The following is a 69,667-nucleotide window of genomic DNA, read 5'->3' as shown; positions in this document are numbered from 1 at the left end:
CATCCCTATGACACAAGTGTTGGTATTTTTGAAGTTGTCTTAGAGGCTTCTTACACTATCTTCATGTTTTTGGATTCTTTTTTTCTTCTTGCTGTTCTGATAGGGTGTTTTTTGCTTTCTTATATTCCAAATCACTGATTTAATTTTCAACTTCCTCCATGCTACTGCTGATTCCTGTAAATCAATGGTTCCCAACATTTTTGACACTTCAGGCATGGGGTGGGGTCAGGAGGTGGAACTCAGGTGAGCATCACTTGTTGGCCTCTGCTCACCTCCTGCTATGGACTAGGTGGTGGGCAGGGGAGGGCAAAGACAGGAGGCAGAGCTCAGGCAAGCTTCTCTTGCTCTGGAATCCTAACAGGCCCTGGAGGGTATGGACAGCTTCCCATCTGCAGCCTGGGGGTTGGGGACTCCTGCTGTAAATTGTTATTTATTTTAATTCATGTGTCTTTCATTTCTGACTGGTTGTTCTTTATGGTTTCCATGCCCTTTTTTATGCTATTGACATCCTCACTAAGTTCCTTGAACATCCTTATAACCAGTGTTTTGAACTTGGTATCTAGTAGCATGCTTGTCTCCATTTTGTTTAGTTCTTTTCTGGAGTTTTGTTTGTTCTTTCATTTGGGATGTTTCTTTGTCTTACCACTTTGGCACCACTTTGTGTTTGTTTCTATGTGTTAGGTGGTGCTATACATTTCACAGACTTGGTAGAGTGGCCTAATGTAGTAGATGTCCTGTAGGGTCCAGTGGCATAGCTTCCCCTATTACCCAAGCTGGGTATTTGAGGTGTACCCATTGTATGGGCTGTGTACACCCTCCTCTTGTAGTTGAGCCTTGATTGCTGTTGGCACACCCAAGGTCAATCATAACCTCTATTCTGTCTGGGGTCACACAGTGTAAGCTACAAAGCAATCGGCAGATGGATGCTACTTGTGCTGGGCTTGGAAGTGCCTAGGTGAAATCAAACTGTTAAAGCCAGCTACTGCTATTGCCTATCCTGGAGCAACTTAGAGAGAGGCACAGGGCTCTCTGATTCCTGATGTTTGTTGTATGAGATAATATAGGAAAATCTGAACCATGGGCCAAGCAAGACAAACCATATGTATGGAAAAACCACTGGAAACAGTTTGGGTGGATCCTAAAGTTGGGTGAGGCAGAGCCTCAGGGAATCACCAAGATGGGGTAAATAGTGTGAGCCAAGTTGATGGAGTCTCAGACATGGTGCCTACCTGCTGGATCTGTGGCTCTAGGTGGCCATCCTTGGAAAAGGAAAAATGGCCTTTCCAAGCACTTCTGTTTTGGAGAAAGCCACCTACCAGCTCTTGCCCTGATGTGGACAATTTACTTCCTCCTGGTATGTCTCTGATGCCTTTCAATCTGCTGACCTGTAATGTAGTTCAGAGGGAGTGAGTGAATAAGTCTGTGTGTAGGCCTTTTAAGAGGAACTGTCAGGGAGTTCAGCCATTTCTGTCTTCCACAGTCTCAATCCCTGCTGGTTTTAACATCCAGAAATTATATTGACTTATCTTTCTGGCACTAGAACGCTGGTTTGGGGGACCTGGTGTGGGCTGGGACCCTTTGCTCCTTAAGTTTCTCTCCTGATTTTTATCTTCCACACATGGGTATGGGATCAGTGTGTTCTGCATCTCTCCCCTTCCTACCAGTCTTGGTGTGGTTTCTTCTTTAATTCTGTATTTGTAGGACTTCCATTCAGCTTGATTTCTGATGGTTGTGAATCATGGTTGTTCTGTAATAATTTAGTTGTAATATTGATTTGGTTGTGTGAGGAGGTAAGCTGTGTTTACCTATGCCACAATCTTGATCCCTTAATTCAATAGCTCCAAGATTTCTCCTCCCTGGTACACACAATTTCTTCCAGTTATTCATATGCTGCGAAGGAATTTCATTAAGGTTCTCAATCAATTAATGTTAAAAAAGGGAGAGTATCCTCAGTGGGCCTAACAAAATCAGGGGAGTTGTTAAAAGGGAGTGGGGTCTTACTGACAACAAGGATTTAAAGCATGAGATGGACTGTAGGCAAGGGCTATTCTCCATTGCTGGCTTGAAGATGAAGAGAGCCATGTGGCAAGGAATGTATGCATCCCCTACCTGAGAGTGACTCCTTGTGGACAGTAAGGCAATGGGACATTAGTTCTACAACAATGAAGATCTGAACCCTGCCATAACCTTATTTGTTTGGAAGAGGATCCTTACTTCAATTGGGAATGCAGGCTGGCCAACACCTTGATTTTAGCCTTGAGATTCTGAGCACAGAACCCAGCCATTCTGACTTACGGAACTGTGAGTAAATAACTAAGTTTGTGAGAATTTGTTATGCATCATTAGAAAACTAAAAAATATTTCAAACACCAATTAGCATCAATGGATGCTAATACCACTGGATTTTAGCTGACATGTCCCTCATGGAAGTTTTAGGGGAATGGAAGTTGTAAGGGACAAATTTGCAGAGTTGTAGGTGGGTAGGAGGTGACACAAAGAAGTCCACAAACATGGATTTCAATATGGTTTGTCAAAGATACAATTGTCCCACCAACAGTGCACTAGGGTCCCCTTTTCTCCACAGCCTCTCCAACACTTGTTGTTTGTTGCTTTATTTATGATGGCCATTCTGACCAGTGTGAGGTGGTATCTCATTGTGGTTTTAATTTGCATCTCTCTGATAGCTAGCGATAAAGAACATGTGTCTTTGGATTTTCTGTATGTCCTCCTTGGAGAAGTGTCTGTTCAAGTCCTTTGCCCATTTCTTAATTGGGTTGCTTGTCTTCTTAGAGTGGAGTCATGTAAGTTCTTTATATATTTTGGAGATTAAACCCTTGTCTGAGGTATCATTGGTAAATATGTTTTCCCATACAGTTGGTTCTCTTTTAATTTTGATACTGTTTTCTTTAGCTGTGCAGAAGCTTTTTATTTTCATGAGGTCCCATTTGTTTATTCTTTGCTTTATGTCCCTTGCTCTAGGGGACATGTCAGTAAAAAAGTTTCTGTGTGAAATATCTGAGACTTTCCTACCTATGTTCTCCTCTAGGACTTTAATGGTGTCACGTTTTATATTTAAGTCTTTTATCCACCTTGAATTTATTTTTGTATAAGGTGTAAGTTGGTGGTTGAGTTTCATTTTTTTGCACGTAGCTGTCCAGTTCTCCCAACACCATTTGTTGAAGAAGCTATTTTTACTCCATTTTATGTTGCTGCCTCCTTTGTCAAATATTAATTGACCAGAGAGACTTGGGTTTATTTCTGGGCTTTCTATTCTGTTCCATTGGTCCATGTGCCTGTTTTTATGCCAGTACCAGGCTGTTTTGATTACAGTGGCCTTGTCGTATAGTTTAGTGTCAGGTATTGTAATCCCCCCTACTTTACTCTTCTTTCTCAAAATTGCAGCAGCTATTCAGGGTCGTGTATGGTTCCATATAAATTTTTGAAGTGTTTGTTCTATGTCTGTGAAATAAGCCATTGGTACTTTAATAGGTATTGCATTGAATGTGTAAATTGCTTTGGGTAGTATGGACATTTTGATTATATTAATTCTTTCAATCCATGAACACGGTATATGTTTCCATTTGTTTGTGTCTTCCTTGATTTCTTTCCTCAGTGTTATGTAGTTTTCTGAATACAGGTCTTTTACCTCTTTGGTTAGGTTTATTCCTAGGTATTTTATTTTTCTTTTTTCTATTTCAAATGGGATTTTTTTTTCTTGATTTCTGCTTCTGCTGTTTCATTGTTGGTGTTGGATATCCATTGTCTGGATATTGACTTTGTATCCTGCTGTTTTGCCAAATTCATTTATTAGGTCAAGCACTTTTTGGTGGAGTCTATAGGATTTTCTATGTACATTATCATGTCATCTGCAAACAGTGACAGTTTTGTTTCCTCCTTTCCGATTTGGATGCCTTTTATTTCTTTTTCTTGTCTGATCGCTGTGGTTAAAACTCCCAGTATTATATTGAATAGAAGTGGTGAAAGTGGACAGCCTTGTCTTGTTCCTGATCTTAGTAGAGAAGATTTTAATTTTTTGCCCATTGAGTATGATGTTAGCTGTAGGTCTCTCATGTATGACCTTTATTATGTTGAGGAATGCTCCCTCTATTCCCACTTTTCTGAGTGATTTTATAAAAAATGGGTGCTGTACCTTATCAAATGTTTTTTTCTGCATCTATTGATATGATCATGTGGTTTTTGTCTTTGCTTTTGTTTATGTGATGTATTACATTTACTGATTTGTGAATATTGTACCATCCTTGCATCCCTGGGATGAATCCCACTTGGTCACGGTGTATGATCTTTTTAATGTAGTGTTGGATGTGGTTTGCCAGTATTTTGTTGAGGATTTTAGCGTCAATGTTCATCAGCGATATTGGCCTGAAGTTTTCTTTCTTTGTTGTGTTTTTGGAATTAGGTTTTGGAATTAGGATGATGCTGGCCTCATAAAAAGAGTTTGGGAGTCTCCCATCTTTTTGTATTTTTTTGAAATAGTCTGTGAAATAGGGGCTAAAGAATAGGGGTTAGCTCTTCCTTAAATGTTTTGTAGAATTCTCCTGTGAAACCATCTGGTCCAGGGCTTCTGTGTATTGGGAGTTTTTTGATTACTGCTTCAATTTCTTTTGCTGTTCTTGGTTTGTTCAGGCTTTCTTCTTCGTTTTCATTGAGTTTTGGAAGATTATATTTTTCTAGAAATTTTTCCATTTCACCTAGGTTTTCAAATTTCTTGGCATACAGTTCTTTGTAGTAATTTCTTACAATCCTTTGTATTTCTGTGGTATCTGTTGTAATCTCTCCTCTTTCATTTCTGATTGTGTTTATTTGGGCCTTCTCTCTTTTTTTCTTGATGAGTCTGCTTAAAGGCTTGTCAATTTTGTTTATCTTTTCAAAGAACCAGCTTTTGGATTCATTGATCCTTAGAATTGTGCTTTTAGTCTCTATGTCATTTAATTCTGCTCTGATCTTGGTTATTTCCTTCCTTCTGCTTGCTCTGGGCTGTCTTTGTTCAGACTTCTGTGCTGTCTCTGGAACTGTTGTTGTTCCTCGAGTTCTTGTAGATGTAGGGTTAGGTTGTTTGTTTGGAATGTTTCTAACTTTTTTAGGTGGGCCTGTGTCACTATGAACTTCCCTCTCAGGACTGCTTTGGCTGTGTCCCATAAGTTTTGGGTTGTTGTGAGTTCATTTTCATTTGTTTCCAGAAACCTTTTGATTTCTTCCCTAATATCATTCTTGACCCATTCATTGTTTAATAGCATGCTATTTAATCTCCATGATTTTGAGTGTTTTGGGTTTTTTTTCCCTTGGGGGTTGGTTTCTAGCTTCAGTCCCTTGTGGTCCAAGAAAATGCTTGGTATGATTTCAATTTTCTTGGAATTGTTGAGGCTTGTTTTGTGTCCTATCATGTGGTCTATCTTTGAAAATGTTCCGTGTGCATTTGAAAAGAATGTGTATTTAGCTTCTTTGGGATGGAGGGCCCTGTATATATCAGTAAAGTCCATTTCATCTAGGATATTGTTCAATGCCACCATTTCCTATACTATTCTTAGCCTACTTCTGTCTATTTGGACCTACTAATTACCCTTCTTATTCCCTGTACCTTTTCCCCCATTCTCCCCCTCCCCCTCCCTGCTAATAACCCTCCATGTGATATCCATTTCTGTGACTCTGTTCCTGTGCTAGTTGTTTGCTTACTTTGTTTTTGGTTTTTTTTTGGTTTTTTTTTAGATCCAGCTGTTGATAGTAGTGAGTTTGTTGTCATTTTACTGTTCATATTTTTTTCATTAGAAAAACATTTCTTTATGCTGAAAAAGCTTTTAAATTAATTACTTATTATTTCTCAGTTCTTTGTATTATGAATAGTTCTAGGAATGTGCATATATTAACTAATAAGTTCTCAAAAGAAATACAAAATGTAGGGGATAGTTTAACTTCTTTATGATTACTAGAAAATAAATGACTGAAATGGACTTAGAATTTAGTTGTTTCTAAATATAAGTTCTATACTCTTTCCAGAATCTTCATTAAATAAAGTGATGTTCACTTAACTTTATTTTTTGATCTTCTTTTTCTCAGATAAGTCCCTTTAACATTTCATATAATGAGGGCTTGGTGATGATGTACTCCTTTAACTTGACCTTATCTGGGAAGCACTTTATCTGCCCTTCCATTCTAAATGAAAGCTTTGCTGGATAGAGCAATCTTGGATGTAGGTCCTTGCCTTTCATGACTTCAAATGCTTCTTTCCAGCCCCTTCTTGCCTCCAAGGTTTCTTTTGAGACATCAGCTGATAGCCTTATGGACACTTCTTTGTAGGTAACTCTCTCCTTTTCTCCTGCTGCATTTAAGATTCTCTCCTTATCCTTAATCTTGGGTAATGTGATTATGATGTGCCTTGGTGTGTTCCTCCTTGGGTCCAACTTCTTTGGGACTCTCTGGAAGTCTATTTTTATTGCTAGACTGGGGAAGTTTTCCTTCATTGTTTTTTCAAATACGTTTTTAATTTCTTGCTCTTCTTCTTCTCCTTCTGGCACCCCTATGATTTGGATGTGGGAATATTTAAAGTTGTCCCAGAGGTTCCTAAGCCTCTCTTCATTTTCTTGAATTCTTACTTCTTCATCCTCTTCTGCTTGAATGTTTGTCCTCCTTCTGCTCCAAACGGTTGATTTGAGTCCCAGTTTCCTTCTCTTCACTGTTGGTTCCCTGAATATTTTGTTTTATTTCACTTTGCATAGCCTTCACTTCTTCCCCTGTTTTGTGACCATACTCAACCACTTCTGTGAGCATCCTGATTACCAGTGCTTTGAAGTCTGCATGTGATAGATTGGCTATCTCTTCATCGCTGAGTTCTACTTTTGGAGCTCTGATCTGTTCTTTCATTTGGGCCATATTTCTTTGTCTCGACACACTTGTTATGTTGTAAGGGGTGGAACCTTAGTATTCACCAGGGTGGGGGCAACCCACTTACCTGCGTTGTGGTGCTGTATGTAGGAGAGGGGTCTGAGAGGAAACAATGATGCTTGCTTGGCTCTCTGCTGGCTTTCAATCACTTCCCCCACTACCCACAAGCAAATTGGGCCCCTCTGGTGCTGATTCCCAGGTGGGTGGGTTTGCATATGTTCTAGGACCCTGTGGGTCTCTCCAATGAACTCTCCTTTGAGGCTGGGAGTTTCTCCCACTGCCAGAACCCCCACAGGTTTTCACTACCAGAGATTTTGGAGGCTGTATTTCCCCATGCTGGAACTCTGTGTTGCGCAGTGTGTCCCACTCCCCAGTTTTTCCTCCCTGTTTTTCTGCACACAAATGTGGGACCATCCAGTCTGCCAGCTGCCTCCTTGCCACAAGTCCTCTCTTCCCCAGTTGCCCGTCTCCACCCCTCCTACCAATATGGATGAATGTTTCTCCTTTAACTCCTTAGTTGTCAGGCTTCCATATAGTTTGGTTTTCTGGCAAATCTGACCAATTTTTGTTTTTGAATTTGTTGTTGCCTTTCTTTTAGCTGTGTGAGAAGGCAAAGTGTATCTACTTACGCCTCCATCTTGGCCATCTTTCAGTGTATTCTTTATTCCTGACATTGCATTCTTCATTTTTGATTGGTCCTTTTTATGGCTTTTATGTACTTTTCATGCTGTTGAGCATCATTATAATCATTACTTTGAACTCTATATCTCATAAATCGCCTGCCTCCATTTCATTTAGCTCTTGTTCTGGAGAATTCTCTTGTTCTTTCTTTTGGTTTCTGTTTCTTTGTCTATTCATATTGGCTGCCCCTTGTGTTTGTTTCTATATATCTGGTACATCTTCAGAAACTCTGGTGCAGTTCTGTCAGTTGCTACCTGTGACTGACTGTGGGTAACCTGTTTGGAGCTGTAAGCAATCCACATCTTGTGGCTCCTTCTGGTGGGCCTGAGTGCATGCAGAAAGGACCTCACTGTATATCAATGTCAACTTTTCCCAGCATCTGACCCAGGGCAGTCAACAAATGTCTTAAAACACCCAGAGATCCTCCTCTACTTGCAGGTTGCCTGTTAGGTTTAGTCACTGAAGGAGCCTCTGGCATACTCCTCAGCAGGACTTAAGCTTCACAGGGTGGAGTGGCAGGGATTCCTGTGGGTGTGGTTATTGTTTCTCTCCAGATTGATGCTGCATGGAGGAGAGCACTCTGCTGATGTAATGTGGCTTCTCCACTATAGTGGGATGACTCAACACAAAGATCCTGGTGGCTCTCTCCATATAACCTCCAACTCATGAGTTCTAGTCTCTCTGACCTCCCTTTACCAGAGCCCAGGGTAAGTGGCTGGAAACAAAACTTTGTGTTGGCCCTTTAAGAGAGTGGTTGTGCCTCTAGCCATCCCTTCCTGATGGACAGAAACTTTGCCGCTTTTTACAGCCAATGTTATGTGAGTGCCTTTCCTTATTTTGGTAGTCTAGGCTGGGGAAACTGGCTTGAGGTTTAGACCCTGCACTTCTCAGGGGGAACCCACATACCATAGCTGAGATATCCCTACAGAACTTCAGCTGTCACCTGTCAGAACTTATCCAGTCTTCTTGCAACTTTACACTTCCTACAAGTCTTGATATGGCTTCTTCTATAAGTCCTTGGTCATAATGTTTCTCTCCAGCTAGTCTTCAGTTGGTTATTCAGGATTATTTTTCTATAATTTTGTTGTAATTCCAGTTTGGTCCTGGGAGGAGGTTAGTGTAGTTTCCACTGAATCTGCTGCCATCTTTGCCACTGGTACATTTTTTTTTAAATTAATCTTTATTATATTTTTTATTGCCATTTAGTCCCCTATACATCCTTCCCCCAGCAGTCACCAAAATGTTGTCCATGTCCATGAATCCATTTTCCTTTTTGTTCAAACCCTCCATCCCATAAACTACCCCCAGAGATGTCATCCTGCTCTGCATCTATGATTCCGTTCCCATTTTCCTTTATAGTTCAGTTTGTTCATTAGATTCCACATATGAGTGAAATCATATGGTATTTGTCTTCCCTGACTGGCTTATTTCACTTAGCATAATGTTCTCAAGGTCACTCCATACTGTTGCAAAGGGTAAAATTTTCTTCTTTTTTAAAAGGCGGAGTAGTATTCCATGGTGTAAATGTTCCATAGTTATTTTATCCACTCATCTATTGATGGACATTTGGGCTGCTTCCAGATTGTGGTGGTTGTAAATAACACTGCAATGAACATAGCAGTGCTTATGTTCTTTCAATTTAGTGTTTTGTGTTCCTTCAGATATATTCCCAGAAGTGGGATAGCTGGGTCAAAACGTAAATCCATTTTTAATTTTTGAGGTATCTCCATACTGCTTTCCACAGTGGCTACACCAATGTGCATTCACACCAACAGTGCAAAAGGGTTCTCCTTTCTCCACATTCTCACCAGCATTTGTTGTTAGTTGATTTATTGATGATAGTCATTCTGACAGGTGTGAGATAATATCTCATTGTGGTTTTAATTTGCATTTCTCTGTGCAAATTAAATTAGTGACATTGAGTATCTTTTCATATGTCTATTGGTCATGTGTCTGTTCTCTTTGGAGAAGTGTGTAGTCAGGTCCTTTGCCCATTTTTTAATTGTGTTGATTCTTTTTTGGTGTTGAGCTTTATAAGTTCTTTGTAAATTTTGGATATTAACCTTTTATCAGATGTATTGTCGAATATGTTCTCCCATTCTCTGTGTTGCCCTTTTATTTTGTTGGTGATTTCCTTTCTTGTTCAAAAAGTTTTAATTTCATGTAGTCCCATTTGTTTATTTTGTCTTTTGTTTCCTTTGCCTGGGGAGATATATCTAATAAAAGTTTTCTGCAAGTAATGTCTGAGATTTTGCTGCCTATGTTTCCCTCTAGGATTTTTATGGTTTCAGGTCTAACATTTAAGTCTTTGATCCATTTTGAATTTATTCTTGTGTGTGATGTAAGAAGGTGGTCTAGTTTTCATTTTTCTACATGTATCTGTCCAATTTTCCTAACACCATTTATTGGAAAAACTATCTTTAGCCCACTGTATGTGTTTGCTGCCTTTGTCATATATTAATTGACTATAAGGGTGTGGGTTTATTTCTGAGCTTTCTATTCTGTTCCATTGATCTATGTGTCTGTTTTTATACCAGTACCAGGCTGTTTTGATTACTATGAGACATTAGGTTGTGTGATTCCTCCAACTTTGTTCTTCTGTCACAGGATCACTGTCTCTATGTGGGTCCTTCTGTGGTTCCATATACATTTTTGAAATATTCTAGTTCTGTGAAATACTGTCCTTAGAATCCTTTTTTTTAGGCAACATGTTTTTTTAATTTATTTATTTCATTATTTATTGTTCAATTACAGTTGTCCCCATTTCCGAATATTACTCTCACTTACCCTACCCACCCCCGACTTGCACAATCACCACCACCCACCATTGTCTTTCACCAAGGGTCCTTTATACCAGTTCCTTGACTTGACCCCTCCCCTTGTTTCCCCTTATCCCCCTCTTCCCTCCCCTCTGGTCACTGTCAGTTTGTTCTTTATTTTCATGTCTCTAGTTTTATTTTTCTCACTTGTTTGTTCTGTTGATTAGCTTCCACTTATAGGTGAGATCATATGGTATTTGTCCTTCATCTCCTGGATTATTTCACTTAGCATGATTTTCTCTAGTTCCATCCATGCTGTTGTGCAGTGTAGGAATTTCTTCTTTCTTTGCATCATGTAGTATTCCACTGAGTAAATGTACCATAGATTTTTGATCCATTCATTTACTGATGGGCACTTAGGCTGTTTTCAGCAGTTGACTATGTAAATAAAGCTGCTATGAACATTGGGGTGCATAGGTTCTTTTTTTTTAAAAAGATTTTATTTATTTATTTTCAGAGAGGGAAGGGAGGGAGAAAGAGAGAGAGAGAGAGAGAAACATCAATGTTCAGTTGCTGGGGGCCATGGCCTGCAACCCAGGCATGTGCCCTGACTGGGAATTGAACCTGCGATGCTTTGGTTCACAGCCCGCACTCAATCCACTGAGCTATGCCAGCCAGGGTGCATAGGTTCTTTTGAATTGCTGTTTCATGATTCTTAAGGTATAATCTCAGCAGTGCAATTGCTGTGTCAAAAAGAAGTTCCACTTTCAGTTTGAGGAAATTCCATCCTGTTTTCCACAGTGGCTACACCAGTCTGCATTCCCACCAACAGTGTACTAGAGTTCCCTTTTCTCCACAACCTCACCAGCACTTGTCATTTGTTAATTTGTTTATGATAGTCATTCTGACTAGTGTGAAGTGGTATTTCATTGTGGTTTTAATTTGCATCTCTTTGATGGCTAGTGATGCCATCACTAGTGACTAGCCTGGTGAATACCTAACTGCCCATCAGCAAATGAGTGGATCAAGAAACTGGTACATTTACACAATGGAATATTACACAGCAGAAAGATTAAAGGAGCTCCTCCCCTTTGCAACAGCATGGATGGAACTGGAGAGCATTATGCTAAATGAAATAAGCCAAGCGGTGAAAGACAAATATGATCCATATGATCTCACCTTTAACTGGAACATAATTAACAAAACAAACAAGCAGCAAAATACAACCAGAGACATTGAAAGAACAAACTGGGGTAGAGGAATAATGGGGGAGAATAGGGGAAGGGCTATCAAGGAACATGTATAAAGGACACATGGACAAAGTCAAAGTGGGTAGTTTCGAGGGTGGGAGATGGGGATGGTGGGGCATGGTGGGGTGAAAATGGAGACAACTGTAGTTGAACAACAATAAAAAAAAAAGAAAAGAAAACCTGATGAGAGAACATTAACATCCAATGCACTGTAGGAAACCACATGAAGCTGCAATAAATGGTTAACATACAGGGAAAATAAAGAATAGAGAGCCCAGAAATAAATCTGTGTCTCTATGGTCAATTAATATTCAACAAAGGGGGCAGGAACATAAAATGGAGTAAAAATAGTTTCTTGAACAAATAGTGTTGGGAAAGCTGGATAGCTACATGCAAAAAATGAAACTCGACCACCACCTTACACCATGCAGAAAAATAAACTCAAGATGCATGAAATACTGAAGTATATCATTAGAATATTGTTAGGAATTGCATTGAATCTACAGATTGCTTTGAGTAGTATGGGCATTTTAATGATGCTAATTCTTCCTCTCCATGAACACAGTATGTGCTTCCACTTGTTCACATCTTCTTCAATTTATTTTCTCAGTGTCTTAGAATTTTCAAAGTACAGGTGTTTTACACCATTGGTTAGGTTTATTCCTAGGTATTTTATCCTTTTGTAGAACTTGTGAATGGGATTGTTTTGGTAATTTCCCTTTCTATAAGTTTATTATTGACACATAAAAATGCAACTAATTTCTGGATATTAATTTTGTATCTTGCTACTTTGCTGAAAATATTGATCAGTTCTAGTGCCACTGGTATCTTTTGCTTTTTTCAACTATGTAACTTTCTGCATTAGCCTGTGAAGTATTATTACTATGGTCAAATGGATAACTATTATTTCACAGTGACCTATGATCTTAATCCAATGTTTAAAACTTTGATATTTTTTATAAACTTCTCAAAAACCAAATTCTAAATAAAGTCTGTTGACCTTGGACTAACTCGGTAGTTTTTAGAGGGTCCCTGGAAACTTTTAAAGGTTTGGTTTTTTCCTCCTTTGCTAGTGTGTGTGTGTGTGTGTGTGTGTGTGTGTGTGTGTAAACTAATACGCTTATTTGATATATTAAAATAGATGGGAAGCATTATCAAATAAGAAATGATGTTAAACTTTCTTTAGGAAATATTTATATGAAAGTTATTTATATAAATGTTTCAGAAGTTATATAAAATTCCTAAAAATCTGGTATGTCCTGATATGTTATCAATCAAATTTTTAAAAGATTTTATTTATCTTTAGAGAGAGGTGGAGGAAAGGAGAAAGAGAGAGAAAAACATTGAAGTATGAGAGATACATTGGTTGCCTCTAGCATGCTCCCAACTGGGGACTTGCCCACAACCCAGGCATGTATCCTGACTGGGAATTTAACTGGTGACTCTGATTCACAGGCCAGCACTCAGTCCACTGAGCCACACCAGCCAGGGCTGTTATAGTCATATTTTAAAATATTTTACATAATAATGAATTTTTTGTCAAGTATTTCTTTTGAAATTTTTTGTTTTTGTGTATATGAACTGTCGCCAGATATTTAACCATGGCTATTAATCTATCATTTATAGACATTGTTTTACTCCGGTGCTTTTGCAAATACATTTTATCTTCAGAAAAATTATCTTCAGGAAAAGAGGCTGATAAGTATTCTAAAGTACAGTTTTCTGATAATTTCAAGAGCATTCACTGAACTGGGTAAGAATTTATAAAATTTTAATGGAAAACTGATTCAAAACAAACTGATTTAACCCAACAGGAAGCAAAACAAGAATTAAATTTAGGAGACTGAATTTACTAGTAAAAATGATTATAATTTTATGACTTCAATGAAAACATTGCTGGTTCTTTCCAGATTTCAGGAAAACTTTTTCTTTTTTATCTCAAGCTACCTATAAGAGAACAATTTGGTAAAGTGTACCTTTGTGAACAAAAATAACTACTTTTCCTCCTTGCCTGAACCCTCCAGAATTCAGAAACTCTTATTATCTTCATTTTTCATGACAACATACACATATAGAGTGGGCCAAAAGTAGGTTTACACTTGTTTGTATGGAAAATAATACAATAATTAGTAAATAATAATATAAGAATAACTGTGTTTCACATACAACTGTAAACCTACATTTGCCCACCTTGTATTTGCATAAGTCCAATAAAAAAATCTGTTCTCCTTGTGACAGGGCACAACTAGACAAGTGCTTAATTTGCTTCTTATCTTAAAGCCTAAAGAGATTTTATTTACTTATCTTTATTTTTTATGTTATTGTTCAACTACATTTGCCTCCATTTTCATCACACAAAAGCCCCCCTCCCCACCCATCCCAGCCTCCCACCCTCAACCCTACCTCCTTTGGCTTTGTCCATGTATCCTTTGCACATGTTCCTTGATGGACCTTTCCCTGTATTCCACCCATTATTCCTCTACCCCCACCCCTCTGGTTACTGTCAGTTTGTTCTTTATTTCAATATTTCTGGTTATATTTTGCTTGATTGTTTTGTTGATTAGGTTCCACTTATAGGTGATATCACATGATATTTGTGTTTCACTGCCTGGATTATTTCACTTAGGATAATGTTCTCCAGTTCCATCCATGCTGTCACAAAGGGGAAGAGCTCCTTCTTTCTACTGTGTAGTATTCCATTGTGTAAATGTACCACAGTTTCTTGATCCACTCATTTGCTGATGGGCACGTAGGTTGCTTGCAGTATTTGGCTACTGTAAATTGTGCTGCTATGAATATTAGGGTGCATAGGTTCTTCTGAATTGGTGTTTCCAGATTCTTAAGGTATAATCCCAGCAGTGTAATTGCTGTGTCAAAAGGCAGTTCCACTTTTAGTTTTTTGAGGAAATTCCATACTGTTTTCTACAGTGGCTGCACCAGTCTGCATTCCCACCAACAGTATAGTAGGGTTCCCTTTTCCCCACAACCTCACCAGCACTTGTTGTTTGTTGATTTGTTCACCATAGTCATTCTGGCTGGTGTGAATGGGTATCTCATTGTGGTTTGCACTTGCATCTCTCTAATGGCTAGTGATGCTGATCATCCTTTTATATGTCTCTGGGGCCTCTGTATGTCCTCCTTGGAGAAGTGTCTGTTCAGGTCCTTTGCCCATTTTTTAATTGGGTTGTTTGTTTTCCTGGAGTGGAGTCATGTGAGTTTTTTATACATTTTGGAGCTCAAACCTTTGTCTGAGGTATCATTGGCAAATATATTTTCCCATACAGCTGATTCCTTTTTCATTTTACTGATGTTTTCTTTACCTGTGAAGAAGCTTTTTATTCCGATGAGATCCCATTTATTTGTTCTTTCCTTCATGTCCCTTGTGCTAGGGGATATATTAATGAAAATATTGCCGTGTGAAATATCTGAGATTTTCATGCCTATCTTCTCCTATAGGGCTTTTATGGTGTCACAACTTATATTTAGTTATTTTATCTACCTTATCTTTCTTTTATTAAATTTATTGGGGTGACATTGGCTAATAAGTTTATATAGGTTACAAGTGTACATTTCTATGATATGTGTTCTGTATATTACATTGTGTGCCAATCATTCAAAGTCTATCTTCTCTCACAATATATTTTACCCGCTTTATTCTCCCACCTCCTTCCTTTAAAAGTCTAATGTGATGGAATTCTGACCAAGATGGAGGCGTAAGTAGATACACTTTGCCTTCTCACACAGCTAAAAGAAGGGCAACAACAAATTCAAAAACAAAAATTGGTCAGATTTGCCAGAAAACCAAACTATATGGAAGCCTGACAACTAAGGAGTTAAAGGAGAAACATTCATCCATATTGGTAGGAGGGGTGGAGACGGGCAACTGGGGAAGAGAGGACTTGTGGCAAGGAGGCAGCTGGCAGACTGGATGGTCCCACATTTGTGTGCAGAAAAACAGGGAGGAAAAACTGGGGAGTGGGACACACTGCGCAACACAGAGTTCCAGCATGGGGAAATACAGCCTCAAAATCTCTGGTAGTGAAAACCTGTGGGGGTTCTGGCAGTGGGAGAAACTCCCAGCCTCAAAGGAGAGTTCATTGGAGAGACCCACAGGGTCCTAGAACATATGCAAACCCACCCACCTGGGAATCAGCACCAGAGGGGCCCAATTTGCTTGTGGGTAGTGGGGGAAGTGATTGAAAGCCAGCAGAGAGCCAAGCAAGCATCATTGTTTCCTCTCAGACCCCTCTCCTACATACAGCACCACAACGCAGGTAAGTGGGTTGCCCCACCCTGGTGAATACTAAGGTTCCACCCCTTACAACATAACAAGTGTGTCGAGACAAAGAAATATGGCCCAAATGAAAGAACAGATCAGAGCTCCAAAAGTAGAACTCAGCGATGAAGAGATAGCCAATCTATCACATGCAGACTTCAAAGCACTGGTAATCAGGATGCTCACAGAAGTGGTTGAGTATGGTCACAAAACAGGGGAAGAAGTGAAGGCTATGCAAAGTGAAATAAAACAAAATATTCAGGGAACCAACAGTGAAGAGAAGGAAACTGGGACTCAAATCAACCGTTTGGAGCAGAAGGAGGACAAACATTCAAGCAGAAGAGGATGAAGAAGTAAGAATTCAAGAAAATGAAGAGAGGCTTAGGAACCTCTGGGACAACTTTAAATATTCCCACATCCAAATCATAGGGGTGCCAGAAGGAGAAGAAGAAGAGCAAGAAATTAAAAACGTATTTGAAAAACAATGAAGGAAAACTTCCCCAGTCTGGCAATAAAAATAGACTTCCAGAGAGTCCCAAAGAAGTTGGACCCAAGGAGGAACACACCAAGGCACATCATAATCACATTACCCAAGATTAAGGATAAGGAGAGAATCTTAAATGCAGCAGGAGAAAAGGAGAGAGTTACCTACAAAGAAGTGTCCATAAGGCTATCAGCTGATGTCTCAAAAGAAACCTTGGAGGCAAGAAGGGGCTGGAAAGAAGCATTTGAAGTCATGAAAGGCAAGGACCTACATCCAAGATTGCTCTATCCAGCAAAGCTTTCATTTAGAATGGAAGGGCAGATAAAGTGCTTCCCAGATAAGGTCAAGTTAAAGGAGTACATCATCACCAAGCCCTCATTATATGAAATGTTAAAGGGACTTATCTGAGAAAAAGAAGATCAAAAAATAAAGTTAAATGAACATCACTTTATTTAATGAAGATTCTGGAAAGAGTATAGAACTTATATTTAGAAACAACTAAATTCTAAGTCCATTTCAGTCATTTATTTTCTAGTAATCATAAAGAAGTTAAACTATCCCCTACATTTTGTATTTCTTTTGAGAACTTATTAGTTAATATATGCACATTCCTAGAACTATTCATAATACAAAGAACTGAGAAATAATAAGTAATTAATTTAAAAGCTTGTTCAGCATAAAGAAATGTTTTTCTAATGAAAAAAATATGAACAGTAAAATGACAACAAACTCACTACTATCAACAGCTGGATCTAAAAAAAAACCAAAAAAAAACCCAAAAAACAAAGTAAGCAAACAACTAGCACAGGAACAGAGTCACAGAAATGGATATCACATGGAGGGTTATTAGCAGGGAGGGGGAGGGGGAGAATGGGGGAAAAGGTACAGGGAATAAGAAGGGTAATTAGTAGGTCCAAATAGACAGAAGTAGGCTAAGAATAGTATAGGAAATGGTGGCATTGAACAATATCCTAGATGAAATGGACTTTACTGATATATACAGGGCCCTCCATCCCAAAGAAGCTAAATACACATTCTTTTCAAATGCACACGGAACATTTTCAAAGATAGACCACATGATAGGACACAAAACAAGCCTCAACAATTCCAAGAAAATTGAAATCATACCAAGCATTTTCTTGGACCACAAGGGACTGAAGCTAGAAACCAACCCCAAGGAAAAAAACCCAAAACACTCAAAATCATGGAGATTAAATAGCATGCTATTAAACAATGAATGGGTCAAGAATGATATTAGGGAAGAAATCAAAAGGTTTCTGGAAACAAATGAAAATGAACTCACAACAACCCAAAACTTATGGGACACAGCCAAGGCAGTCCTGAGAGGGAAGTTCATAGTGACACAGGCCCACCTAAAAAAGTTAGAAACATTCCAAACAAACAACCTAACCCTACATCTACAAGAACTCGAGGAACAACAACAGTTCCAGAGACAGCACAGAAGTCTGAACAAAGACAGCCCAGAGCAAGCAGAAGGAAGGAAATAACCAAGATCAGAGCAGAATTAAATGACATAGAGACTAAAAGCACAATTCTAAGGATCAATGAATCCAAAAGCTGGTTCTTTGAAAAGATAAACAAAATTGACAAGCCTTTAAGCAGACTCATCAAGAAAAAAAGAGAGAAGGCCCAAATAAACACAATCAGAAATGAAAGAGGAGAGATTACAACAGATACCACAGAAATACAAAGGATTGTAAGAAATTACTACAAAGAACTGTATGCCAAGAAATTTGAAAACCTAGGTGAAATGGAAAAAATTTCTAGAAAAATATAATCTTCCAAAACTCAATGAAAACGAAGAAGAAAGCCTGAACAAACCAAGAACAGCAAAAGAAATTGAAGCAGTAATCAAAAAACTCCCAATACACAGAAGCCCTGGACCAGATGGTTTCACAGGAGAATTCTACAAAACATTTAAGGAAGAGCTAACCCCTATTCTTTAGCCCCTATTTCACAGACTATTTCAAAAAATACAAAAAGATGGGAGACTCCCAAACTCTTTTTATGAGACCAGCATCATCCTAATTCCAAAACCTAATTCCAAAAACACAACAAAGAAAGAAAACTTCAGGCCAATATCGCTGATGAACATTGACGCTAAAATCCTCAACAAAATACTGGCAAACCACATCCAACACTACATTAAAAAGATCATACACCGTGACCAAGTGGGATTCATCCCAGGGATGCAAGGATGGTACAATATTCACAAATCAGTAAATGTAATACATCACATAAACAAAAGCAAAGACAAAAACCACATGATCATATCAATAGATGCAGAAAAAGCATTTGATAAGGTACAGCACCCATTTATGATAAAAACACTCAGCAAAGTGGGAATAGAGGGAGCATTCCTCAACATAATAAAGGTCATATATGAGAGACCTACAGCCAACATCATACTCAATGGGCAAAAATTAAAATCTTCTCTACTAAGATCAGGAACAAGACAAGGCTGTCCACTTTCACCACTTCTATTCAATATAATACTGGGAGTTTTAACCACAGCGATCAGACAAGAAAAAGAAATAAAAGGCATCCAAATCGGAAAGGAGGAAACAAAACTGTCACTGTTTGCAGATGACATGATAATGTACATAGAAAATCCTATAGACTCCACCAAAAAGTGCTTGACCTAATAAATGAATTTGGCAAAACAGCAGAATACAAAGTCAATATCCAGACAATGGATATCCAACACCAACAATGAAACAGCAGAAGCAGAAATCAAGAAAAAAAAATCCCATTTGAAATAGAAAAAAGAAAAAATAAAATACCTAGGAATAAACCTAACCAAAGAGGTAAAAGACCTGTATTCAGAAAACTACATAACACTGAGGAAAGAAATCAAGGAAGACACAAACAAATGGAAACATATACCGTGTTCATGGATTGAAAGAATTAATATAATCAAAATGTCCATACTACCCAAAGCAATTTACACATTCAATGCAATACCTATTAAAGTACCAATGGCTTATTTCACAGACATAGAACAAACACTTCAAAAATTTATATGGAACCATACACGACCCTGAATAGCTGCTGCAATTTTGAGAAAGAAGAGTAAAGTAGGAGGGATTACAATACCTGACACTAAACTATACGACAAGGCCACTGTAATCAAAACAGCCTGGTACTGGCATAAAAACAGGCACATGGACCAATGGAACAGAATAGAAAGCCCAGAAATAAACCCAAGTCTCTCTGGTCAATTAATATTTGACAAAGGAGGCAGCAACATAAAATGGAGTAAAAATAGCTTCTTCAACAAATGGTGTTGGGAGAACTGGACAGCTACGTGCAAAAAAATGAAACTCAACCACCAACTTACACCTTATACAAAAATAAATTCAAGGCGGATAAAAGACTTAAATATAAAACGTGACACCATTAAAGTCCTAGAGGAGAACATAGGTAGGAAAGTCTCAGATATTTCACACAGAAACTTTTTTACTGACATGTCCCCTAGAGCAAGGGACATAAAGCAAAGAATAAACAAATGGGACCTCATCAAAATAAAAAGCTTCTGCACAGCTAAAGAAAACAGTATCAAAATTAAAAGAGAACCAACTGTATGGGAAAACATATTTACCAATGATACCTCAGACAAGGGTTTAATCTCCAAAATATATAAAGAACTTACATGACTCCACTCTAAGAAGACAAGCAACCCAATTAAGAAATGGGCAAAGGACTTGAACAGACACTTCTCCAAGGAGGACATACAGAAAATCCAAAGACACATGTTCTTTATCGCTAGCTATCAGAGAGATGCAAATTAAAACCACAATGAGATACCACCTCACACTGGTCAGAATGGCCATCATAAATAAAGCAACAAACAACAAGTGTTGGAGAGGTTGTGGAGAAAACGGGTCCCTAGTGCACTGTTGGTGGGACTGCAGACTGGTACAACTACTATGAAAAGCAGTATGGAGCTTCCTCAGAAAACTAAAAATGGATCTGCCTTTTGACCCATCAATTCCACTGCTGGGACTATATCCTAAGAACCCTGAAACACCAATCCAAAAGGACGTTTGCACCCCGATCTTCATAGCAGCACAATTTACAGTAGCCAAGTGCTGGAAGCAACCTAGATGCCCATCAGTAAATTAATGGACCAAAAAACTATAGTACATTTACACAATGGAATTCTATGCAGCAGAAAGAAAGAAGGAGCTCCTACCCTTTGCAACAGTTTGGATGGAGCTGGAAAGCATTATGGTAAGCAAAATAAGCCAGGCAGTGAAAGACAAATACCGTATGGTCTCACCTTTAACAGGAACCTAAACAACAAAACAAAGAAACAAGCAAAATATAACCAAAGACACTGAAATAGAGGACAGACTGACAGTGACCAGAGGGGAGAGAAGAGGTAATTTCAGGGGAGAATGGGTAGGGTTTACAGGAAGAAATTTAAAGGACAGATGGACAAAAACTAGGGGGAGGGTGTTAATGGGAGGGAAGTGGGGAGGGTTGGTGGGTGGGCTGGAATGGGAGTAAAAGGGAGAAAACTATACTCGAACAATGATTAAAATAAAATAAAAAAAGTCTAATCTGAGATTTCTTATGAAAAGGTCCAACAGAGCAGAGTTAAAATATTCTAAAATGATCAAACAAAAACAAACAAACTCATAGATACAGAGAACACTTGGTGGTTGCCAGATGGGAGGAGGTTTTGGGGCATAAACGAAAAGGGGAACAGTGTGAAAATGTGCACGTTGCCAGTTATAAAAGAGTCATAAGAATGTAAAATATAGCACAGGAAATGTAGCCAATAAAATTGTAATAATTATATGGTATCAGATGGGTACTAGATTTATTGAAGTGATTACCTTGTAAGGTATATAAATGTCTAATCACTATGTTGTATACCTGAAACTAGTATAATATTATATGTCAAGTGTAATTAAAAAATTAAATAATTTTTTCAAAAAGAGCCTCTACTGTTTATAACTATTGCTACTGCACTTATGTAAATAATCAGGCCAAGTTTATGAAAACTGGACTAAATTTATAACAAATTAGTCTTAATTTTAAAAGATATGGAGATAAGTATAAAGAGAAAAATTATATTTCAATGATATACCTACACGGCTATCAGAGTCTAAGACTGTTAATTGTCTTTGAAGTTTGTTTTCTACTGTAAACTAGATTGAAGCTTCCCCTGTAGACAGGCTGTGCTTCCTCTGTGACCAAAGTCTTATTGGAAAAAAATTTTTCCTACTTGGGGAACTCCTCTCTAACTTTACAATAAGTGGGTAAACCACTTCACCAGTCAAATATTATGAAAAGTAGATATTCTTCAATGTTATGAAGGCCTAACTGCTTATGTTGAAAATAACCATGCTTTGGTAAAACAGTCTTTCCGTAGCACACTGCAAGGAGGCTAAGACATCAAATATCACACCTTACAACCCAGAGATTTCATCTATTAAAAAAGACATCTGCAAAAAATCTCTTTAACCCTGTTAAAGTTCCCTATCAGATACTGTTAACCAACCCTTGTGTGGCTAAACTCCAAGGAAAAGACTCTTAAATCTATGTGTCACATTGAAAGAAAGCACCAAACCCTGACTGGACCTAACCAAACCCTGGTGTAACCTAAAAGTACATATATGCAGGAACTGAAGCAAACAATTTCTTATGCCACCCCTACATCTTCCAATGTCCATGCTTCCAGGGACTGCCTAAAATGTGAAGGGCATTACTGTGTTTATCATCTTAGGGGAGACACACACACATACAAAGATACAGATATACTCAGATCCCACATGGCTTCTTCCTGGCTGAGGTTTCCTGGAGACTTCTTTATTCTAGACACTCCCCTCTTCTGTACCCAGATCTCCCAATGACCATGGGACCCAAGGGTCAGAGCCCTGCCCCATTCTAAGAATGAAACTGTCAGGATTTGTCCTCAGGCAAAGCAGAAACATTATGCTTCCCACTTTCCAGTCTGCTGAGCAGGCAGCCAGAGTATCTTCACAGTCTTAAATCAGATTACATCCCTCCCGGACTTAACCCTTCCAACATGTTTCCATGGCTCTTGAGATTAAATCTGAATTCCTCACCCAGGTGTCCAGACTGTGCCTGGTCTTCTCTTGTGCTCCTCTCCTCTTCTTCCCCACCACACTAACCACATTGCCCTTGTTTCTGTTTCTAGAACACACAAATCCCCTTCTCACCTCAGAACCTTTGCACTTTCTATTCCCTCTGCTTGGAACTCCTTTCTCCAAATATTCTAATGGCTGGCCCCTCAGCTTGGATGTCCTCTCCCCAGAAGGGTGTTCCCTGACCTCACTCCCCATTACACCTCACATCACCCTCCTGGATCCATCTCTGTCTATGTCCTAGCTATTCCCTATAGCCCTTGGTCCTTTTTGAAATCATTTAGTTTACTTATTTGGGTTTTTACTCTCGATTTCTCTATCTCCCCCATGGGCTGTGAATTCCCAGAGAGCCATGCTTTGTTTCTTGGTCATCACTTGACCCTCAGGAGCAGAGCACTGCCTGATGCACTGTAGTCTCCCATTATTTTTGTATTAAAAAAAAAACTTACATCCTGCCCTCCACACTTATGGAACCAATCAACAAGCCAGTCTAGAATTTACTAGCCAGTACTTAATTAAGGCCTGCCAACTTCATTCACTGAAACAGGAGTTCAAATTTGGAATGATGACAAAAGAGGCAAGTAACTGAAACCCTACCTCTTTATTCACTGAATCAATCAAAAGGTAGGCAGAGAATAAGGTTGGAGGCCTAAGTAATGCCTCCCTAATAGATTGAGCCAACCAGAAGCAGGGTCTAAAGACAATCATAATAAAGGGGTAACCAACTGAGGCCACAGGCCTACGACTCAGATCACCAGGGCAGCCCCAGGGCAAAAATGAGAGGACAGCCTCCAGTATTCACTGGGTTTGTGGATTATGATCATGAAAGAGTGGGAAGTTTAAGGGGACAAGGAGGGACCAGGAAAGAACAGCCAAGATTAATACAGAATAGATAGAGGGATAAGAGTTGTCTGGTAGAGCATCGTAGGATCACAGGAGAGTGGTTTGGAGGAGAGGGAGGGTTTTGTGTAGGAAGGCAGCTGGAGGTTAGAAGGGAAACATAAAAGGCTATGAGAGACAAAGAGAAAGTTATAGGGTACAGGAGGGGTGTGTGTGGGCTAAGGAGGCTCTTGTAGGACAGGGAAGGGGTTAGGAAAGGATGAGGGGGAGGTTTTAGGGTCAATCTCAAGAAGGGGTTTCCAGGGAGACATAGGAATTTGTGTGAGGAGATGGAAAGGCTTATAGCATTGGGGATGAGAAGCATACAATAGAGAAGTAGCTATAGGAGGGAGTTATGGGGGACAGGGAGTTACAGAGGCAAGGAATAGGTTATGGGACAGGGGGGCATTATGATGGACAAAAAGGGTGTTACAGAATCAGGGAGAGAAGTGAAGCAGGACTAGGGCAGAGTTATATGGTGGGGACTATGGGGTACAGATAAAGGATTACAGGATGGCAGAGGGTTCAAGGGGTACAGAAAGTAAGTAAAGAACTAAAGCAATGGTTCTCAAAGCATAGTCCCTAGCCTTCACATGGGAACTTGTTAGAAATGCACATTCTTGGGCACTGCTCCAAACCTATGAAATCAACAGTTCTGGGGTTGGGGCCCAGCAAAGTTTTAATAAATCCTCTAGGTGACTCTGATGTGTGTTCAAGTTTGAGAATCACTGGGCTAAAGTAAACATTTGATTTAACATCCAAACAGAGCACTATTTATTTTTATTTTATTTATTTTAAGGTATATTTTATTGGTTATTCTATTACAGTTTTCCCAATTTTCCACCTTTATCCCCCTCTCTGCCCTGCATGCCCCAACCCTCCAGCATTCCCCAACCTTAGTTCATGTTGATGGGTTGTACATGTAAGTTCTTTGACTTCTCTGTTTCCTATACTATCCTTAACCTCTCCCCATCTATTGTATGCCTACCAATTATGCTTCTTATTCCCTGTTTCTTTCCCCCTTATTCTTCCTCTCCCCCTCCCCACTGGAAACCCTCCATGTAATGTCCATTTCCCTGATTCTGTTTCTGTTCTAGTTGTTTGTTTTGTATTTGTTTTCATTGTTGTTTTTTTTTTTAGGTTCAGTTGTTGATAGTTGTGAGTTTGTTGTCATTTTACTCTTCACAGTTTTTGATGTTCTATTTCTTAGATAAGTCCCTTTAACATTTCATATCATAATGGCTTGGTGATGATGAACTCCTTTAACTTGACCTTATATGGGAAACACTTTATCTGCCCTTCCATTCTAAATGATAGCTTTGCTGGATAGAGCAATCTTGGATGTAGGTCCTTGCCTTTCATGACTTCAAATACTTCTCTCCAGCCCCTTCTTGCCTCCAAGGTTTCTTTTGAGACATCAGCTGATAGCCTTATGGGCACTCCTTTGTAGGTAACTCTCTCCTTTCCTCTTGCTACTTTTAAGACTCTCTCTTTATCTTTAATCTTGGGTAATGTGGTTATGATGTGCCTTGGTGTGTTCCTCTTTGGGTCCAACTTCTTTGAGACTCTCTGGACTTCCTGGACTTCCTGGAAGTCTATTTTTTATTGCCAGATTGGGGAAGTTTTCCTTTCTTATTTGCTCAAATAAGTTTTCAGTTTTTTGCTGTTCTTCTGGCAAACTATAATTTTTTCCTTCTGGCACCCCATAATTTGAATATTGGAACCTTTAAAGTTGTCCCAGAGGTTTCTAAGCCTCTCCTCGTTTTGTTTTTTTTTTTTTTAATTCTTGTTTCTTCATTCTGTTCTGGTTGGATGTTTATTTCTTCCTTTTGTTCCAAATTGTTGATTTGAGTCCTGGTTTCCCTCCTGTCACTGCTGGTTCCCTGAATCTTTTGCTTTATTTCACTTTGGGTAGCCTTCATTTGTTCTTTCATTTTTGACCAAGCTCAATCAGTTCCATGAGTATCTTGATTACCAGGGTTTTGAATTCCATATCAGATAGGTTGACTATCTCCTCATTGCTTAGCTCTCTGGAGTTTTGCTCTGTTCTTTCATTTAGGACATATTTTTTTGTTTCGGTGCACCTGTTAAGTTGTAAGGGGGGAAGGGCCTTTGGTGTTCACCAGGGCTGGGCAAGCCTCTTTGCTTCTTTCTGGCACTGCCTGTAGGGAGGGGTCAGAGAGGGAACAATGCAGCTTGCTTGCTGGGCTCTAGCCCCACTTTCCAATGAATTCTGGTGTGAGACTGGGAGATTCTCTCACCGTAGCAACCCCTGCTGTAGTCCAGTCAGCTCTGAGTCTGTTTCCCCATTCAGCCAGCCCTGTCCAAGTGGTCTGCTGCCTTGCCTCGGGTCCTTTCAGTCAGCCTCATGCACACAGCACTCCAGGTTCTCTTCATCTGCCTATCTGCCCATCTCCCTCCTACTGGTTTGGTTGGTTTGGTTGACTGTTTCTTTAATTTCTTGGATGTCAGAGTTCCATGCAGTTTGATTTTCTGGAACTTTTGGTTGTTTATTGTTTTTAGATTGGTGGTTATCCTCCTTTTGGTTGTGCAAAGAAGCAAAGAGTTTCTACTTACACCTCCATCTTGGCTGAAACTTTAGACAGACTCTAAATAGAGCACTTTTTAGATTGAAAGGGGAGCTCTCAATAAGTTGCCAGGGCCAGGCTTAACTAACTGAACAGCACAGGCAAGTCAGGATATAGTGTATTATTGGAGAGCAAAGGTAGGTTTAGGAAGACAGAGAAGCACACAGGTTTTCTAAGTTACTTGGAGGGGGTTATAGGGCCAATGAGGGCATTATAGAGGGTCAGTGGAGTGTTCCAGGGTTTGTTTTGCCACCCTGGTAGCCAGGGTCACTGTGGGATGAGTATGTCCAGCGCCCTCCTGTTGGTGGGGTTGATTCTTTGGGTCCCCATTACTTGTCACCTGCTGACACTTCTTCCTCCCTCTGCAGACCCCATCCTCTCTGCTGGAGTCCATGGCTGCTGTGGCTGACATCCAGACCCCAGAGTTCAAGGTCACTGTGATTTAGCTCATCTACAAGACTGCCTTCATTATTCCTGTAAAGGAACTACATGCAACTCTCTATTTTTCAGTCTTCTGCTTCTTCCCACCAGAATACCTGTCATTATGTTCTCCTGCTTGGTGGGTGGAATTAACCATCTTTCCCTCTCTGCAGAACACCCCAACCCCTTCTGTTTTTTACTGATTGGCTGACGGTAGGGGCAGTTTTACTTTTCCTGTTGGGCTGGTCAAGTACCATTTATTGATTCTCCTCTTCTAATTGTCAGGAAATTGGAAGAAGCCTTGATTGAAGAAGACCCATACCCCTCACATACACACCCCACTCAAAATTTCAGCTCCTGGACTGGACAACTGGATCAAGAGGCCTGTACCCCTCAACCTTGGCTTTTGAACCCCATTCTGAACCTTTGCATAGTCCTTCTTCCCAGAATACCTTTTCTACCTCTGATTTTGTCAAGCCCCTGCCAGGGTTGGAGAGTGGGGAGTCAGCCTACCCTAAGCACAAAATATAGCCCTTGAGTTCTCACAGTGTGTATCAAAAATCTACATGAGTTTTGCCTTTGATTTCTCCATCCATGCCCTCATTCAGTAAATATTGAACCATGTGCTGTGTGCCAAGCTCTGTGCTGGGCATTGGAGGCATTCAAAACACAGAACTGCTGAATCTAACCTCCTTCATGAGGCTCTTTTTTGTTGTTGTTGCCTTCTGAGCCACCCCTGGTGCCTCTTTCCTGATTCTCCTACACCTTTGATTGCACTTTCATCTTTAATAGTGTGGCTCCTAGTGCTGTATGCCAGCTCTGCCCTCACCTCCTCATTCTCCTTGTTCTTGACAGATGCCGTTTCACCCTGTTATTTTCCTTCATTTTCTTTTCACAACTTGATATTAAATATTCATTTCTCTGATTACGTAGTAATGCCAGGCTTTCCACCTACCTTGCAAGCACTGTGGATAGGACCATGACTATTTTGTTCACTGCAAATATTAGTGCTCAACAAAAAGATTGGCATAAAATACATGCTCAATGAACATATAGCAAATAATTAAACTAAGGATAGTTTTAATGAGAGGCCTGCTTATAAAATGGTGTCTGATGTGATTCAGTGTATCCAAAGGTCTGTGAGGACACTCTAGCCAGGCTTGCCTTGGTTAAAGACAAATAATCTTTTAAATATAACCTTTATTATATTTTTATTACCTTTTACTCCCTCCCCCCAGCAATCACCTCACTGCTGTTCATGTCCATGAGTCCTTTTTTGTTTTTGCTCAATCCCTCTACCCTGTAACTGCACCCCACCCCCACTATCTGTCATCTGTTCTCCATCTATGGGTCAAGACAAAGAATCTTAAAGACAGCAAGAAGATGATAGTAAGTTACCTACAAGGGTAAGGCTGTCAACTGATTTCTCAATAGAAACACTTCAGGACAGAAGGCATTGGCATCAAATATTCAAGATGATGAAAAGCAAGAACATGTAACCAAGAGAACTCTTTCTAGCAAGGCTATTACTTTAAATTAAAGACAAAATAAGGAGCTTCCCAGACCCAAAAAAAGGGCTAAAGGAGTTAGCCCTTTTTTTGACCAAACTAGTATTGCAAGAAATGTTAAAGGAATCTCTTTAAGAAGACAAAATAGAGGGGGGGGGGACAGGTATAAAGGAAAAATGGCTCTATCAATAATAATCTTAAATGTGCCCTGGCTAGTGTGGCTCAGTGGTTGAGCACTGGCTTGCAGACTGAAGGGGTCTATGGTTCAATTCCCAGTCAGGGCACATGCCTGGGCTGCAGGCCAGGTCCATCCCCAGTTGGGGGCACATGAGAGACAACCACACATTGATGTTTCTCTTCCTCTCTTTCTCCCTCCCTTCCTCTCTCTCTAAAAATAAATAAATAAAATCTTTAAAAAAGTAACCTTAAATGTAAATGGATTAAATGTTCCAATCAAAAGACACAGGGTAGCTAAATGAATAAGAAAACATGACCTGTATACACATAGTCTACAAGAGACTTACCTCAGAACAAAAGATACACACAGGCTGAAAGTGAAGGGATGGAAAAAATTATTCTATGAAAATGGAAACAAAAAACATCTGGGGTAGGAATACTTATATCTGATAAAATAGACTTCAAAACAAAGGCCATCACATAAGACAAAGAAGGTCACTACATAGTACTAAAGGGATCAATCCAGCAAGAGGATTAATCCTTGTAAACATAGCACCTAAATATATAAAGAAAATCTTGGCCCTGGCTGGTGTGGCTCATTGGATTGAGTGCTGGCCTGCAAACCAAAGGATCATGGGTTCAATTCCCAGTCTAGTGCACATGCTAGTGTTGCAGGCCAGGTCCCCAGTAGGGGGTGCATGAAAGACAACCACACACTGATGTTTCTCTCCCTCTCTTTCTCCTTCCCTTCCCCTCTCTCTAAAAATAAATAAATAAAATCTTTAAAAAAAGAAAATAAAATCTTGGAAGACTATCAGGGAGAGATCCACAGCAATAGAGGCATAGTAGGGGATTTTAACACCCAACTATCATCAACAGATAGATCTTCCAGACAAAAAATCAACCACAAAAAAACCCCCCCAGCAACCTTAAATGACACACTGTATCAGATGGATTTAATTGATCTTTATAGAACATTTCATTGCAATGTTCTGATCATGCTATTAGAGTTGTCCCAATTTTTTTCCTAGCTTCTTCAAACCAGCACCCCTTACTCCCTCAGGCAATTCCCATACCATTGTTCATGTCCATAGTTTATGCATATAAGTTACTCCATTAGCTACTCCATTAGGTACTTTAGCTACTCCATTTCCTATGCTGTACTTTACATCCCTATGGTGATTCTGTAACTACCAACTTGTATTTCTTAACCCCTTTACCTCTTCACCCATTCCCCCACACCATCCTCCTATCTAGAAACATTTTTCCTTTCTTTTTAAAAAATTTATTTATTTATTTTTAAAAAGAGGGGAAATGAGTCCTTTTTCATTTTTGCTCAATCCCTCTACCCTCTAACTACACCCCCACGCCCACTATCTGTCATCTGTTCTCCATCTATGGGTCAAGACAAAGAATCTTAAAGACAGCAAGAAGATGGTAGTAAGTTACCTATAAGGGAGTCCCTATAAGGCTGTCTACTTCAGGGGAAGGGGGGAAGGGTTTGAAGGAGCTAGTATAAAGACATGTGGACAATAATGGGGGGGTGGAGGCAGGAGGGAGGTGGAGAGGGCTGGGGGCATGGGCTGGGATGGGGGTATAGGGCAGAAAACTACTTGAACAACAATTAAAAAATATTTTTTAAGTTGTTTTTATCAAATTGAAAAAAAAGGCTGTCAACTGATTTCTCAATAGAAACACTTCAGGACAGAAGGCATTGGCGTCAAATATTTTTTATTAGGTTCAGTTGTTGGTAATTGTGAGTTTGTTGTTATTTTACTGTTCATATTTTTGATCATTGTTTTCTTATAGAAGTCCCTTTAACATTTCATATAATAAGTGCTTGGTGATGATGAACACCTTTTGACATGGACACCAGCCTGCAGTGTCCACGGCATTATAGATGAGGTACGAGACAAATTCACATGGACTACCAAGTCCTGTGGAGGAAAAGGGACGGCATGACTACTCTCTCAAGGGGAGAGTTCCTCAGAGCAGCCTGGCCACTCCCTCAAGAGGAAAGAGCCCTGATCCTCACCTTGACAGGTTTTTATTGGATTTCAATTTGCACAGGAATACAGGTAAAACTCATTAATCATTGTCAGGCAGTAAGGATCAAACAATGGATAGCATACAAAGAACTACTAGGGTTTATTCTGAGTCAGGATGTGTTAGCTAAAAGGCTATAAAACATTGGGAAACAAACTTATTTCCTGCTCAGACCCTTATCATTTAATCAAGAGCTTTTTTAGCAAGGCAGGCTTCACAGGATTTTATGTATTCTTTCTTAGGCCTGATCACCCGGGGAACCCAACCTTTCCAGCACAGGGCTGCACCGTTCTCTGTTTCAGGCTTAAGCCAGGCAGTGGAAGTAAGGTAGCCAAGAACAGAATGAGGACTCAGGCTTTGTCAAAGCCAAGGGGTGAGGGTCCATCACCCCCTTTTACTGTAGCCCCATAAGTGCTTCCTTGGAGCCTCCACGTGATCGTGCCTGTCTTAGATCATTCCCCCCTTGGGGTATCTTACCTGTCATTGGATAACTGATCAAGCACTGGGGGCCAGTTATGGATGAAGTAAAAGGAGCAGAAGTATCACTCCTGCCAGGGAGATAAGCTTTGTCTCCTTACTGGCTTCTGGTCTGAAGATCGCTTAGTCAGCATTAGCCATGGCGGGAGTTACAGCTTCTGAAACCAAGCAGGGCAGTTCCCAACAACCTTTAACTTGACCTTATCTGGGAAGCACTTTATCTGCCCTCCCATTCTAAATGATAGCTTTGCTGGATAGAATAATCTTGGATATAGGTCCTTGCCTTTCATGACTTCAAATACTTCTTTCCAGCCCCTTCTTGCCTCCAAGGTTTCTTTTGAGACATCAGCTGATAGTCTTATGGGCACTTCTTTGTAGGTAACTCCTTTCCTCTTGATGCTTTTAAGACTCTCTCCGCCCTGGCTGGCGTAGCTCAGTGGATTGAGCGCGGGCTGGGAACCAAAGTGTCCCAGGTTCGATTCCCAGCCAGGGTACATTCCTGGGTTGCAGGCCATAACCCCCAGCAACCGCACATTGATGTCTCTCTCTCTCTCTCTCTCTCTATCTCTCTCTCTCTCCCTCCTTTCCCTCCCTAAAAATAAATAAATAAAATCTTAAAAAAAAAAAAACTTTCACTGTAAAAAAAGAAAAAAAAAAGACTCTCTCTTTATTTTTAATCTTGGGTAATGTGGTTATGATGCGCCTTGGTGTGTTCCTCTTTGGGTCCAACTTCTTTGGGACTCTCTGGACTTCCTGGAAATCTATTTCCTTTGTCAGATTGGGGAAGTTCTCCTTCATTATTTGTTCAAATAAGTTTTCAATTTGTTGATCTTCCTCTTCTTCTGGCAACCCTATGATTTGGATGTTGAAATGTTTAAAGAGCTCCTGGAGGTTTCTAAGCCTCTCCCCATTTTTTTGAATTCTTGTTTCTTCATTCTTTTCTGGTCAAATGTTTATTTGTCCCTTCTGCTCCAAACCATTGATTTGAGTTCTGGTTTCCTTCCCTTTAGTGTTGGTTTCCTGTAGATTTTTCTTTATTCCACATAATGCAACCTTCATTGCTGCCTGGGTCTTTTTTATGCTGTTGAAGTGCCCAGTGAATTCCTGGAGCATCCTGATAACCAGTGTTTTGAACTGTGTATCTGATAGTTTGGCTGTCTCTTCATTGCCTAGTTATATTTTTTCTGGAGCTTCGAACTGTTCTTTCATTTGGGCCTTTTTTTTTGTCTCAGCACACCTGTTATGTAGTAAGGGGAAGAACCTTAGGTGCTCACCTGGCCAGGGCAACCCATGTTACTGCACTGTGATACTGTATGTGGGGAGGGGTCTGAGAGGGAACAGTGCTGCTTGCTCTGCTCTGCCAGTTTTCAGTCACTTTCCCTGCTACCCACAATCAAATTGGGCCCTTCTGGTGCTGATTTCCAAGTGGGTGGGTTTGTGTATGTTCTAGGACCCTGTGGGTCTCTCCAATGAACTCTCCTGTGAGACTGGGAGTTTCTCCTGCTGCTGCCTCAACCCCCATAGGTGTTTTCAGTCAGAGGCTTTGAGGCTTTATTTCCCCACACTGGAGCCCTGGGTTGTGTGGTCTATCTTGCATCCTAGTTGTTCCTCCTGGTTATCTGCATGCGAATGTGGGAGCACCCAGTCTCACTGGTCCAATAGCCACTGCCTTGCCACAAGTCCTCTCCACCCAGCTGCCCATCTCTGCCCCTCATACTGGAGTGGAAGAATGTTTCTTGTTTAATTCCTTGGTGTCAGACTTCTACATAGTTTGATTTTCTGTCAGTTCTGGTTGTTTTTTGTTGTTAAATATTGTCCTTTTTTTGGTTGTGCGAAGAGGCACAGTGTGTCTACCTACACCTCCATCTTGGTCGGAAGTTCAATTTTGTTATTAACTAATTTACTCATTCAAAAATATCTGAATGTCTTCTGAATATAAGGAACTCAGGCCTTTTTTAACGATAATTTCTGATAATTATGGTTTGATCAGCACCCCGCTCAAGTGGACAGAGTTTAGCTGACTGCAGCAGGATTCAAGCGTGAGGTACTTAAAATACTTTAAAAAATAAAGAAAGTAAGGAACCTAGGCCCTGGCTGGTGTGGCTTAGTGAATAGAGTGCTGGCCTGTGAACCAGAGGGTCATCAGTGAGGGCACATGCCTGGGTTGTGACCAGGTCCCAGGTAGGGAGCACACGAGAGGCAACCACACATTGATGTTTCTCTTCCTCTCTTTCTCCTTCCTTTCCCTTCTCTCTTAAAGTAAATAAGTAAAATCTTTAATTAATAAAATAAACCAGGAAGTGAAAGACAAATACCATATGATCTCACCTGTAAGTGAAACCTAATCAACAAAACAAACAAGCAAGCAAAATACAAGCAGAGACATTTAACTATAGAACAAACTGACAGTAACCAGAGAGGAGTGGGGAGAATAGGGGATGATAAGGGAAGGGCCATCAAGGAACATATATAAAGAACATATGGACAGAGCCCAAAGGGGATAGGTTCGAGTGTGGGAGGCCATGGTGGAGTGAAAATGGAGACAACTGTAACTGAACAATAATAAAAAATAAAATAAAAATTAAGTGTATTAAAATCTATACAAATTTTCAAAAACCAAAAAAAAGGAAGCACTTATAATTGCCTGCACTCTTTCTTTTTAAAATATTAATTTGAATGCAATATCTATTTTAACTCATGCTTTCAGAAGGTAAATGTTAGGCTGATGTAAAAAATGCTTGATAAACACATGTAGTATCTTAGTAAAAGTAATATCCTGACCAAAAAAAAATAAGGAACCTAGGAATAAATTTAACCAAGGAAGAAAAAAGACCTGTACTTAGGAAACTATAGGCCATTGAAAAAAAATTGAGGAAGATAAAAATAAATGGGGCATATATCTTCTTCATGGATTGGAAGAATTAATATCATTAAAATGTACGTAGTACCCAAAGCAATTTATAGATTGTTGGGGACCATTCTGCCTGGTCTCAGGAAGCTGTAACCCCCCGTGACTTAGGCTGAGTGAAAGACCTCTGGACCAGGAGCCACTGAGGAGACAAATCTTATTTCCCTGGCATGAACACTGCCTGTTCTAATGCCTGGCTTCCCTTTTGCATGATCAGCAGTCAATGTCAGGTAACAATTGTCTAAGAAAGAGAATGGGTCTAAGACAGACGTGATCATGTGGGATGGCCTGAGGGAAGAAATTCATGGGGCTGTGGAAATGAAGGGGTGATCGACATTAACCTCTGTCCCCTCAGCTTTGTCAAAGCCTGAGCCTTTGTTCTTAGATGTGAGAAATCCAAGTCTCCTGGTTGCCTCTGTCTTCTGCCTGCAGGGGCGGTGCAGTCCAGACCAGAAACTGCAGGCCCCAGGGTAATTAGGTCTGGGACATAGAATATGCAAGATCCTGTGAGATCTGTTTGCTGGAGGATGTTATTAACTTGGGATTTAAAGGCACAGGCAGGAAACCTTTGGAACCTGTAGTCCTTTCATATGTTAAAGACCACAAACCTTGCCCAGAATCACAGCAGGAGTTCTGTCCCCACCTTTGTAAGTTGCCTACATCTTTTTATCTTTTCTGCTAGACTGTGAATCCACAAACTAAGTCTGTTTTCTCAATAAATTCTGCTTGGGTATGGAGACGGGGCACTCTCCCCATTAGAGAGAGGGTGGCATTCTGTCCCTATTCCCCCACAGGACCTGGTTGTCTCTGTGTATGTCTTTCTCATGTTTCGACGAACCATCCACAGTGTTCTGCGCTCACTGCGGGCAGGTGAGCACACATCAATAGATTCAATGCAATTCCTACTAAAACACCTGTGAGTGTTTCACAGATATGAAATATTCCAAAATATTCCAAAAATTTGTATGGAACTGAGAAAGACCCTGAATAACCTCAGCAGTCTCAAGAAAGAAGAACAAAGTTGGAGGTATCACGATACCTGATATCAAACTATACTAGAAGGCCACTGTAATCAAAACAACCTGGTACTTGCATAAGAACAGGCATACAGATCAATGGAACATAACAGAGAACCCAGGAATAAACCCATGTCTTTATGGTCAATTAATATTTGACAAAGGAGGCAAATGCATACAATGGAGTAAAGACAGTCTTTCCAATAAATGGTGTTGGGAAAACTGGACAGGTATATGCAAAAAAATTAAACTAGACCACCAACTTACACCATACACAAGAATAAACAAAAATGCATAAAAGACTTCAACCTAAGTCATGAAACCACAAAACTCCTAGAGGAAAACATAGGCAGTAAAATCTCAGACATCTCATGTAGCAATATTTTTGGCAATGTGTCTCCTACAGCAATGGGAACAAAGGAAAAAATAAACAAATGGGACTACATTAAACTAAAAAGCTTTTGCACAGTGAAAGAAACCATCATCAAAATGAAAAGGGAACCCACGGTACGGGAGAACATTTGTCAATGATACATCTGATAAAAGTTTCAATTCTAAAATATATAAATAACTTATATAACTCAACACCAGGAAAACAAACAATCCAATTAAAAAATGAGCAAAAGACCCAAATAGACATTTCTCCAAAGAAAACATGCAGATGGCCAATAAACAAATAAAAAAATATTTTATGTCACTAATCACCAAGGAGATGCAAATTTAAACCATAGTGAAATATCACCACATGCCTGTCAAAATGGCTGCCATCAATAAACCAATGAACAACAAGTGCTGGCGAGGATGTGGAGAAAAGGAAGCCCTAGTGCGCTGCTGGTGGAAATACAGACTGATGCAGCCATTGTGGAAAACAGTATGGAGTTTCCTCAAAAAATTAAAAATTGAAATGATTTTTAATGAAAACACATTTGAGAATGTTTTATTCTATTGATTGATTTTTTAAATTCAAATCTGACCTATTATAATTTTAAATTTTGATAACCTAGTAAGTATAAGATTTCAAGTGCTACATCCTATCATCGCTGATGCACATTTAGCAAAAATTTAGGTTTTCTTAGTTTTCCTAATAGAAATTATTAGAATAGGCACTTTCTTTGGATATAATTGATGAGCCATCTGTACATTCTTAAACTTGAACAATTGGTAAACATACATGTTTTTTTGAATGAGCAATTCCACTTATGGGTATATATTCAAAGAAACCCAAAATACTAATTTGAAAGAATATGTGTATCCCTAAGTTCATTGCAGCATCATTCACAATAGTCAAGACATGGAAACAGCCCAAGTGTCCATCAATAGAAAAGTGGGTAAAAAAGATGTAGTACATATATACAATGGAATACTAATTGGCCATAAAAAGAAAGGAATCTTATCTTTTTCAACAGCATAGATGAACCTGGAGAGTATATGTCAAGTCAATTAAGCCAAGCAGAGAAAGACAATACCATATGATCACACTTGTATGGGAATCTAATGAACAAAATAAACTGAGGAACAAAATAGAAACAGAGGCATAGACATACGGAATAGGCTGACGCCTATCAAAGGGCAAGGGGTTACTGGATGAATGAATATAAAGGGACTAGCCAAATACTATATATATCATGTATATAACACTTAGATGCAGACAACAGTGTGGTGATGGCCTGAGGGAAGAGGGGGTAGGCGCTGGGTGAAGGTGAGCAAAGTTGGAGGGGGGATGGAATGGGGACATCTGTAATAAATAGTGTCGACGATAAAAATAAATTTTAAAAAAGAGAAAAACAGTACCTTTATCATGAGATTATTGCGAGGTTGAAATGTGCTCATACATCTGAAGCGCGAAGACAGGGTTGAGCTCAGGGAGTCCTAATGATGTCAGCCGTCATCATCACTTTCCTGCCATTGTGTCTGTCCCTCTATTTGGGGGTATGTGGGACAAAAAAATCACTGCAAGGCAGGACAAGGTATCTATGTCAATATTTGTGGCCACGACAGCTGCTGCATGCTGTTGAGTGTCCCAAAGACCCTGAGATTTATTCAGTCAATAAAAGTTTATTAAGCATCTACTATTTGCCATTTTAGGTACTAGGGACACATCAGTCCAAAAAACAAAAATAAAAAACCCAAACAAAAAATCACATAAAATCCCTGTCCTAATAGAGTTCATATTTTATTAGGGATTCAGAAAATACAGAAGCAACCCAATGAGAAAACATATATAGTATGTCAGAGGGTGGTAAGTGCTATTGTTATGTGTAGACAGTCAATAGGAGCACCAGGGAGTCTCCCCCATTGGCCAAGATGGCGGCAGGGGGAGGTTCTTTTACACTGAGCATGCTGAAAGCTAGAAATATGAATGGATAAAGTCTAGAATGTGCCAAAAGCTAGAAATATGAATGGATAGGGCCCAGAGCACACCAAAAGTTAGAAAGACAATAGGGGGAGAAGTCCTCCCCTCCCATTCACTGTAAGCAATTCGGGCTTGAGCAGGAAGATGAAATAGTCTTTGAGAAGGGAGTCCACCCTTCTCTCAGGCTGCCCAGCACCTGAATAAAACCTCTTTCCTTTTGCACCAGCACCTGACTCATATGTTTGGCTTTTGTTGTGGCAGGCAGTCTGTCCTCTGTTTTGTTTGGTTACACTATGGGGGGAAAGTGAAGAAGGTAATGGAGATAGAGAGGGCTGGTGGGAGACGGCAGGCTACAGTTAGTCAAGGAGGTCTAATTGGGAAGGCAACGTTTGCATAAAGACCTGGTGGAGGGAGAGAGGAAGCCATGAAGATATCTGGGAGAAGAACATTCCAAGGAGAGGAAACAGTAAATGAAAAGACCAGGAAGCTGTTTGCTGTGTTTGACATAGCAGGGAGCCAGTGTGGCTAGAGTGGAATGGGTCAGGTAGAGGTTGGAAAGTGTGGTCAGGGAGGCAACAAAGCATATCACTAAGGGCTTAGGCAACAATGTGGAGACTCTGCTTTTACCAGGAGTGAGGGACAGCTAGGTAGAGCTCTGAGCCTGAAGCGTCCTTACCTGATTCTGGGTTCCCAAGCTCCTTCTGTCTGCATGTGGGGAGCAGCAGACTGTGGGGATGGGGACCAGAGCAGAAGACCAAGGAGGAGGCAGCTATGAGATCCATGAGAGAGAAGATGGAGGTTGTATCAGAGTGAGAACAGAGGAAAAGGGAGAGGTGATTGCATTCTGGATATAATTTTAAGATCATAGATAAGAACAGCCTGGCAATTTTCTGAGGATGGTTGACCTTTCCATATCAGGACAAAAGTGGGAGAGTAGAACATAGAACACCAGCCTGCCAGCTTAGCCAGGCTGGGACCAGACCTCAACCTTACTTTGTTGACCTTCTTGCCTGCTCTTATGCCAGCTTAAAGAGGAGGGAGTAGGTCCCTGCCTGCCCAGGTCGTAATTTCAGTCTTCCCAAGGTCTGGGGGTGGGATGGGGGTCACATGCCCAGGAGGTGAAGGGCATTGCTAATTCCACTATCTTATCAGAGAGACCAAACACATTGCAGAAGTCACGTCACAATGAGTTCTTTCACTCAGTAAATACTCCCTGAGGCCAACAGGGGCTGGCCCTGGGTTGGACAAGGCAGGGCACAGTGAGGACCTGGACATCCTGGATCCTGCCCTCATGGGTCCAGGGGGAAGATAAAATGTCACCAAACTGACAGCCAGAGTGGTCAGGAGTATGATGGAGTAATTATGGATCATAGTGGTCAGAGCTGAGATGGGGAAGTCTGGGTCCATGACAGTGCAGGGGAGTCCCTGACTCAGCCTGGTGTATGGTCCAAGAAGGTTTCCTGGAGTGGGGAACATCTGTATAAGAACAGAAAAGAGGAGGAGCAGCTGAACATGGGGAGGATGCAGGGTGAATGTTTCAGGCAGAGGACATGCATATGCCAAGGTCTTGATATGCTGCTTTTGACAAACAGAGGGCCTGGGGTGGGGAGGAGGTGCTTCGAGTCCTAAAACATGAAAGGGAACATGGCATCTGGCCTTGTAGGGCTGAATCCCTAAAGTGTGTTTTACATGATTCTGGGAGACTTGTTCAAATTCCCCTTAAAACCCACTCACTGTTCACTATTTAATAGTATGTCTTCTGCTCTTTCTCAGGAAAAAAGATTTTTTAAAATTGTTTGTTATTCTCAAAAGTCTCCAATGACCCATGTGCCAGGCTCAGAGAAACCTTTCAGTACAATGCTAAATGGATAATTACACTTGTGGCATTCTTGTGAGAAGCCTCTGCCTGTAGGTCATGTGAGGAGTTCCTTGTCAGCTTGAAATGGCATGGCACAGTCCACCTAGGGCTCCACTTCAGGGTGCCCCAAACGTGTTGGCACATTCCTGCTTTACCCAGACCCTGCCTGTGAGCAGCAGCCTGTGTCTAACCCCAGACACAGATTAGGATTTCTGGCACACACAATGAAAGAATAAATGCACAAGCAACCCCTACCCCAACCAAAGATGCAGAACTTGAGTAGCACCACAAGGCTGTGCAATCAAAGGGGCTGGTAAAAATGTTTAACCATTAACAGGGCTGGGCATCGACCAGTCAGAATGGACAAGGCCATGGAGCTGGAGCCTGGTTGGGCTGGGCCAGTGGCCCATTGAGGTGGTCAGGTACGGGAGGTCTAACGCTCAGGCAGTGGCTGCTTCCATCACTTTAATCATCAGTACAGCTGAGTGCCAGTGTGGCTGTGACAGTGTTTTCGATAGAAAATAGAGAGATCATAGAAAGCCCTCTGGTCATTCCCCAAGCCTCTTGATATCTCCAAATGTCCACCTTCTAGACTCAAAAATATGGTTTGTCCTGACAAGATACTCTGTGCATGCATCATGGTATGTTCTGGCCAAAAGTGCACAACCTCAATCTTATCATAAGGAGACACTGGCAAACCCTAACTGAGGGGAATTCTATATAATAACTGATACTCTTTCAAAATGTCAAGGTCAGAAAAGACTGAGAAGATGTCACAAATTGGAGAAGACTCAGGAGATGTGACAACTAAATGCAAAGTGTGATCCTGGATTGGCTCCTGGACCAAGAAAAGGATATGAGTGGGAAAACTGGGCAAATTCAAATAAATTCTCTAGATTAACTAATAATGTCATAGCAATGTTAATTTCTGAATTTAGTCATTGGACTATGGTTATGAAGACAGTGTCTTTATTTATAGGAGACACATGCCTGAGTATTTATGGATAAGCATCCTGTTCCCAATTTACTTTCAAATGATTCAGCCAAAACTTAAAAAGATATCTATCTATGTATCTATGTATCTATCTATCATCCATCTATCTAGTACAAATGTGGTGAAATCATTAAGTTTAGGTTAAGAGTAGGCCAGTGGTCACTTTACTATATCTATAACTTATAGGTTTGACATAGTTAAAATAAAAGGTTAGAAATTATTATAGAATTATAAAACTAAGAAATGAGAAAACAAAGGAGTCAGACACCAGAGAAGGACAGTCTTTGAGTTTTGACAAAGGTCTGCACAATATCACAGGTCAGCCATCTACTGCCAGTGATAGTGTCTCAGTCTCTGCATCTGTGACTAGGTCTTAAGTTTCCCTAATCTGTGCAGACATGACCCCATATCTGCCTCAGGCCCTGGACACTTTGGCAGGTAGTGGGCTGGTAGGCCAGGGTGGGAGGACTGGTGACAGTGAGGGGCACTTGAGGAATTCCCAGTGACTAAGACTTCCTCAGGGCCTGCCCAGTTCACCATATTTGTTGATGAACATTCCTAACCACTGGGTGAGATGGATAGTATTCAACATTCAGGGATGTTTGTGGAGGATCTGCTGTGAGCCTGGGGCACTGTTCTGGGTCACATATGAAGTGTGAGTAAAGAAGGGTGAGTGGCTGGAGCCTGATAGAATGTGCAATATACAAGTGAGAACTCTCTGAAGAGGTGACATTTGAGCTGAGATCTGGAGGTGAGAAACAGCCATGCAGGTATCTAAGGAAGTGTACCAGTCAGAAAAGCTGCAAGTGCAAAGGCCCTGGGGCAGGAATGACCATAGTCTGTACAAAGTGCAGCAAGGAGGCCAAATGCCAGTGGAACCATAGTAGAGATTGAGCCAGGAGAGGTGAGCTTGAGCCAGATCTTGCTGGAATGATTGTAGTGTTTGTTCTGAGAGAAAAGGGAAGCCGCTAGAAGGTTGTAAGCAGGGGAGTGACACAAGCTGTTTTACACGTGCAGCCCAGAGAAATGAAATCCCAGTAAGCTAGTGGACACATTGTGGCCCCACCTGCCTCTGGTTTGGGGTTTCCTGTAGCAGGCTTGGGATAATCAGCTGGGTAGGTGTGGGAAGGATCTGGGACTGCTTGACAGCTTTGACTTTCTCAGGTGACTTGCCCCAGAGGAGAAGGACATCACCAAGGCAATTATCTTATTGGATACACCCACACCTGCCCCTGGATACACGTCTACCCCTCAGGCCCAAACATGAGATATCAAGGACCCAGCATTCAACCAGTCCCACATTGCTGCCCACAGAGATTCCTGCCAGGAGGACTGGGATGAGGTCCCCAGTCCTCAAACCTGGCACCATACACCAAGTACCAAGATCAATCCAGGACCCTGGGACACAAATTTTCCCACTTTGCACTTTGGTTTATCCATCTGGCAGGTTGGGGTGGAGACAGCAGAATGACTGAGAGCTGTGATGGCTACAGCTGGGTGTGTAGAGTAACTCTAGGAATCTTCCTCGAATTTCTTGGAGCCTGAGTTTCCCCCTCTGCACAATGGGAATGAGGGTGCTACCTTCACAGGGGTTTGTTGCAAGGATCCATGAGATTACATATATGCAGTATCTGGACATACTTGGCACTGCAACTGTGAGGTTTTGGGTTTTTTGTTGGTGATCCCTTATACAAACCAGGCTCCACGTCCAATGTGGGCTGGAATCCTGTCCCTGATACTTACTCGTCCCTGAACCTTAGGCAAAGTTCTTAGCCTCTCTGTGCCTCAGTTTCCTCATTTGTACAATGGAACATGGCTGTTATGAGAAACTAATGAAACATTTGCACAAAGCACAAGGAGCAGACCCAGTGCACAGTAACAACTCCATGAACAACAGCTGTTATAGCGACTGTTGGGAGCACCCTCCCCATCCAGGTGTGACAATATGGCTTAAAAATGGACACTCTGTAACCAACCTATCTGGTTTTGAGTTCTGATTCTTTTACATCTTATCTTGGAGTCAATGAACAAGGGATGTCACCCCTTTGTGCCTCACTCTCCCCATCTATAAGGCAGGGTAAGAATAGTACTCATCTCAGAGGGTTGTTGTGAGGTTAAATAAATTACCACATGAAAGTCCTCAGCACAGTGCCTGGCACATAATGGCACATACATTTGCTATTTTTCTTGTTACTATGGATATTCCCACTGGTTCCCTGATCTCAGTGGCAGGTGGTGATGGGGTCTGGGCTCATTGGGCAGCCCAATAAGGAATGCCTGAGCTGTCCAGGCCTAGAGGTTACCCCAAGGAGCCCTGTAATCAGCTGTAATCAGGCCAGTCCTGCCACACCTCCTCCTTCCCTGGGTATATCAGGGCTGGCTGGTCCAGACCCAGGATCTGTCTTGGCAAAGGAGGGTGACTGCACTGGGAACCATGGGGAAGGCAGTGAGTGGGGCCTGAGGCCAGGGGTCAGGGGCAGGGATTGGGGGCAGGGGTTCTGGTGGGATCTGATGCCTCGCCTCTTCCTCTGTTCCTAGGAGAATTACGAGTTGTACTCAGTAGAGCTGGGTCCTGGCCCTGGTGGAGACATGGCAGCCAAGCTGAGCAAGAAGAAGGCAGGCAGTGGAGGGGGCAAGAAAAAGGAGAAGCTGGAGAACATGAAGAAGGAGATGGAGATTGTAAGCATGGACCTGAAGGGCTGGGTTGGGGGCTGGAGTGGGGGCCAGTGAGAGGTGGACAGCGAATGTCCTGCCCTCACTACACAGAATGACCACCAGCTGTCAGTGGCAGAGCTGGAGCAGAAATACCAGACCAGTGCAACCAAGGTGAGCTGGGGGTAGAGGGAGGAGTGGGTACAGAGAAAGGGAAAGGTGGAAAGGAGAGAAAAAGGGAGAAAAAAGGGAAAATGCATTAGTGAGAAAGGGAGGGAGAGAGAGAGAGAGGAAAAAAACCAAGACAATCAGAGATAGAGAGAGAGGCAGAGACATGGGCAAGAAAAAGAAACAGGAGCATAGACAACAGGAAGACAGACAGAAAGAGGAGAGAGGAGAGAGACACAAAGAGTTACATAAAGGTTGGGAGGGGAAAGGAACAAGAACAGAGACAAAGACGCGGAATCAAATGAAGAGGTGCAAGGCAGATGAGGGGAACAGAGAGAGGGGAACAGGAAGGAGAGACAGAAGAGCCAGCCCCTGAAGAGTGTATAGGGGGAGGAAAGCCCTTAGTGGCCACGATCACCCCATCCCACCCTGTCCCCAGGGCCTGTCTGCCAGCTTGGCCACGGAGCTGCTGCTGCGGGATGGGCCTAATGCGCTGCGGCCACCAAAGGGTACCCCAGAGTACGTCAAGTTCGCAAGGCAGCTGGCAGGTGGTCTGCAATGCCTCATGTGGGTAGCTGCTGCCATATGTCTCATTGCCTTTGGCATCCAGGCCAGCGAGGGTGACCTCACCACTGATGACAATGTGAGTGGCAGATGCTGGGGTACAGACACTGAACGCAGGAACCCAGAGGACAGACAACTTGAAGCATGGAAGTCAGGACACCAGGGACATAGGGTGGGGATATAGAGACACAGAAATGCAGTTGGAAGACATGATCATGGAGGGGATGAAGGGCATTTGGATGTGGAACAGACCCAAGGTTACAGGAGTCACAGTGGAGAATGTGTCTCAGGTATGGAGGACATAGGCAGGGATACAAGGACAAAGAAATGCAATACTTAAGATAAGGGACTTGGGAAACAGAACATGGGACAGATCAAGGACAGAGGGCATAAGGGACATTGGGACTCAGACATGGGCCACAAGGGCGTAGGGACATAAAGGACACAAGACTAGGGACACAAGACTCAGGATACAGTACATGGAGAGACATAAGCCATTAAACATGGAAGCATAGAGACAGAGAGAATATCAAGATGCAGGACAAGAGGACATTAGATATATGACAGGGGTCAGAACAAGAGACATGGAGACTTAGGGACATGTAACACTGAATGTGACATAGGATGAAGACTCAGAAGTACATAGACTTGAAAGACACTAGACATAGGTACTTGGAATTTGGAATCTGAGACACTGTGGAGTTCACAGAATATGAAGTATAAGATCAGCAGCACACACTCAGAAATGGGGACATGAAGGCACAGTTACTATTGGGTATAGAGCACACAGAGGATGGCAGGCAGATTATAAAGACAGAAAATGAAGCATGAAGAGACAAATGGAAGTGGACATGTGGAATGCAAGACTTGAAGGACACAGGAAAAAGGAACACATACCACCAAGGTGTATAGTGACATTGGGCACAAATCATAGGATATGGGGACATGGGCAACCTAAGACTCAGGAGCCAGAGAATATGCTATACAGGAACACAAGACACTGACAATACAGGGCAGTTGAACATGAGATATGAAGAATATGAGGATAGGAGATGAAGGCCACAGGGAATAGTGCATGAGTCTTCCTAGTAGAGTGGGGAAATCCATGGTGGAAGTGGCCACAAGAACACCAGAGGACCAGGGAGCAGACAGGAGATCTTGTACAGGGAGCTTCCAGCTCTTATACATAAGCCAGTCCTCACTTCTCCTCCCCTAGCTATACCTAGCACTGGCCCTCATTGCTGTGGTTGTGGTCACCGGCTGCTTTGGTTACTATCAGGAATTTAAGAGCACCAACATCATTGCCAGCTTCAAGAATCTTGTGCCCCAGGTGGGTTCCCCCAGCCTCCAACCACTCCAGATTCCAGAGACTCCACATCAGCTCAGGCAGGCTCCTGGCTTCTGTGTGGCCCTCTCCCAACAGGCCCAGCTTGCTCTTTGTCCTTGGCCTCCATCTCTCCCCATAGATCCTTAATTCGTCCCCTTGTTCATCTTCCCACATCCCTATTTCACTCAGCAAATTCCACCCCCATCTGTTGCCCACTACAACTCAATTTCCCCTGTCTCATAGCAAGCAACTGTGATCCGAGATGGGGACAAGTTCCAGATCAATGCAGATCAGCTTGTGGTTGGTGACCTAGTGGAGATGAAAGGTGGCGATCGAGTGCCAGCTGATATCCGCATCCTTCAGGCCCAGGGCTGCAAGGTGGACAACTCCTCTCTGACTGGAGAGTCTGAGCCGCAGACCCGCTCCCCCGAATGTACACACGAGAGCCCACTGGAGACCCGCAACATCGCCTTCTTCTCCACTATGTGCCTCGAGGGTCTGTGAGGCCTTTGCCTACTTGCCCAGCTGACACTCCCCATCACTGCCTCCACTGCCCCTCTTTTGCTACATTCTGAGGCACACTGCCTCCCACTTCACATGACTGCCACCTCTTTAGGTCATATTACTTCTCTAGCTCCCATTATTGCTACCCTCTTCCTTCAGTTCACACTGCTGTGCACACCCCACTGCTGCCCTCTCAGTTCTGAGTCACCCTTTTGGCCCCACTGCAGGCACAGCACAGGGGCTGGTGGTGAACACAGGTGACCGCACCATCATTGGGCGCATTGCATCACTGGCATCTGGAGTAGAAAATGAGAAAACACCCATTGCTATCGAGATTGAACATTTTGTGGACATCATCGCAGGCCTGGCCATCCTCTTTGGTGCCACATTTTTTGTGGTGGCCATGTGCATTGGCTACACTTTCCTGCGGGCCATGGTCTTCTTCATGGCCATTGTGGTAGCTTATGTGCCTGAGGGTCTGCTGGCCACTGTCACGGTGAGTTGTGGAGGCAGAAGAGAGGTGTAGAGAGCTGACAGGGCTGTCCACCTGTCCATTCATCCAGGCTTCCCTCCACCCTCTCCCTGTGTGTCCCTCCATCCATTCACCTCTCATCCTCCCACCCACCTTATCATCCATCTTTCCCTCCCACCCCTCGTCTCTACCCCTATCCATTCACTCAGCAAACATCCACTGAGGCTACTGTGGGTCATGTCCTGTGCCACATGCTGAGAACTCAGAGACGGACAGGCAGGGTCCCTGACTAAAGGAGGCTGAAGCTTAAGGGTGTGGACTTCTGTCAACAGTCAGTTCAGAGGAGGCTGAGGGAATGTTTGTTTTCTCATTTTGATCATGTTGATAAGAGAATTTATAGAACCTCCGCTAAGGCAGCTTACAGAGGGGCCTGGCTATGTTTACCTGGGCAAATTGGGGAGGCATCCCAAGTAGCAAGTACAGGCTGGACAAAAGTGTGGAGACAAGAAGAAGCCTGGGTTTTGAAAAGAAATGTTGCATACTCAGTACTGTGGCTGGGGTGAAGGATCCTCAATGCTGAGAGAAGGGAAGTGGGGCTAGAAGCAAGGACAGGCCCCACACTGGCTTTCCTCACCCTTCCCCCAGGTCTGCCTGTCTCTGACAGCCAAGAGGCTGGCCAGCAAGAACTGTGTGGTCAAGAATCTGGAAGCAGTGGAGACACTGGGCTCCACGTCAGTGATCTGCTCTGACAAGACAGGCACCCTCACTCAGAACCGCATGACTGTGTCCCACCTGTGGTTTGACAATCACATCCACTCAGCTGACACCACAGAAGATCAGTCAGGTTTGGGAGTGGAAGGAGACGGGGCTCTGGCAGGCTCTGGTAGACCGTGGAGGCTTAGATGGGAGCCCTGAGGTTACTGAAAGGAATCTGGGGAGGGCTTTGGATTAATGGAGAGGAACTCCATCCAGATGGGTCCAGGTCCGTGAAGGGGCTTGGTATGGAGTCTCCTATGGAGTCTCCTATGGGGTTCCATACTGGGTCTGCAGAGAAGGCTCTGTCCCGGAGTATGAAGGAAGCGGTTGGGTCCCACACAGGTCTGGGGAGGGAATCTTGTTCGAAATGTACCGGGAGGACTCGGTTTTGATGTGGGAGTGCCCACACTTGGGTCTGGTGTGGCGTGTAGTCCCCTCGTGCACCCAGCCTGGACGTCTGTTCTTCAGGGCAGACGTTTGACCAGTCCTCGGAGACCTGGCGGGCACTGTGCCGAGTGCTCACCCTGTGCAACCGCGCTGCCTTCAAGTCTGGCCAGGACGCGGTTCCCGTGCCAAAGGTGAGAGCCCGGGGCTCTCGGGGTATACCAGGAGCCCGGAGCAGTCCGGCTCACACCTGACACCGGTCCCCATTACCAGCGCATCGTGATTGGGGACGCGTCAGAGACGGCGCTGCTAAAATTCTCGGAGCTGACGCTGGGCAACGCTATGGGCTACCGCGAGCGCTTCCCCAAAGTCTGCGAGATCCCCTTCAACTCAACCAACAAGTTCCAGGTCTGAGCCCGCCAGGGCCGGCACTGCCCAAGGCTCACTCCCATCCACAGCAAGCGTGGCCGACTGTGGGCCGCATTGTGGGCTGGCCTATGGCGGGGGTTCCTCCCTCCCACCTGTCTCCTGTCTCGCCCACAGCCCCTTAGTTTGCTCTCAGCTGTCAGGCCTTCCATGGCGGTAGGTCGCAATCCAAATGCCGCCAGCCTAACTCCGGTGCTAATTAAGTCCATTCCGCACACCCAGGCCCCTAACTACGTACAGCCCCGTCCCAAGCCTGGGCCTCTAGAGAGGACGTGACCACCTTACCCTCTCAAGGCTCTTCGGGGCAGCGCCACTGCGCTGTTAGCTTCGTCCCCTCCCTCCTCGGCCTCTTCCACAGCTGTCCATCCACACACTGGAGGACCCGCGGGACCCGCGGCACGTGCTGGTGATGAAGGGCGCCCCCGAGCGCGTGCTGGAGCGCTGTAGCTCCATCCTCATCAAGGGCCAGGAGCTGCCGCTGGACGAGCAATGGCGTGAGGCCTTCCAGACTGCATACCTCAGCCTGGGAGGCCTGGGCGAACGGGTGCTGGGTGAGACCCTCAAGGCAGGGTAGGGGATAAACGGGAATGTAAGGTGGAGCTGGAACAGGCTGAGGCCAATCTTCCCTGGACAGCCGTTACCCTGCCTTTTCCCACCCCTGGCTGACAGCTGGCCTGCCCCAGTCTACACACTCACCTTCGTTTTTCCATGTCTATCCTCTATTCCTATCTTGACCCAGCCTCTCCAGACCTGTCCTCACCTGGACCTTCCCTATCCTGATCTGAACTGACCCTGGTTTTCCCAGCTCATGCCCCAGTTGATGATGACCTGCGTTTGCTTTCACTTTCACCTTTTAGAGTTCTCCTCTCCACCCTTTGACCTTCCACAATCCCTGCCTCACCTTGAGACTTTCCCCAATCCTTGTCCTGACCTCTGACCTCCCTCAATTTTGTCCTGACTTCTTAAACCTCCCTAACCCCTGCCTCAACTCTGGCAGTCACAGACCTGTGGTCCAAGTCTGGAGTTTTCATTTTACTTGCTGTGTGACCACTGGCAAGAATTTCCCCCTCTCTAAGCCTCATCTGCAAGGTGAGGATATTAGTAGACTCATAGAGTGGATGTGAGGATGGATTCAGATAATGTGAATGAAGAATTCAGCACAGGGTCAGGCATCCATGGATGCTTAGTACAAGAGGCCTGATTATTTTGTTCACCACCTAGCCTTTCTAGCAAAGGTTCCACCCAAGGTTCCTCTTTGACTTCCCTGTTTTCTGATCAGGCTTCTGCCAGCTCTACCTGAGTGAGAAGGACTACCCACCTGGCTATGCCTTTGACGTGGAGGCCATGAACTTTCCAACTAGTGGCCTGTGCTTTGCGGGACTTGTATCCATGATAGACCCACCCCGGGCCACTGTCCCCGATGCTGTGCTCAAGTGCCGCACAGCAGGCATTCGGGTAAGTCACTTGGGAAAGGACCAGGTGGGGTAAGAACAGATGATGGGAGTATTTGGGGATGAGGAACCCTGTGATATCTGAAATTAGCTTGAACCAAAAATGGAATATGTTGGTTCATGAAACTAAAAAGTTCTGGGGAATGAAGCTTCAGCTATAGCTGGATCCAAGTGTTCATTGTCATTATGAATTTGCCCTTCTCCCTATGCCAGCTCTGCCTTTCTTTCTGCTGGCTTTATTCTCAAGTAGTCTCTTCATTTGGTAGATAGAGGTGACCAACCACCCCGCCTCAACCCCCAGCAGCTCCAACTTACCTGTTCAGGCATCCACAGAAAGAGTGCCTCTTTTGCAGTTGCACTAGATTGGATCACAAGTTCATCCCTGAACCAGTCACTGTGTTTGGGGGGTGGAATATCTTGTTTGTCCAGGTCTGGGTTTACCTGCCCAATCTTGGCCAGGGTCTCAACTTCAAGCTGAGGGGATGAGTGGCTCTCCAAAGACAAATCAAGGGTTGGGGAACCAATGCTAAGTAAGCATCGCCCAAATCTTTCCAATAGTCTGTAAGACCCTATAAGATCTGGGCAGTATTATCTTTCTGAGCTCATTACTCAGCCCTCTAGCTCTTATTTGCTCTTCTCCAGTCATGTTGTCCCACCTGCTGTTCCTCCAACAGTTCAGGCATGGTCACTCCTCTCTCATTTTGCATTGATTGTTCCCTCTGCCAGGAATACTCTTCCACCAGATATCCACGTGGCCAACTTTCACCTCTTTCAGGTGTCTGCTCAAATGTCACCTTCTTGACAAGATTTTCGCTGGATGCACTTAAAACTGAACCACTACTTTTTTTTTAAATCTAATGCTTGCAATCCCCTTTACCCAGTTTAATTTTTCCCCTCCTTCTAACATGCATGTCATTCATTTCTAATTTAAAACTTGTCTGCCTCCCACATCAGAATGTCACCTCCATGAGGACAGGGATTTTTTTTTGTCCCTGCTGTTTCTCAGCATATAGCCGGTGGTCACAATTGGTTGAATAAATGAATGCATGTATCACAAGGGAAGACAGGGAGATTGGGCTGATCTGAAGGGGTCAAGGATCTGCTTGCCCTCTGCACAGGTGATCATGGTGACAGGTGATCACCCCATCACAGCCAAGGCCATTGCAGCCAGTGTGGGCATCATCTCAGAAGGCAGTGAGACAGTTGAGGACATTGCTGCCCGGCTCCGTGTGCCTGTGGACCAGGTTAATCGGAAGTAAGGCCTCTTCAGCCCTCCCCATGGTTCTTTCCATACCCTCGCAGACCAAAGCCCCAATGGTGCCCTCTCATCTTCCTCTGCAGGGATGCCCGTGCCTGTGTGATCAATGGCATGCAGCTGAAGGACATGGACCCATCAGAGCTGGTTGAGGTGCTGCGCACCCACCCTGAGATGGTGTTTGCTCGCACCAGTCCCCAGCAGAAGCTAGTGATTGTGGAGAGCTGCCAGCGACTGGTGCGACCCTGATGATGAAGGTGGGCAGATGGGCTGGACTGGCCCTGGGATGGCCTTTCACTGACCACCTGCCCATTACCTGCAGGGTGCAATTGTGGCTGTGACAGGGGATGGTGTGAATGACTCCCCAGCTCTGAAGAAAGCAGACATTGGTGTGGCCATGGGCATTGCTGGCTCGGATGCTGCCAAAAATGCAGCCGACATGATCCTTCTGGATGACAACTTTGCCTCCATTGTGACGGGCGTAGAGCAGGGTCCGGGCTGAGTCAGAGATAGGGGCAGGCATTGTGGGCACAGGAGGAAGTGGGCTGTGAGGAGACTGAGGTGTCTGCTGTACTCCCATAGGCCGACTGATCTTTGACAACCTGAAGAAGTCCATCGCCTACACATTGACCAAGAACATCCCTGAACTGACACCGTATCTTATCTACATCACTGTCAGTGTGCCCTTGCCCCTTGGGTGCATCACCATCCTCTTCATAGAACTTTGCACTGACATTGTGAGTCTACAGCCCCAATGCACCCACCCATACATGCCCATAGATGTGTGCCCATAGACAGGATGGGCAGAAACCACCATGGACATTCTTGGACACAGATCAACACAAATAAGGTGTATATACAACAGCCAGACGTGGAGACACAGGCAGGCGGATAGATACAGGCAGAACTATGGACATGGACACAAAGGTAGACACTCAGGTAGGCATGGCCAAAACCCATGGACACACATGGACTCAGATACAAACACTCAGATAAATAAATCTATTAAAAGATACAGATGTCTGGCTAAACTTGGATCACAGATAGACATTGCTCAACAGGTATGGACAAAAAATACCATCAGATAGATCTTAAGGCAGACAGATGGGAAAGAGTCACAGATATAGCCACAGATGTAGCCAGGTGCTGGCCATGTTGACGTGTTTATTCAACAACTTACACAGTGCCTAGTCTGGGCCAGGAACACATTAATTTACTTAATTTTGTCATAATGACTCTATGACATGAGTTTTATTTATCACTCTCATCTTACTGATGAGCTCATTGAGGCATAGGTAGGTTGAGTACCTTGCCTCAGGTCACACAGCTAATAAGTGACACAGTGGGAATTTGAGGCCAGGCAGTCAGATGCCTGAGAGCCTGTGTTCTTGATCAGTACATTCTACTGCCACTCTGTAGTCACACATATATGGGGTGGAATTCAGAGGAGAATACAAAGACAGAATGGATACAGAGAAACAGAGATAGTGGCAGACATAGAGGAAGAAACAGAGAGACACAAAAGCAGAGACACAGTCACAGAGAAAAGAGACCAGGGACAAGGGCAAAGAAACAAAGGGAGAGAAAGAAGGGCCAAGACCAGAGTACCCCAGAGCAAAAATAGAGAGAGGAGAAGGAAGAGAAGGAAGAGGCAACAGCAAGGGAGGAGACAGAGATAGGGAGAGAACATGCAAGAGAGTAGATTAATACAGATGTTATGATGGAGATGGACACCAAGACAGACATGCCAATACTCTTGATTGGGGCCAGCTGGATCCAAGTTGTCCAGGAAGGTGTGGTCACTGCTGATCCTGTCTCCTAATCTCAGTTTTATCCCTCCCCACTAGCAATGGGGAAGAGAGCTCTAGAGAGTAGGGACAGGGGCCCAGGCGAACTCTTAACCCAGGTTCCTTCTGCTCTTGGCCAGTTCCCATCTGTGTCCCTGGCATATGAGAAGGCTGAGAGTGACATCATGCATCTGCGTCCACGGAACCCAAAGCGTGACCGATTGGTCAATGAACCCCTGGCTGCCTACTCCTACTTCCAGATTGGTGAGTGCCCATGGGGCTGGGAAGCCTGAGCTCTCCTGCAAAGCTGCTCACCTGCTTTGGGGTCTCTACCTGTGGCTCTGTCTTGTTCTGGATCTTGATCTCTGCATTTGATCCTGGGTCCCTGTCATTCTGAGTCCTTATCTGCACATAATGATCTCTATAGTCCCCTCCATCCCTTCTCCATCTCTGGCCCTGTTCTCTATGATCCTGACTCTGGGTTGTTGCATTCTTTTGTCATTTTTTGAGACCTCCAGATGTCTCTGTCACTCTCTGTACCCTGTCTCTTGTGTTCTTATCAATCTGTCTTGGGGTCCTTATCTCTGTGTCTCCACACCTGTCACTGCCTATGTTCCTGTCATTCTCATGTCACTGTTATGTCCCTGTCTCTGTGTGTATATTCCTGACTCTGTGTATGTTTTTTTTTGTGTCCCTGTCTCTCTGTGTTCCATCTCTTGTCTCCCTGCCTCTCTCAGGTGCCATCCAGTCATTTGCTGGCTTTACTGACTACTTCACAGCCATGGCCCAGGAGGGCTGGTTCCCACTGCTGTGTGTGGGGCTGCGGCCACAATGGGAGAACCACCACCTACAAGATCTGCAGGACAGCTATGGCCAGGAGTGGGTGAGTCCCATGACTCCCTCATTTGCAATGCCACCAGTCTAGTGTGTTTGGTACATGTGTGACTGAGCTCAGCTAGAGCATCCCAGACACCTAGATTCTGCCAGTTCTGGGGTAAAGGGCCTTTTTCTATTACTGTATTGAACTCCAAACTCCTGCTTCTGATGATCCCAAATGCAGATGGGTCCTCTCCCTGCCCTGACAGTAATATATCATCTCAGGTGTGAAACCAGGTCCCAATTCTGTTATTTTCCCTGCATCACTAACACAGAGTATACGACTATGCATTTGTGGCTGACTTTAATGAAGGTTTGGAGCAGAGAGAGGCCAGACCTGGTTGGTAGGTGTGTTTAGCTTGCCCTGTAGAGTTACAGATACCTTTAAACATTTATTGTTGTGATTATAAATGTAGACCTTGGAGCCAGACTCCCTTGGATTCATGGCATGCTATTGATCCTAACTGCTGTGTAACCCTGGACAAGTTCTTTTGCCTCACTGTGCCTGTTTTCTCACATCTAAAGTGGAGAGGACATTGATGTCTATAACTCATACCTCAGTGATGTTCAGTGTGGCCCCCAGACCAGCAGCATCAGCACCACATGGAAACTTATTTGAAATGCAAATTCTCAGTCACCACCCCATACCTCTGGGGTCAGAAACATTGCAGGTGGGGCCTGGAATCTGTATTTTAACCAGCCCTTCTGGGGTTCTGATGCACACTTTAGTTTGGGTGCCACTAATCTACCTCATTGGAGTATTAGATTAAATGAGATATGTGAAACACTTGTACCTGGAGTATAGAAAGTGTCCCCTACACAATTAGCTGATATTAAAAATAGTTATATTAAAGAAATGGACTTAATAGTGACTGCCATCTTCAGTGCTGTTCCCCATGTGCCCACCTGGCCTACTTCACTTATTTTTTGCCCTCTGCCTGGGTCCTGGAATCACTGGACTTTGCAAATCCTGCCTTAGGAGTCCAATTCATTTTTCCCAGATCCCTTTTGGGTGCACAGGAAATTCTACCTCCGTTCTTTCATTAGGAAAGCAATTGGCCTGACCTGTCATCTACACACTGACATCCTGGCTCTGCTCGACCAAGGTTTCTGGGCCTCACACTAGCAGATCCTGCACCTCTCCTTTCCCTGCACCCTAGGCTCTGATGCAGGGGAAGGAGCTTTTAAGGGTTCCTGGTCCCATGCCCTGAGTGCCTAGCTGGCTGCAGAGGCTCTCCATCTGGACTTAGGCTGCTTGTTTCTTCTGGCTCACAGACATTTGGGCAGCGCCTGTATCAGCAGTACACCTGCTATACAGTGTTCTTCATCAGCATCGAGATGTGCCAGATTGCCGATGTGCTCATTCGCAAGACACGCCGCCTCTCTGCCTTCCAGCAGGGATTCTTCAGGTGTCCAGCTGCCCCTTGAGCCCTGCCCTCAAGCCTTAGCCTCAACTTCCATCAGGTCCTGACCAGGGCTTACTGCAGCAAAACCAGCACTGAATATGCTGATGTGCCGGTGCCAGGTGCTAACATTCCTTATCATAGCTGGTCAGTATCTCCCACCGAGTGCCTCTCAACTGGCCCTTCCGTGTTTCATCAGCTAAAGGGGTGATGCTGACAAGACCAGCATCCCCTACTGCAGAGGTGCAGGCGACTCTGGTTTAAAAGTTTAGAACATCTTCCTGCTGCTAACGACATCTGGTCTCCTTTGACCCAGTACCTTATTTCTATCTGGCCCCAAATTCCTAATGGCTGTTTTTATCCTGAGCCCAGCCTGTCCCGCCCTGTCCCACCTGCAGGAACAAGATCCTGGTGATTGCCATCGTGTTTCAGGTCTGCATTGGCTGCTTCCTGTGCTACTGCCCTGGAATGCCCAACATCTTCAACTTCATGCCCATTCGGTAAGGGGTCACGAGGTGTGAGTAGAGGGATGGGCATGTGGAACATAGTCCTGAGAATAGCCTTCACCTTGCCATCTCCTGTGCCTTCAGATTCCAGTGGTGGTTGGTCCCCATGCCCTTTGGCCTCCTCATTTTTGTCTATGATGAGCTCCGGAAACTTGGAGTTCGCTGTTGTCCAGGGAGTGAGTGTGGAAACTGGGGACCTGGGGGTGGGTGAGTGCTGAAGTGTTTTCAGAGCAGCTGTCCTGACCTTTGATCTTCAACACTTGACCTCCAAATCAAACTGCCATAACCTCTGAGTCCTAGACCCTACACCCTGACCCTCATGCCCCCAGCACTGAGTCTTTGCTCTCTCTCTCCCAGGTTGGTGGGACCAGGAACTCTACTATTAGAGGGAGAGCTGCCTTAGTGTCATCCCTGCCTCATCACAGCCAGGTGGGGTCAAGACTCATGGGGCTGTCTGGACCAACATCTGAGCAATCAAGAGTCCTAGCCTGACCTGTGCCTACTCCTGTAGCCCATGGCACCCCAAACTTGGAGGGATCCTCCCTACTACCCTCCCCTATCCACAAGGGGCCCAACTCCCTGGAGAAGCAAACAGTCCTTAGGCCCAGTCCTCTAAGCTGGCCTGGGGAAGCCCCCACCTGAGGGGAGGGTATGGTGGGGAATAGGAGCTAGCAGCTTCTGAGAGGTAGGGTACCTGGGGGTTCTTCTTTAAAACACACTTGTGTCTGCATAATAGTAATAAACCAGCTCACAGTGACAGCTTTTTAATTCAGTGCGGCATCATCTTAAGTGGTTTTCATGAGTCCCTTTGGTCAATCCTTCAACTTAGGGGCTATTTGTTCAGGGCCTTATCACCAGTTCCTACAACAGCCTGGCACATAGTACATGCTCAATAACCCTTCCTTGGGGAAATGAATTCCCATTTTTTTTTGCCTAGGGTTACAGCATTTAAAGGCAAGGTGGATGTGACCACAGGCACCTTCAGAGCACTGCTTTAACCACCCACTAACCAGAGAACACTGCTTCTGGGCTCTCTCCTTTCTTAGCACCCATCCTCCCGCTGGGGAGGATCCTTGACACAGGGTATCAAAATCTTTTCTACCTCGGGCAGCCCCCTCTGACTATACTTCACAGGTGTCTCCATTCTTATTCCACTTGTTCACTCCCCTGCTGCTGCAATGGGTATCCCAACCAACTCCTGGAGGTTAGATTCATAGGCTGTTCCTTACACCCTCCCACTTCAAGTTAAGCTTCCAATTGTCAGAAACTCCCCTGTCCCTGGGCCCTCCACCTCCCTCTGGACACACCTTTTCTTGGTCCCCTTTCTTGCCTTTCTTACCTTTTCTTGAATGCGTCTCTCTGGCTGGGCCCTTGGCTTCTCCTTCTTCATTCAGCACAGTACTCCCTACCCCTCTGTTTTGTCTCTGCAGTGATACCTACATCTGTCTCCAGTCTCAACAGGCATGTCTGAGGACACCCATGCTGGCCTCGGCATCACCCTCCAAACCTGCTCCTACACACTGTCCCATCAGTGGGTTCCTTCTCCCTGGAAAATGTGATGAGTCCTCAGGGTTCTTCAGTCCTTCTGCACCTGTCATCTCCCCAACCCCCTTACCCCACGGGAAAAAATACACAGCCTATTGGTTACCACCACCTCTAGTCTGCTCATAGGCTTTCTTCCTACTTGTCATCCCTGTCCTGGTGTTCTTGTCTGTCTTCCCACCCACAGTGGCCACAGAGATCTTCTCAGAGCTAAATCTGACCCTATCTGCCCCCTCCTGGAACTCTCCATGGCTCCCCACTGCCCCTGGTTAACTCCTCACCCAATCCTTAGAGCCTTCTGGCATTCGGCCCCTGCTGACTTCTGCCTCACAAGTCCCTTTGAACGGGTTCCAACCATTTTGCTGGAAAGGGAAGGTCGTGACTTTAAGACCTTAGGCCTTGACATCTGCTTTTCTCCTCTCTGACCACTAACTCATCTTTCAGGTCTCAGCACATAAACCTCTCTTCCAGGGAGCCCAGCCTGCCCCTCAGTCTGTCAGCTGGCTCCTCTGGGCCACCACAGCCTGTGTTTTACCATCACAGCCCTAATAAATGTAGTTTAGCTTACCAGTCCTACTACTCCAAACAGGTTTCACCCATCACAGTCCTGATCTCTCTGGCCCGGACCCCCAACCCTGCCCCCCAACCACTCTGGTCTATCTCTATTCCATGAAAGCTGGGATTAGTTCACAAACAGCTGGCCACCAGCAAGGGGCCTGGGTCAGAGTCCCTGCTCAGCAAATAGTTGTTGAGTAATTTCCGCAAACTTCACTTGTTCTAGTAAGAGTTGAGAGCTAGGTGGTATATGGGGTAGACGTATGGGAGAAAGTAACTCCATTACACATCCACCCACCTGGGCTCGGAGAGGGCCTGCTGTAATCGCTTTTCAAGTCAAAGTCAGGCTGACCAATCAGTTACTTCTCCACTCCTCTCCTAAGACACCTGTGGACCCTGTTTTGACTACAAGCAAGGAGGGGATAAGGCTAGATGGTAGTTATATGTACCCTCTGAAAACACCAAGACTGTCATAGAGCTGAACAGAGCTGTGCATGGTGCTTTCCTAGGCCCAGGGTTAAATTACATTATGGCAGGACCTTCGCAGTCTGACAGACTGAGGCAGGGGACAACTGCCCTATCCCACACCCTGGGGCATACCACTGGGAGAACCAGGGCTGGTGGGCACTTTCCTCAGCCGGCAGGATTTGCATCGAGGAGGAGCTTAAACATGACATTCAAAGCCCTGCTTCTGACATACTTCTCAGGGAGGGGGAGGAAGTGGGGTGGGGAGCTGACCCCACTGGACCAAGGAAGGGTTAGGGTAGGGAGGGTGGCTTCCAGGACAATACCCAAATTGAAGGGCTCAAATGCTCTATTTGGCTGCTGCTGTCTCTGAACTCCACCCTAAGAATTCTCAGTCCTGTGATCTGCGGGCCACAGAACTGAGTGAAAGCACTGAGGAACTCAGAATCACAGATGTCTGCCCCAAGGGCCAGTGTGCAATAGGGAGCCCTAGATGGTTGTAAGGAAGGTGAATTAGTAAGACTGGGGTTTCAGAGAGATCCCCTTGGCTGTCATATAAAGGGTGGATCAAAGGAGATTAGGGACAGGTGTCTAGGAGGTGACTAGCTAGGGTCCATGTAGGAGAGGATCAGATTAAGGCTGTGAAAAGTCCCCACAGACCATCTTTTGGATTCTAGCTCCCTATCACCTGTTCTCTGATTTGCCACTGCTCAAAGATTATATACGTCAAGCCCTTGGTCCACTCCAGGGTAAAAAGAAGCTGAAGAACTGCTCCAAGAACACTGGACAAATCAGGGCCAGCTACTTTCCTAGCCTGTCCACCTGGCTCCAAAGCCAGAACAAGGAACTCTGGCATGTAGGTGAGCATGGTGTTGGTATACAGTTCCGGAGAGAGATGTAGGCGGAAACAGCTTTCCAAATACTATTTACTTCTCGAGACAAGGAAAAAGTATGTGGGATACCAGGCCTAGGAGTGCACGTTGACAACAGCGACATACAAGGCAAGGGTGCTGAGGGCCAGCAGCCCCGTCACTACTGCTCGGGCCAGAAGTGCCGTCCAGCTGCCCAGGGAACAGAGGTGGACGAAGGTCCTGTGGGGAAATATTACAATGAAAGAAGGAAAAAAGATAACCCATCCCCATTTGGACCCGGCCTTGAACCCCACCCCGCTCACTCCATGACAAAGGCCTTGTAGACACTGAAGAACATCAGCAGGAGGACAGCCGGCCGAAAAGTGTGGTACAGGTCATAGCGTGTTATCATCCACACCTGGGCAGATGCGACGATGTAATGGACCTGAAGGGAGGCAGGAAGTCAGGGCTAGGCCTTGAGGAGTAGTGCCACCACCAAAAAGTCGTGTACGGGAGAATGGGATTACGTACCAGACTGATGTTTGAGTCAATGCTCATCTGGATGTATTTCCAGTCAAACTCAATACCCCGGGCTCCAACCCAGAGGGGGATGCAACTGAAGAAGGCAAAGGGAAGAGTTCTCCAGTACCCAGAAACCCTCAGCACCCAGAATCTGAGCCCCCACCCTACAGATCCTCCCTGAAACCAAGTGTCCTATTTTAGGAATCTAGGCTCCAGGCTGCTGCACACACCGGGACATAATGAGCTCCGCGGTGGCCCAGCCCAGGGCAGCAACCATGATCTTGTACTCCCCTTTGCCGGCATTCCGGGACATGACAAGGTTCAGGCCTACTAGGTCTGCCACATCCACGCTGGCCTTCATGAACTCCTGTGGGTCAGGTTGAAGCTTGCTTAAGCACAGGTACCAGGAGGCCTCATTTCTGCACCCCCTCCTGCCTTCTTTGCCCCACTCACCCCAATGAAGTCATAGATGCCGCCTTCCCAGGTGGGAAAGAAAGTGGCCAGGAACAACATCTAAGAACAGAAAACAGAGGTCACCCCAAGGTGAGGGTGACAAACTAAGATGGTTTTGTGGGAAGTTAGTGTGTACATGGTTCCAGGCTTCCCATGTGGAGAGGAACAACCAGATGAGGACAAGAGTACAGGACCCGGGGAGATGAAGGGTAGAGACCTGGAAGTTCTCTATGGTGATCACTGGTGATCACTGGGGATCACGGTCAGACCTGGAAGTGCCTGGGCATTTGCAGTCAGTGTGGTGGTTAGCGGTTCTTAACCATACTAAACCCCTCTTAATTGTACAATTGAGTTTTCTCAATTTTACAAAAATTGCTACGCAAAAGTTGCTTGGAGGCCTCTCCTCAGGTTCCACCCTCCCAAAGTTCACCTTCTATGTGTTGTGCTGAGGACCACCCCACACAGCCGGATTAGAGCAGGGTGGAGCCCTGGGTGTGCCGAGCCTGGGGACTAGTTGTGCGGCTCCGGGCGTCCTTACCTTGCACAGCTGCACGAAGAGGTAGGTGACGCCAGCCTGGACGCACTTCCAGAAGGCATTGTACTCAGACCTATAGGAGCGGGAGGTGAGGGCTCGTCTGGGCCCGCGCCCCCCGCCCCGCGGCCGCCCCGCACTCACAGGCCGCTGCACTTGTAGGTGATGAAGTAGGGGAAGTAGGCGAGGGCGAAGCAGTTCCCGAAGTGAAATAAGGTCATGGCGCTGCCCCGGGCCCGGCGGAGCACAGGTTTCTACCTTGCCCGCCTAGCGCCCCAGCACGCACCTGGTGCCTCGGCCTCCGCCGCGGCCCGCGCGGCCTTCTGGGAGCGGAGTCCACGGCGCCGGCGTGCTGACGTCGCGAGCGCCGCCGAGGCACTGAGCGCGGCAGCCTGAACCCTGCGCGAGCCAGTCCCGCTGCTGGGCGTCGGCGCAGAGCCGAGGTAGTGGGTGGGTGGCCCTAGCCAGACGGAAAATGCACTGAACCTCGCGGTGAACGGCGCAGAGACACGGGGCGCAGCTGTGAGCAGCTGTTTTTATTTCACTGGTGGCCCAGCGGCGCGGGTCCCTTGCCCAGGGCACCTTGCTTCCCCTGGGGAGCCGAGGGCGGGAGCGGGAGGTAGAGGTTCTGGACTGGGAGTACAGGGAAACAGAGGAGGGGCTGTCCTACTTCACTTGTCTCGGCTAAACATGTAACAGAGGAGGTCCACCACCCGGTGACTATAGCCGTATTCGTTGTCGTACCTGGGGAGGAGGAAGGAGGGAGGGGGTCAGGGGATCCCTACCAATTACCCCCAGTCTCCCCCCACGTTCTCAGACCCCTTCCCCCTTACCATGAAATTAATTTCACGAAGTTGTCGTTGAGCGCGATGCCGGCTTTAGCATCGAAGATGGATGAGCGGGTATCTCCGAGAAAGTCCGTAGAGACAACCTGGGTGTAAGAGTTTTGAAGGTTAAGTGTGGGTCACAGAGCAAAGGCCTCCAGGAGCCCAGGTTCTGACTCAGGCATATTGGCCATCCATTCATTTACAATATTTGGCGGACTTCTACTGTGTCCAGGCTTTGGATATGAAACACCCTGATGCTGCACCAATAAATATCATTTTCTGGGAATAATGCAGACACTTGGAATGGGCTGGCAAGGAGGCTCCTGAGTGGAGGCAGCTAGGCTGGGTCTGGATACCTAGGAGGGTCTGGCCAGCTCCTCTAAGGACTCCTCAACTTCTAAGCACAGCAGTATGTGAGGTGGAAGGCGCTCCAGCACAGAGGCCCTGAAGGTTTTGGCCCTGGTGTGGTAGAAGGCCACAGGAAGGTTTTTCAGCGGTGGGGGGTGATATGATTTGGTTTTGTTAGAACAAGAGGTCCTGGTGGCTGTGTGAGGATGGATCTGCAGGAGCTAAAACAAGGAGACAGCACCAGAAATGACACTAGTGGGAGCAAAGGGACAGTGACATCTGTTCCTTACAGGGAAGGTACCTGCCCATGGGCTGCCCTGAGCAAATGTTGAAAAATGGGATATGTTGTCTTGTTCATGAAGTGTATATTGAGCATCTGCTGTGTTCCAGGCCCTGGGAAGATGGCTGGAGCTATGGAAGTGAAAAGATAGTCCCCAAATCCTTACCTTCTTGGAATGCATGTGCTAGCAGGATCAACAGTGAGTATGAAATGAAATTTCAGGTGAAGAAAAGGGCCATGAAAAGAACATCTTGCAGAGAGGAAAGGCTGAGATAAAGACTTGGAGGAGGTGAGGACAGATATATAGCCACCTGGGGAAAAAGCTTTCCAGACCAAACGAGCACCAAGCGCAAAGATTCCGAGTCAGGGAGAGCTGATCTTCCCAGCCCTGCAGTTCCTATCTTGATACATTATGAGCAGCTCCTTAGCAAGTGGGGAGTCATGCTTGCTCCCCAGAGGGTTCCTCCCAGGGTCTCCTCTCCTCAGTCCCTACCTCGTCCTCAGTGTAGGCAAGGATGCCAGCCATGGGCCCCTTGGCTGCTGCTTTTATGGCGTCTTTGATGGCTGAGTATGGGGTAGGCTTGGCAAGGCGGCAAGTCAGGTCCACGACAGAGACATCTGGTGTTGGCACTCGGAATGCCATTCCTGTCAGCTTCCTGGAGAATCCCACATTGGAGTGGGAATAAGAACCCAGGGGATTCTCCATCCATCTTCCCTCCCCTCCCCCTTCCCCTCATTAAACACCTCAAGGACTGGGGCTACTGCAGTCCTCCCAAGGTATGCCCCCCTTCTTGGTTGCAGCTTTCTGCCCTCATACCCTTTGAGGTCTGGTATGACTTTTCCCACAGCCTTGGCAGCCCCTGTGGAGGCTGGGATGATGTTCTGATGGGCTCCCCGTCCATCTCGCCAGGCCTTCTTTGATGGCCCGTCCACTGTCTTCTGGGTGGCCGTGTAGGAATGAACTGTGGTCTTGGAGAGAAGGGGACTGAGGTGAGGCCTTCTGGCTCCTAAACTCCTATACCTCTTTTTTCTAGGCCTAGGGTGATGAACCAGGTGTGGAAGTTGGTGGGGCCACCACCACAGACCACAGGAGGGACACTTGCAAGCCAGGGTCCAGCCTTGCATGTGACTTACACAGTGTTTTACAAGACTTCACCACTGGCAGGACTTTCCTCTTGAAACCTGTCTCTTCCTGTTAACTTCACACACTAAGCAAGTCATTTCCCTGCCATCCATCCTTCCCCAGCCTTCAACTCACCATCAGTCCTTCCACAATCCCAAATCGCTCATGAATGACCTTGGCGAGGGGGGCCAGGCAGTTGGTGGTACAGGATGCATTGCTGAAACAGCCCAGTGTGCAAGGACACTGTGAGGTGAGGGTCAGAGCTGCCCTACCACCCTTACCTCACTTTGGGGATATGCTCATAGGCTTGGTTTTGTGAAGAGTCAGGATGGGGATGAGTGGGATCATTGGGGATGCCTTCAGACAAGGAGGCACCAGAAGTGCAGCTGGGGGAAGCTCCCCAAGCATGTTCTCCAGAAGTCATGTATTTCTAACACTTTTAGGGCAATGTGAACATGGTGGCTGTTAAGGCTTTGGGAAGGAGAAGCAGATGGATGTGAAAGGAATACCAGTAGGGGTGGAGCTGGGGAGGCTGAGTCTGATTTTGATCCCTCCTCATCACGGGCTGGCATGTCCTCTTGGGTACCATGCACAGGATGGTACCTGCCCCTTACCTGACAATTTTCATGGTGCCAGGGTTATAGTCCTTTTCATTCACCCCCATGACAAACATAGGTGCATCTGGTGAGGGTGCAGAGATGACCACACGTAAGGCACCTGCTGCAATGTGGTTCTAGGGAAGGAAGAAGGAGCAATGGTGTCATGAATTCATAAGGCTTTTGAGTGTCACCCCCACACTGGCCAGCCCTGGGCACCTCTCCCCCACTTACGGAAGCTTCCTCTAAGGACAGGTACACGCCTGTGGACTCCACCACAAAGGGGCTCCCAACAGACTTCCAGGGGATATCTCTCGGCTGCTTGCTGTGGAGGGGTGGCAGTACTGTGCATGAATCTCCCTTGCATTGTCTTGCTGTCATAGTCCATGGCCTTTATAGTTTGAAAGGCTGACCAGACACCTTCCCACCTGGCCTGCAGCCATCTGTTCTCCCCATCCGACACATACCTAGCTGTCCCAGATGGATTTGACCCTGCTGGTCTTGCCTTTTACCCCAACCCCCCTTTGTGGGCCATTTTTCTTGACTGCCCCACCCCTGCTATGCCTGGGTGTGTACAAGCTCCCACCTCCCTTACTCAGGGCTCAGGGCTCCTTGCCCTTAGGGGACCATCCCTGACTACTCCTAACCACGTCAGGCCCTTTCTACATAAGCTATCTAGAATGTAGACCCCAGAAGGCCAAGGCCCGCCCCACTGCTTCTGGTTCCCTGCCCTGGCAACCTCACTATGGCCCTTCTTGCCTCTCTTGTCTTCACCACTCAGCTTCTGCAATAGGAAGCCTGCTGCCAGAGGCCGGCAAGTCCCTGAAGACAGACACTATATCCTGGGAGCAACAGGGGTGGGGGTGTAACTGAAGCCTGCACCGTAGGTGCCAAAACAACAGTGATGACACAAACTAAGAACTCTTCCTACAAGGAGGCTGTGGCCTTGTGGGAAAATGCTCTTCCCAGTGTTCTCCGTACACCTATTAACTTTGGCTCTGCTATCCACTATGAATGTGGTGGATTTGATCATCTCCATCAGTTACATGAGGAAATAAGTTTAAGGAAGTTCAATTCCCTTGCTAGAAAGGGTAGAGCAGGGTAAAGTACACACAAAAGCAAGATTGGTTTGTTTTTTTTTTGTGCCTGGAGAACATGGACAGCGCAGTAATGGAGAGTGGGGTGGAGTGGGGAGTAACCATTGCAGTGACCTGAGAAGGCAGCACCTGAGTAAGAATGCATGTTGAGGGGGAGAATGCTGCAAGTGGCAGGGGTGATGGTGCCCAAATTGAGGAAGGAAAGGACACAGTATGTCTGAGTAATGACCTCTGTGCTGGAATTGTTTTCGGTATGATTTCAAACTTGGGTCAAGCAGCTTCTCCCATTCACACCGATGCTCCAGTCCCCATCTCCACCCCCTTCCCACTCCCTGCACCTCAAGCCTTCCTTGCCTGTCCTTATCATTCACCTTGCCAGCAAATAAAAGGAGAGGGGTTGAGAGTGGAACTGCTGGGAGGAGCACTGGGAAGGCTTGTGAGTATGCAAGCACAAGTGTGTATAAAATCAGGGCCAGGAGTAGCTAACAATTTACTTAGAAATATAAAGCCAAAGTGAGGTAGGATCCAGGGTGGGAAGTGGGGATGGCTGGGGTGGGAGGAGTGGTGGGTAGAAAATGGAGACAACTGTACTTGAACAACAGTAAAAAAATGTGTGGAAAAAAGTGGAAAAAAATTAAACTTAGCTATACGCATTTGCAAAGAAATATAAAGTAGGTTTACTATTCCCCATTTTATAAATATTTAGGTTTTTTTTTATATCTTGGAAATGTTTGTATTTGAAGCATATTGCACATCTAGTATTGCTTTCTACTTACCAATTCTGAACATATCTTTAAATGAAGGAGGGAAATTAATATCAGTGGGAACTCTGTGAAATGGGTATGAGAAGCTTTGCTTAAGTATAGAGGTGCTGGATCAGGGTCCCAAGAGGTGAATGGACAGGGTGGCTGAGGTTACGAGGAGGCTAAGGCAAAGGGCTCATAGTGCTTGTGGGGTGCTATCAGGAGGTGGGATTTTATTTGTGGGGTGATGGGAGGGTTTAATAGGGGACTAACTAGGTCCAGTTGATGTTTTAAAAAGGCCTCTGTGGCTGCCGTGTAGGAATTAAGTAGAAGTGGTTGGCTAGATGGTGATGCTGCTCCCTGTGAAGGGAGATGAATAGGTTTGGGAGTTGAAGGAAAATCAAGAGGTGAGTTTTAGACATGCTGAATTGGTTTGCCTGTGAGAAAACTTGCAAATGTGCATTAAATAAAAAGTAATTCTTGAGTACAGTGGGGCATCTTTCCATCTACCATTTTAGGCAGTCAGGGACATCTCTGAGACCCTATATCCACACCAAGAGGTATGCACATACACAATCTGTGGGGTTATGAACCCTATGTGAGAGGCTGGAAGGCCATTCTTTACAACACCTCCACTGATGTCATCTTTACAAGCCCTCACTAATAGTTGCAGGCATGCCTCAGACAGCTGCCCTTACCACTGGAAGACACTGATCTCCCGGTTATCCACGACCAGCCGTCCATTCTTGTATTCCACAGTCCCCTTGTAACGGCCATGGGTGGAGTCATACTTAAACATGTACACCTGCAGGAGACAGAGTGGCTGCTTGTCTTGGGCTGGCGGGGTGGGAAAGTGGGCATTCCTGAGGAGTCCCTGCTTTGATGCAGGTTCCACATTGCAGCTGGGAGCCTTCTAGAGAGCACTCTTAACTCCCCTCTCCACCCGTCCTACCCTCTGCCTGCTGCTCACCATGTATTCTGGGTCAATGAATGGATCGTTCACTGCCACCACCTTAACACCTTTCTCCATGCAGGCACGCAGCACCAGGCGACCGATGCGTCCAAACCTGTCCAGGGACAAATGTTATGGGATTATCTTCAGAATCCTTGGCAAGCAGGCAGAGGAGGGGACAAGAGAGAAGGGGGTAACAGAAGGCTCCTCAAGGGGCTGGGTGGGACTCCTCAGTCTGGGGGAAGAAGGTAACCAGCCTTATATGGGCCACTATCATCTTGTTCAGATGACCTCACTAGCCTCTTAATTGATTTACCTGCTTCCTCACCCATCTTCTGCCCCATTCCTAACCATGTAGCTAGATGGATCTTGTAGGACTTTGGGTCAGATTACATCTCTTGACCTGAAAACTTACATACTCTGTCAGAAAACCGGATCCAAACTCCTAACCATGGCCTACCAGGCCTCTGTCTGCTTTCCATTGCTCTCCTTCCTCTTCTCCCTTGTTTGCTGCACACCAGCACACTGAATTCCTGCCTGCCCTTTGCACACTGAGCTGCCACCTCTGTCCCAGAGCCATTGCTTGCTTCACAGCTGTCACTCAGACCTCATTCCAGTATCACCTCCCAGAGGTCTTCCCTGACACCCCAGCTAACACTGGCCTATCCAGTCTTACTATACTCCAATACTGTTCATACACACATCACCAAACCAAATGTTTCTTATTTGATTGTTGTCTTCTCAATATGCGCACTGAGAGGGTTGAGCCCTGTTACCTTTTCCCTGTTTCTCCAGAGTGAGCAGAGTAAAAGCACTAATGGTGAGAAATGTGGAGGTGCCCCATTCTGCTGGTAATCAGAGGAAAGCCTGGGCCCTAAGGCTTCAGGAAGGGATCAGGGGCCAGGGCTGACTCACCCATTGATGCCAACAGTGAGTTCCCGAACCCTAGGAACCTTAGGTGGAGGAGGTGGGGGTTCCTCCTTGATAGGCTGTGGCTGTGGCTGTGGCTGTGGCTGTGGTTCTGGCTCTGGCTCTGGCTGTGGCTCAGGCTCTGGCTCTGGCTCTGCCTCAACTTTGGGCGCTGGCCGGGGTGGTGGTGGTGGTGGTCTGGTCACTGTCGTAGGTGGGGGGATGGGGGCAGCAGTTAATTGCACCACCACAGTGAGAGAAAATAAACCATTTTTCCCACCTAGAACCTGTTGCTGGATTCTGACCCCTAATGACCAACCATCTAGCCCAGTGTTTCCCACACCTACCTGATCCACAGAATGAGCAGGGGATGGGCTTGCTTTAAAATGTCAACAGCAGGGCCCCTTTTCTGGAGAGTCATATTGAGTGGGTACTATGTATTTTTAACAGTTGTTTGGGGGTGACACTCTCTGTGACTCAGTTTCCTCTCTAAGATGGAGATGATAATAGTACTTCTCTCAGAGGGGCACTATTAGGATTAAATGAGGTAATATATATAGTGCTTATGACAAGAATCTGGGAACATTCCACATATTATACATTAGTATTTCAAATATATTTTCTGAATGGTCTGATAACTCATGTAGCCCAGTGGTCCCCAAACAGTTCTGATAAGCATCATCTGGGAAGCCTGTCCTAGTGAAGTAGGTCTGTTCTGAGGCCCAAGTGTTGCAGAACAAGCACTTCAGGTGATTCTTAGCCTCACAATACAGGTGCACCAAGCATGAACAAATAGAGACCTTTATCAGCTTTCGCCTCTCTAAACTCCCATTCCCATACTGCATATTAAAACACCTGTGCTTGGAGGTGTGCTACCTGAGCTGCAGGTAAAATCTTGAGACGAGGGAGATGTACAAACAGCAGTCAAGGGGCCTGCCTGACACAGGGTTTCATACTGGGGGTCAGGCCTGATTGTTGGCTCTGGCTTAGCCACCTTGCATCTGTAGCCTTGGGTAAGTTAATGAACCTCTCTGGCCTGTTTCCTGTCATCATATCTGACCCTCCATTTGGGGGCTTCTGTGAGGACTCAGTGAGATCTCAAGGCTGAGTAGTTGCTGATTTTAATAAAGAGGGGAGGAAGACTGATGTAAGTATTCATGAAGAAAGGGAGAGAGAAGGGGTTGAGGAGAGACTGGAGGATGAAGGTGGGAGTTGTATTTGGTAATAGAATCACAAACATCTGGAAGGTGGTGGGACTAGGAGCCAGGAGCCACCTGGCCTGTTGTATTCCTGACCTCTATGGGCTGCCACAGACCTTGGGGCCTGAGGCTGGACTGAAGTATTAGTGTTTATTGGTGGCATGCACCCTATGATTATTGGTGATCTTAAGGATGTTTGCATTCCTTAGGGTTCTGATTCTGCTACCATGAAAAGAGATTTGTCAGTCTGGATTAAGAGTAGGGATGGGTCCACTTTGTGACATTTTTTTTTTTAGCACCTATCACCTTGCCTTTTTGTGATTTTCAAAGAAAACTCAGATAGTCCTCTCCCAACTTCCCTCAGCCCTCCCCTCCCCTCCCCCTCCCTCCCCCCCCCTCCCCCTCCCTCCCCTCCATTCTAAGGGTGGGGTACACTGGGAGAGCTTCTGCGCTGGGAAGGAGAAGGCGAGAGGAGCTTCATCATTGAAGCATCACCTGGTAGGTGAAACACAAGCACAGGTATGCTCTCCCAGTTACAATGAGGCTTCCATTTCCTGGGTTCCACCATGGGCCAAGTGCTGTGCTGAGCTCCATGTACATTGGCTCACAGAATCCTGTGAGGCATGTGCTACAAACCCACTTTAAGAGGGGAAATAGGCCTGAGGTCCCAGAGCGAGTAATGAGCAAGGAGAGGCCCAAAGCCCCTACCGTGTTGGTGCTGTATCTTGCAGGAGCTCCCCAACCCTGAAGCTCACCGCTCACCGAAGCTCTGGTTACGCCCACCCCCGCAGGGTGGAGCTTCCCGGCTTGCCCCCTCTTCCCGCCCTCTGTGACCAGGGCGGGAGGAAATGGGGGGTGCCCTCCTGAAGCAAGGTTTCTGCTTCCTTTAGTTGGGGGTGGGGTGGTGGGGTGTGTGTGTGTGTGTGTGTGTGTGTCCGTTTGTCCCCGTCTGTCTGGCCCGTGATTTTGGCCAGGGACTCCGAGTCCCTACTCTATCTCCTAATCCTGTGTGAGAGACCCAGGGAGGTGGTTTGCTCTCCAAAAAGGCTTCAGTGAGCTCACTTGTAAAGTACTTGGCACAGCCCTGGCAGGTCGCAAGTGTCCACGCTTCGTGCAATACAGGGAGGGAAGAAGCCCACTAACTCCCAAGTGGCTCTTCTGTCCTTGTCGACAGAAGCATCCATTTTATGTGAAACCCAGCCTGCCGAGCTTCTTAACCCCAGGGGCTGTACCCAGAGTTGCCCCTCAAAAACCTGCTCCAGCCTGCGCCCCGCCCCTGCTTCTATCCTTCCATCATGCTCTAGAAGCTTACAGCCCACCCTCAGGATGGGAGTCCCCATCACTTCCACCATCATTATAGAAACCACGTTGCCAGCAAACCGGCAGGGGTGGAGAGTGGGAGAAAAGTAGCTCCGGATGGAAGAGCCTGTGCCTCCTGTCCCCTTCCTCTCGGACTCTCAAGAAAGGAGGGGGCTCCGACACAGCAAATGCTGCTCCCCGACCACCTCTCCCCATGTGCGCAGAGGCTCTCCCCCTCATCCCTCACCGGGGCATGGCTGTCGCAGCAGCTGGACAACGGTGACATTGGTGAGGACGATGTCGCGTTTCGGCATGGCCTCCTAAGGTTTCATGGCCTAGCCACCCAGGGACCCGCTGCGATGTTACTGCCACGCCACGCTGCGGTGTTACTGCCACACGGAGCGCCAAGGCTGGGGACACCAGCTTCCTGCCGTGACGTCACAATCCAGTGATGTCACAGAGGCTGCACAAAAAGCGCATCCCAGGGGACGCCTCTGCCATCTGCTTGCTGTGTACCACCATTCTGAGGCCTCAGCTGGTGTCTAGAATAGAATGCAACTTTTTGTACCAATACACAAAGCCCTCTCCACACTGCCTCCATGCCGTTCCTGGGCTCACACCCCACCCCTCATAGTTACCCTGAATGTTCCTTTAGGCCTGGAAGCCCTGCCAAAGCCTCCCCTTAGCTGGCTGCCTCTTGGTTTCCCTAGGTGTTACCCTTTAAAAGAGGTCCTCCTGACTCCCTGTTGAATATTCTTTCCTTTCCCAGTCACTACCTGCCATCACTCTCACCCCCTCAATGTACTCACCTTTCAAGAAAGCCTTGTCTGACTTCCCATCCTGGGTTATATATTCCAATGTGCAAAACCACTCCAGAGTTACACTCTATTATTTTCATTTTCCTCACAGCATATGTCTCTTTCTAAAAATCATCTTGTTCATTCATTTGTTTTCTTACTAATTGTACTCACTAGAGACAGGGCACAGTGCTTGTCTAAGTCATCAGTTTTCTATCCCATTGATTAGAAGAATGTTTGGCACTTAAAAGGTGCGTACTCAATAATACCAGAATGAATAAATAAATGTCACCTCTCAGGTTTTTTCTGATCCCCACCCTTTTTTAGATTTTATT

At 45.0% G+C, this 69,667-nt stretch overlaps 3 protein-coding genes and 2 long non-coding RNA genes across 7 annotated transcripts; 3 read left to right on the top strand and 2 right to left on the bottom strand.

Annotated features, from left to right (window-relative positions):
- Positions 1–42,067: 42,067 nt before the first annotated feature.
- Positions 42,068–55,014, top strand: ATP4A (ATPase H+/K+ transporting subunit alpha). 3 transcript variants are annotated; one of them, XM_045846704.1, is made up of 22 exons: positions 42,068–42,157; positions 42,250–42,390; positions 42,478–42,537; positions 42,971–43,174; positions 44,312–44,425; positions 44,666–44,918; positions 45,154–45,422; positions 46,044–46,242; positions 46,623–46,732; positions 46,812–46,946; positions 47,323–47,515; positions 48,244–48,419; positions 49,534–49,670; positions 49,757–49,907; positions 49,993–50,161; positions 50,253–50,407; positions 51,598–51,721; positions 52,195–52,340; positions 53,609–53,742; positions 54,135–54,236; positions 54,327–54,418; positions 54,600–55,014. In XM_045846704.1, exons 1-22 carry the CDS (start codon positions 42,146–42,148, stop codon positions 54,626–54,628), a joined length of 3,105 nt encoding a protein of 1,034 aa, XP_045702660.1. In that variant the 5' UTR covers positions 42,068–42,145; the 3' UTR covers positions 54,629–55,014. The 3 variants fall into 3 exon arrangements, with proteins under 3 accessions (XP_045702660.1, XP_045702662.1, XP_045702661.1); XM_045846706.1 differs by lacking the exon at positions 42,971–43,174; XM_045846705.1 differs by lacking the exon at positions 54,327–54,418.
- Positions 55,015–55,217: 203 nt separating this feature from the next.
- On the top strand, positions 55,218–55,895 carry LOC123823663. The gene is made up of 2 exons (XR_006786573.1): positions 55,218–55,325; positions 55,673–55,895. It is a non-coding gene; the product is annotated as an uncharacterized LOC123823663 (long non-coding RNA).
- Positions 55,896–57,712: 1,817 nt separating this feature from the next.
- TMEM147 (transmembrane protein 147) lies at positions 57,713–59,497 on the bottom strand. Its single transcript, XM_045846693.1, has 7 exons — positions 59,307–59,497; positions 59,169–59,238; positions 58,631–58,690; positions 58,408–58,544; positions 58,187–58,271; positions 57,979–58,100; positions 57,713–57,895 (listed from the first exon to the last, which is right to left on the bottom strand). Exons 1-7 carry the CDS (start codon positions 59,381–59,383, stop codon positions 57,772–57,774), a joined length of 675 nt encoding a protein of 224 aa, XP_045702649.1. The 5' UTR covers positions 59,384–59,497; the 3' UTR covers positions 57,713–57,771.
- A 34-nt stretch (positions 59,498–59,531) lies between these two features.
- On the top strand, positions 59,532–62,342 carry LOC123823737. Its single transcript, XR_006786583.1, has 3 exons — positions 59,532–59,684; positions 60,728–60,816; positions 61,652–62,342. It is a non-coding gene; the product is annotated as an uncharacterized LOC123823737 (long non-coding RNA).
- GAPDHS (glyceraldehyde-3-phosphate dehydrogenase, spermatogenic) lies at positions 59,697–68,960 on the bottom strand. Its single transcript, XM_045846695.1, has 11 exons — positions 68,783–68,960; positions 66,044–66,242; positions 65,147–65,243; positions 64,875–64,981; positions 62,571–62,661; positions 62,355–62,473; positions 61,876–61,957; positions 61,435–61,586; positions 61,111–61,273; positions 59,996–60,093; positions 59,697–59,906 (listed from the first exon to the last, which is right to left on the bottom strand). Exons 1-11 carry the CDS (start codon positions 68,847–68,849, stop codon positions 59,834–59,836), a joined length of 1,248 nt encoding a protein of 415 aa, XP_045702651.1. The 5' UTR covers positions 68,850–68,960; the 3' UTR covers positions 59,697–59,833.
- Positions 68,961–69,667: the final 707 nt, after the last annotated feature.

The sequence above is a fragment of the Phyllostomus hastatus genome, unplaced genomic scaffold, assembly GCF_019186645.2.
Source record: "Phyllostomus hastatus isolate PE091 unplaced genomic scaffold, TTU_PhHast_1.1 phas_contig_5, whole genome shotgun sequence".
In the NCBI taxonomy this organism is placed as follows: Eukaryota; Metazoa; Chordata; class Mammalia; order Chiroptera; family Phyllostomidae; genus Phyllostomus; species Phyllostomus hastatus.
This window is presented reverse-complemented; position numbering and strand designations above follow the sequence as displayed.

What these genes read in the sequence shown, in the direction of transcription:
- TMEM147 (XM_045846693.1), bottom strand. Translation starts at nt 59,383, where the DNA reads ATGACCTTATTTCACTTCGGGAACTGCTTCGCCCTCGCCTACTTCCCC. An exon ending in TCTTCGTGCAGCTGTGCAAG is followed by an intron (nt 58,691 to 59,168) that starts GTAAGGACGCCC and finishes TTCTGTTCTTAG; the next exon opens with ATGTTGTTCCTGGCCACTTT. An exon ending in GCGGAGCTCATTATGTCCCG is followed by an intron (nt 58,272 to 58,407) that starts GTGTGTGCAGCA and finishes TGCCTTCTTCAG; the next exon opens with TTGCATCCCCCTCTGGGTTG.
- GAPDHS (XM_045846695.1), bottom strand. Translation starts at nt 68,849, where the DNA reads ATGCCGAAACGCGACATCGTCCTCACCAATGTCACCGTTGTCCAGCTG. An exon ending in GGATTGTGGAAGGACTGATG is followed by an intron (nt 61,587 to 61,875) that starts GTGAGTTGAAGG and finishes CTTCTCTCCAAG; the next exon opens with ACCACAGTTCATTCCTACAC. An exon ending in TTGCCTACACTGAGGACGAG is followed by an intron (nt 60,094 to 61,110) that starts GTAGGGACTGAG and finishes TCTTACACCCAG; the next exon opens with GTTGTCTCTACGGACTTTCT.
- ATP4A (XM_045846704.1), top strand. An exon ending in TGTGACGGGCGTAGAGCAGG is followed by an intron (nt 50,162 to 50,252) that starts GTCCGGGCTGAG and finishes GTACTCCCATAG; the next exon opens with GCCGACTGATCTTTGACAAC. An exon ending in TTCAACTTCATGCCCATTCG is followed by an intron (nt 54,237 to 54,326) that starts GTAAGGGGTCAC and finishes CTGTGCCTTCAG; the next exon opens with ATTCCAGTGGTGGTTGGTCC.